The sequence below is a fragment of the Parasteatoda tepidariorum genome, chromosome 4 (assembly GCF_043381705.1).
Source record: "Parasteatoda tepidariorum isolate YZ-2023 chromosome 4, CAS_Ptep_4.0, whole genome shotgun sequence".
In the NCBI taxonomy this organism is placed as follows: domain Eukaryota; kingdom Metazoa; phylum Arthropoda; class Arachnida; order Araneae; family Theridiidae; genus Parasteatoda; species Parasteatoda tepidariorum.
Window position 1 is genome coordinate 54,456,230 of NC_092207.1, and position 72,089 is coordinate 54,528,318.

General features: G+C 27.7%; 1 protein-coding gene across 3 annotated transcripts; it reads left to right on the forward strand.

Moving 5' to 3' along the window:
* The first annotated feature begins 5,629 nt into the window (after positions 1 to 5,629).
* Positions 5,630 to 58,781, forward strand: LOC107452079 (carnitine O-palmitoyltransferase 1, liver isoform). Of its 3 annotated transcripts, none has more exons than XM_071179860.1 (18): positions 5,630 to 5,648; positions 23,850 to 23,988; positions 27,025 to 27,179; positions 30,162 to 30,284; positions 30,700 to 30,911; positions 32,360 to 32,445; positions 33,421 to 33,525; positions 34,614 to 34,745; positions 38,957 to 39,005; positions 39,088 to 39,217; positions 41,518 to 41,657; positions 45,929 to 46,128; positions 48,507 to 48,660; positions 49,319 to 49,390; positions 50,300 to 50,460; positions 52,606 to 52,762; positions 54,174 to 54,290; positions 55,552 to 58,781. In XM_071179860.1, the coding sequence occupies exons 2-18, from the start codon at positions 23,858 to 23,860 to the stop codon at positions 55,741 to 55,743; spliced, it is 2,316 nt and encodes a 771-aa protein (XP_071035961.1). In that variant the 5' UTR covers positions 5,630 to 5,648; positions 23,850 to 23,857; the 3' UTR covers positions 55,744 to 58,781. The 3 variants fall into 3 exon arrangements, with proteins under 3 accessions (XP_071035961.1, XP_071035960.1, XP_042905266.1); XM_071179859.1 differs by lacking the exon at positions 5,630 to 5,648 and adding an exon at positions 16,952 to 16,970; XM_043049332.2 differs by lacking the exon at positions 5,630 to 5,648 and adding an exon at positions 19,693 to 19,861.
* The last annotated feature ends 13,308 nt before the right edge of the window (positions 58,782 to 72,089 follow it).

A 72,089-nucleotide genomic window follows, 5' to 3' on the forward strand; every position in this document is an offset into this window, starting at 1 on the left:
TCGTTTCACATGAAAAAGAAATTATGGGCCATTTTTAATGAAATTATGAATTCTTTATAAGCTTATAAAACCGAAAAAAAAACGAAAGCGAATGAAATTAAATTATTCCCAATATCAAAACAAATTAATTAATTTCAAAATTTAAGAAATAAGAAACTGTTGTATAATTCAAATTTTTTTTTTTAACTTTAAGACTTGCAGCTATCCCAGAGTTCAATGTGATAACATAATGAGCATATTAATAATATTGATCATCACTAATTATAATAAAAGCTTTTGTAGGTTTAACACATGTAATGGATGGCCGAATTTTTCTTCCAATGTATGTTTTTGTATTGCTATGTAAGAAAATAAGAAAAAAAATTGAATAAAAAAGAAATATGTTTTAAACAAAAGAAACCTCTGTTTTAAATAATTCACACTCTATAAGAGTTTTAAGTAACATCGTAATTTACTTTACTTTGATAAAAAAAAGAAGTGTAGGAATGATAAAATTTAAAAAATTATACCTGTTGGATATATTTATATTAAATCAAGAGGCAAAACTTTTAGAAGTTAAAAATGTGATGCAATTTTGTTCTGTGTTGACAGTTGTAAGTAAATAAAGATTTTATTGAAACTTTTTTATTTTGTGATAATTATGGCTGGTTAATATATATTGTTGTGAGGGAATGATGCTACACACTAAAAATATATTAAAAGAGTGAGCTGTGGCAATATTTTTTAATCAGAAATTAAATTTTAAACTAATTTTCTAAATTCTACATATCAGTATTCTGAATGAAAACTAGAAATTCATAATTTTTTTAAAACTATTTTCTTATAAATGACTTATTTGGTGGGGGAAGCATGGGGGGGGGGGGGGGAGGGAATGAATGACAAATTGGTTTGTTTTAGTTAAATAAAAATAGAAAATTATTAATTTTTTTATTATTTAAATTCCTTAATTTTTACTGTTAAACTGCATACTAAGAGACACTTTTTTCTAAATTAAAACAAACTTATTAAACAGGTCTAAAGTATACAGGGAACAATGAAAATTATTGTTTCTGTGAGAATGACCGTTATACTCTTGTAGTTTTTAGTAATTGTTTGTAAATCAGCATAGCAGAATTTTTTGGGAGCTTTTTCGACAGATACCCATTGATAGAGAAACCTTACATAAAGGGGTTTAGTTTAACATAATTTATTTATTATTAATCTTAAATTTAATTTAAAATATGTGAAATAATACAAAAATTGGTGTCTGGTATTTAGTAACAATCTCTCTTAATTTATATTTTGGAATGTTTTTCAGAATAAAATTCCAAAAAAATCAACAAATTTGGTGCCAAAAAATAAACATTTAAGCCTAGAAAACGCAAAAACACTGTCGAAATCCAACAAACAACTGGAAATAAGTGGAAGGAAAATAGAGGAGTTGAAAGACGATTACTCGAAGGAAAATTTCTCAGGCAATCAAACTGGTTGGGACATTTTTCATCCCGCCTATTTCACTACAGTGATTAGATAGATTTCAGTGGCATTATTTTTTCCTCCATGGTTAAATCTTAACTAGCAGTCTTCCAAAAATGCAGACTCATTCTTCATAATATTCGACTGGAATTCTAAAAATATATATATTAAAGGTGGTCTTTACGGAGCACCTTGCATAAACTAGGCCAATCTTTTGTCGGCAACAATTCCCCAGTTCTAGGCCTTTAGAATGTCCAGGCCATTTTACAGACAGTTTACGGATGTCTGAACTAGTCATCTGTGACTAGGTCAGTCTCTAGGGCGATTACTCATAGTTTAAGCTTTAAAAAAAACTATAATACTTTACTCCTTGACCTGAGGCCTTCCTTTCTTAGTTTTGATAAATTTTATCATAGATTTCTTTTATTTTAAATTCGTTTAGCAGATCATGTTTTAATACTTTTAACTAGATATGCACAAATTGAGGTAAAATTTTATACTTCAATTTTCGTCGTAATATTTATTTATTTGCAGTGTTCAAACGATTTTACAGTAAATATTACACTGTAAAAACAGTGTAATATTTACGTAGTTGTTACAGTGTAATATTTACTGTAAAATCATTTAAACACTGTAAATAAATAAATATTACGACAAAAATTGGGGTACAAAATTTTTCAGTAAAAATGGGTTTCAGAATTAAATGGATTTTACGGATGCTGCACTCAAGGTACCAATACTTTCTACCTTAATTTTACCCAGGATTTTTTACAATGTTCTTTATTATTCAATCCATGAATTCATATAAAAAAACAAGTCTTTTTCAAGGAAATCAGTGGTCTTGCCTTTTTGTTTCATCGATAGATGTTGTTCAATATTTATTATGATAATATTTAAAAAATTAAAGCAGTTGTTTTCTTTCTTTCTTTTTGGTAATGGAATAGTTTAATTCAATCAATAAATATATTGCATATTTAATCACATTGAGAGGAAATGTGTACGATTAAGATTGATTAACAATGATTCAATCGATTAAAAGATCACTCACAATGATTTTTTTGTTGTATATTTTCCTAAAAAGACTATCGCGAATAAAAGAATAAAAATGAATCGTTTGGATTTCATTTGATATACTCTACTCATAAGTATTGATCGTTCAATTACTGAGAATTGGGCTTGTTTCTAATCTAATCAAATCTTTATGATTATCCTTAGGTTTCTACGTCATCATTGCTGAAAACTCCAGTGCACTTGAACCCTCAAAATATGAAACTGGCAAACGATTTATTTTGATTGTTAACTGAAAATTTTCTTTTTAACTTTTATTCAATACAAAAAAAGTATTATAAATGGATTACGAATCGTCTGCGTAAACAGTTTTCTCAGTTTCAATTCTTCAACTGAATTAATAACCTCTCGCAACCGTCTTCTTCTAAACTGCAAAAAATTTCGAATCAAATTACTGTAAGAAAGTACCAGCACTTGGGGAGCCTCATCCGTAAAATCCATTTCAACCTAAAAGATTATACCGTAATTTTTACAGTAACATTTCATTAGAGTGTTTCAGTGATTTTATGATAATTATTACTGTAAAAAATTACAGTAAAACAGATTTTTCGTTCCGTAACACGTTCCGGTAAAAATGGGTTTTACGGTAAAAAGTACCAGCACACTGAATGCCGGTACTTTTTACCGTAATTTTACCTGGAATTTTTTACAGTGTACTAAAAATATTTTTCAATTTTTACAAACTTCGGCTATTTTTAATGAAATTGTTAATTTTTTTAGGTAGCACAGTAAAATAAATTCAAAATAAAATTTTCTAAATAAAATAAGGTACTGTTTTGTTGCTGATTTTCAAATTCCCTTCTGCTTTAATTTATAATTAATTGACGTAAATAAGTTAAAGATTAGTTGCTTTTTTCTTAAAATTATAAAGAATGATTAAGCGTAATTGTTTGCTGAATTCGCCACTTTAATAAATTTTATTGCGCCACTGAAATTTCCTAGAAACTGTTTTATTATTCATTATTTTCGTTATTTAAATTCTGATTCTTATTTGTGTTCTCCAAAAGGTATCAATACGCAAATTGGAATTTTTCTTAAATCCAACATTTTGTTTACTCATTTGAATTTTTAACTATTCCAATAAGAATCATTTAAAATTACTTAAATTCTGACTGTCATTATTTATAATTTCTTCTTGAAATCAGTAAAATTAAAATCGATTGCAGATGAATTTCTTTAAAAAAGGAAAGAAAGGAGAAAAAAAAATAAGCAAAACAAAAAAGAAGAAAAAAGCTAAGATAGCATTGGTATCAAGAAATCAACCTCTAAAAAATTGCGACACCATTTAATAAAAGATGAGGTTGATGTACTGCTTTGAAGGTCGTGAGCTTGACACTAATGCATTTATTTCTTCTATTTTCTTTTCCAATTTTCTTACTTTATTTTTTAATCACAAGTATCATTTTGTTTCAAACAAAAATACTAGCAATTAATTATAAAAGAAAACGCTTTTAGTAGATCGGAATTTTTCGCTAAAATATTATTTTCGAAAACAATGAATGTCTCAAAAGAAAATTTAACTTTATCATGCTACAATTCAGGCCTAACTGTCCTCAATTTAAATAATGTAAAGATAAAAATTTCCTTAACGTCAATACTTAGGCGAACAACTATTGCAAATACTACGCTAAGAGCAACTAGAACAGAAATCCCATGAGAGCTTTTTAGTGCTTTAGTTTTTTTTTTTTTTTGTGTGAAAAAGGCAACTTTTCAGGTGAAATACATTGTAGTACCTATTAATATATTTTATTTTATAACCGGCATTGAACAACCATCACAATTCTGAGTTTACGACTACATCAATGTTCTGCTTCGTAGCCTTGTATTTTTGAACCCAACCCAGAAGACAAGGGAGCTCCTGGATCAAGCATTGGGAGAAACTAGCCTTCGTGGATGATTTCTTGATGGAACTAATTCGTATTTCTGTTACATGGAGAGGAAAACAACGAAAATCTCCCACGGTTAGCCACACGGAAAGGGGACTCAGTCTTCCCCTGAAGTTTTACGTCAGCACTGTGGTCGGTGCCAGCCGGGAGCGGAAATCGTATCAAGCAGCCATTGCTGAGATACTGCAGATACCTATTAATATAATAGGTTTTTTTTTTGCATTAAATGTCTACAATTTACGTTTTTGGTAGTTAAATAATACCAACAAAATATGCTACATTTGTAAGAAAAGCCTTTCAAATATTTCGTAAGCACCTAAGGATTGTTATTCAATTTGCTTATTTTTGCTGACATTTAGGTAGGTGGTCTGAATAATGCTTACGCTATATGCTAAGTTTCCTTTATTGCCAAATATCTCTTATGTATTGCAAAAATAATTGAATTTTGAAAAAATATTAAAACTTTGACTAAAATGAATTTTAAAAAAATGAATTGGAATGAGAATTTTAGTAGCAATATATCTAATCATAATAATTCTTAAAATTATATTATTATTGCTAAAACACAAAATCTTACGTAAGAGACACAAAATCTTACGTAAGAACTAACGGTTGTAAATTGCTTCTGTTATCAAGTGGGAGGGGTTGAAATATAATACAAAAGATTCTTACTTAATATATATAAGAAAGAATCTTTTGTGCTACTTTTTAACCCATCCCAGAATATTTATGCAAAATAATATTCATTTTCCAAAAATGGATGTTATCTTTGAACTGGAGTATAATAAAAAAAGAGAAAATAGTTAGTAGCCCAAATAAAATAATTCTAAAAAGATCTTTCATGCGTTTATTTATTACATTTAGAAACTTAATTAATTCTGAACTAATTTTTTACAACCCAGCTTCGCCATTATATTTATGTATTCATTAACAAACTATCTTTTAAACAACAATCTTTGTTTATCGCCTTTTGAAGATATGAAGACAGGGTCAATAGAGATAGGAGAAATATTATATTTTATCACTGGAATCGATTATATTACTTACCTTATCTTCATCAGATGTTGTACGATAGGTGTTATACAACGAAAAAAAAAATATAGATAAATATCAATTTAATCTTTGGAATTGAAATATTTTCGCAAAACTTAACTATTGATTTTAAAACAGAAAAGAATGTTTTTGTATATTTTCTTATAGTTTACGTATAGAACAAATACCTAATTATTTATTTTTTTGGTGAGTATTTTGCTATAATTTGTGCCATTATTACTAAACATGTTAATTGGTGAGCTTGATAGAACGATGTGTTAAATAATATATTTGTGGATTTAAATTATAAAGAATTAATGGGTGACTGAATACAAACAACAACAAGCTTCTTAAATCCGAAAGAGCTATAGAAAATTTCAGATGTATCCCTCCGCTTATGTTATGTTTACGAGGTAATGTGTGAACAGGCTTGATATTCTCGTAAGTTATATTATTGTGATGTGTGTTTAAATTTCGGAGTAATTTTATCATTCATAAGAGTTCGCAATTTTATAAATTCTAAAAACTCATGAGCCTAAAATAAAGTTAAGAAAATTAATATAACAACATAAATGAAAAGTATAGTTTGCCATGCTTTGAGTGTTATTTCTTATTTGGTATAGTGCTGAATATCGCCGTTTGTTATTTCTTGGTTAGCATCATAGAATGCTTATGGAGTTGTCCAAATTCGTTTTCAGCTGTGATTAAACGGATTAAGCTAAAGTAAAAATTAAATAACGCGTTACATCGTAAACTCTATAAGTATAATAATATTGGATGGTACGCTTTTTCAAACTTAGGCGTAAAAATAAATCGGAAGTAGTAACCAAGAACTCTGATGACGAATATTAATTATTAACCCCTAATTTCCAAAACTTTTGAATCTCACAAGGGACTGATCGTAAAGACACCGAAGATGAGCACCAGTGGAACAGCAAAGTCAAGCATCCCTGTCTTCATTCAGTACGAGGGTGGAAAACCAGAGAGCGCAGTATCAGTTCTCGTTAAACTGTTCTACTGTAAAGTGCTCAACTTCTCAATCAGGTCGTCGGACTACCTCAACGTGAGGAGCCATTCCCTATGCAGAGGATCAAAATTGTGATTGCTTGTCTTCGGATCATCCTCACGGATGTTTCCCTCCTCAGGACCGTCACCAATAGCCCATTGTGTATTTACCTGTCTATCGAAAGAACTCCTTCCGCCACAAAGTCTAATGCTATCTGCTGCTATGGAAATTAGAAATAGCGCATTTAAAAGAGAAGAACTTTTCTCTACTCTGATTTCCTCGGTCCCGCCAATTCGAAACCGAAACCTACCTTAAATATTGACCTAACACCCCGACTTGAAACAGTTAAACTTTGAAACCATAGTCACCGCCACTGCTCCAGACGAATGGCGAAGGAAGCTCTTTCCATAGACAGACTGTACCTTCCACCCATAGAAGCATCAAGTTGCCATGTTTACGAAACATTTGTTTCGTAAAACCATCTTATTTAAAGACTTGTCAGGATAAATAAATGTTCTATGCTTGCATACAGTTGATCGCAAAATATGTACTAGGTACTTCAATTAAAATATAATATTTTAAGCTTGTTAAAATAGTGCACTGCAGCTCTGTTCTTAGTTTTTTCTTAACACCTGCCACTAGGGAAGGCTCATTTCCTATCTGATCTCCTAAGATTCTGGCTAACTTATTATTTATTGGGTATTTCTTTGCATTTCTTTCACAAATGTTTAAAATTACTCTTTTAATTCTCTCTATTTGGCAAATATTACTACATATTCATGATTGAGTTTTGACTATTGTGAAAGCTGCACTTTTGGGTCCCTGCTCTTAGGGAAAAGAGGGAATAAGAAGAAAGCCGTAACAAAGACCGTATTCTTCAATCTTACTGCATGTCAGAACTTGCAATAATTTTAACGTATGTATTCAAAAGATGTTTTTTTTTTAAAAAAAAAATTAAGTTGATAAATAAAATTTTTAATCGTCTTCACTTAATCTTTAACATTAGTAATTTTTAACGATATGGATAGTTAGGCAACAGTTTTAAAAGCATTGGATACTGCTACACATTTCAGGAGAAAAGTTTATCGAGAGTTGAAAAATTGCTCACTGAGAATATTTCCATAAGGACAACAAGGAGAAACCAAATAAAACATATATTTCTGGTTGCGTGAAAAATGTCTCCGGAAAAGAAAAGTAGCATGAATAATAATTTATAATTGTTGTCAAAAGAACACGCACAAGTAGGTAAAAAGAAGGTCACTCTTAACATGTAAATGTAACTTTCTCTTTCCAAATTAAGAAATACTTAATGAAGAAGAAAAGGATTTCTTCATTGATTAAAAGCTTAAAATAATTTCTATGTTTTTAGCTTATAAAGGTTTCGTTGATATTGCTGGAAATTTAGTTTTAAAAGATCTAAAATTTAATCTTTTCTTTCCAGAATACGACGGAAAATCTTTTTATTTTCCCGTCAGTTTTGATTTGGTAAGACTAACGTGTAAGTTCAATTCACAGTTTTATTATTCAATTCTGTATTAAAATTTTCTTATTTCTAATTATACTTCTTCTGTTCGATTCACCACTCCAGTTTTCTTATTCTATTCCATTGTTTTTCAATTCAATTTTCCCTTCCATTATTACTTTTTTCAAGTCTCCATTCCAGCTTTCTTTTTCTATTCCATTGTTTTTCTATTCAATTTTCCCTTCCATTGTTACTTCATTCTATTCTCCAATCAAAATTGTCTTATTCCATTGTTTTTCTATTCCATTTTCTCTTCCATTGTTACTTCATTCTATTCTCCAATCAAAGTTGTCCTATTCCATTGTTTTTCTATTCAATTTTCCCTTCTATTGTTACTTCAATCAATTCACCATTCCAGTTTTCTTATTCTATTTCATAGTTTTTCTATTCAATTTTCCCTTTCATTGTTACTTCATTCAATTCTACATTCCAGTTTTCTTATTCTATTCCATTGCTTTTCGATTAAATTTTCCCTTTCATTGTTACTTCATTCAATTCTACATTCAAGTTTTCTTGTTATAGTCTTTTCTTTTCCATTCTTTTTCCACTATTGTTTTCCACTTTATTATTACTAAGTTCCATTGTTACTCCATTCATTTCTTCGTTACTGTTTTTTATGCAATTTTATTGTTTTTCTATTCAGTTCTCCATTTTAATTCTGTTATTCCATTGCATTTTTTCCTTTTCCATTCTTATTCTAGTTTTCTGCATCATATTCCATCATTTCATATATAAATAAACTTCCTTTTCTACTGAGACGGTATCATCCTTTTTCTCACAAAAACAATTATACCTTTTATTATCCTTCAACACAGAACTGCAGTTTAAATTTTAGTAAACTAGCTAGTCAGTAGGCGATTAAAATTTCGATTAACGATAAATTTCATTTGGAGATACTATGCCCATAAATTCCGTTTGTAACAGCCGGAAAATGCTTGTGTCATAGAAATTAATAATGTAGTACAAGGAGGAAAAAATTCGAATTAAATTACTGTACTGTATAGTAATGACATTTCAGGTAAGGAAAAAAAACATAATTGTGGTTAATAAATTAAATGTACGGTTTTTTATACAAATCATGTGATAATATTTCCGTTCATAGGGTAATAATTTACAGGAAATTCCAGTTTTAAAAATTATAGTTCGTATTACCACACATTTACTAAGGTATACTAAACTGAAATGTAAATTTAACCGAATAAGTGGTTTTATGCCATATTTAAAAATATCATGAAAAAATTACCACATTTTACCAAATTTTATTACATCTTATAAAACCTTATTTTATTGCTCATTTTACCAAAATCATTACCAAAGGCCGGTAAAAATTAGGGAGCTTTTTGATGTTCCCATAGAGTCAGAAACTCGGTAGTTTTAACCATATTTTTTTCTGAATGTAATTAATGAAAGAAAATTTATTAATTGTCTGACTGATTAGAATCGGTAACTAATATTTATACCAGTGTTTCCCAAACTTATGACTTTTGTGTACCCTTTCTAAATTTTTTGTAGCGCAGTGCACCACTCATTAAAAAATGAATGTATTTTTTACTAAAATTGCCCAAAAGTTGAAAATCACAACTGGCCGTTGACATCACTCATTATTAACTGTTAACTGCAAAAAAATAGTCCATAGAAAAATACACAATCTTAAATTTTCATGGCTAGAACTGTTTTTAAATAATAAATTTTGAAAATTTCGTTGGCTGCAAGATATTTTGCATAAGAACGCGTACCCCTGTTAAACTGTTCCCGTACCCCTGGGGGTACGCGTACCACACTTTGGGAAACACTGCTTTATACTAACTATACTTAAAGAAACGACTTTTTTAATTAAAATTAATTCCTACAGAATTTAAAACAGTTTCCACATACTATTCAAACCATGCTTTTCGTAATAAATTTTTCGGCTGGAAAGGTTATGGAATAACGTCCCTCCTACAAATCAAACTCCTCAAATTATTACCCATAATAATTTAATCTCCGTGGTGAAAAGCATAAACGTCAAATTTTATGTATCTAAACACAGGAAAACAGGCAAATCTAAAGATATATTCATCACATATTATATTGAGAAATCATAAAATGCCTATTCAGATATCATCGATATACTCATTGACAACAACCATAATGATTACAAGCCTAATACTTAGAGTGTAACATCTAGAAGAGAATATCTTTCCTATCCGGTAGAAAGGATGAATTCCAGGATTCGTGGCATTTCCAGGACGGTTGAAGACATCAAGGACGGGTTCATCTATTATGTATCTCACAGCAAAGGACCGCTAATTGGCACGTGTGTGATATATGTAAGATGTAATTAGGCAGAGCGAACTTTGCTCGGGGGGAAGAAAATGTTCGAGGAAGGCTTTCTAAATTGTGTATTAGATTGAATCTTATAATAAGGATTGAGATGTGCAACTAAGATATATTTCAACACTTAGGGATATTCTATTTAGAAGTGAATCGTTAATATTGGATTATGTGATGTAGTTATTTTTTGTTTGAGAAGGTTAATAAGATATTTTTCGAATTTGGAAAAATTTATATGCATAAAGTTATGATATATTTTTGAGGAAATCAATTTTTAAATGAAAGTAAAGTGCAAGAAATATATGCGTATTTATTCTCTGAATTATTTCTTTTTAATTTCCTACTAATTCAAAGTAATGATTTATTTATAATTTTTTTTTAGCAATTTTTAGAAATTGCTATTCTTTTGCAATTTAAAGATCTATAAAGAATGAAAAAGTCAGATAGGCGTATTTATATATCAGATTATTTAATTTTAATTCCTTTTTTGATTTGATTTTAATTTCCTAATGATTTCGTTTTATTTTCCTAATAACTCAAAGCTATGGTGTATTTCTTTTCGGTTAAGAAATTTTTTGTTGAAAGTATTGTTTAATAATTTAAATATCTATAAAGAATGAAGTAGTCATATATGCGTATTTATTCTTCTAAGATTTCATCAGCGTTGAACAACCAATTGATATGTGATTTGCAATTAGCAGTATTTAACTCTTTAGACTCATAATTGTGAACTTAATTCAGAAGACTTTTGAATTAGTTCAATTCTATTAAAAGACAATTTGAGTGAAGCTAATTCGTATTTGCGTTGCATATATCTGAGAGTTACGTAAATCTCTCACGGTTAGCTTCACGTGAAAGGGACTCTAGTCCATGTTCCGTCTACCACTGATGATATTGATATTTTACGTCAGCACTGTTGTCTGTGAGAGCCCGGAGCAGTATATGAATTGATCATTTTGCTGGGTTTCATTAAGAAGCGAGGCTCGATAACCAAATCGTCTTACTCTCTCCCAATGATAGTTACGTTGTCCATTTAACGCTAATTATTTTATATATGGAGCCGCTGTTGTTGCGAAGGACAAGTGTTTGATCCTTGGTGACAGATAAATGGGTACCAGCCAGAGATGGGCATTTGTCATTCAGAATAATGAATAAAGAATGATGAATAATTATTCAAAATCTGAATAATGAATAAAGATTTATTCATTTGTCAGAAATGATTTGAATAAAGCATTAATCATTCATTATTCTTTATTCAGTATCCTTTATTCATTAGTCAAGAATAACTGAATAACTTCACTGCTCAACAAAAATCGGCACGGAATACTCTAATTGACTACGATTATGACAACTACAAATAAAACGTTAATCCTTTTCAAGTATATTTATATAATGTTTGAGGAAATTTACTTTTATCTAACACAATGCATACTTTTGAGAAATGGTTACATGGCAAAAAAACATTTAATTTTTGTAAGTTAAAATTTTATTTTAAAATTTGAAATAAGATTATCGTTTGCTTTCAAAAACTATAAGAAATTGTGTTTTATAGATATTAGAACAAAATTTTAAAATGAACTTAAGTAACTAAACTGTTATAAACCTACTTTTTAGTACAACTAAGTATGTTACGCTGGAGTAAGTTAAAATAACATAAAAATAAATATTCATACTTGTCTTAGTTTTATGGTTAAATTCCTAAAATAAGACGTTTAAGAGCAAACGATGTTTTGCATCTAGTTATAGACAAATACATATCGCTTGCATTTTTCGCTGGTTATTCAAAATTTTATTCAGAAAAATTAGTCATGACTAATGAGTTTATTCATCAATCATTATTCAAAAATTTGTATACATTTGCATAATGAATGATGAATAACGACCAAATTTTCATATGAATAATCATTCAGAATCAATTTATTCTGAATAAATTCATCCTTCATGACACTCTCTGGCCCACAACGGGCTGTAGCGGGAATAGCGGGTCTTGAACAACGTCAACAGAGCTCAGCAGGCACATAAATCACAAAACGTGTATCTGTATTTTTTCTCCATTTTTTTTTTTTTTTTAAGCATTTTAATCCTGAAGTTGGCAGAATGATTCACATCGGATTTGAGGCTGTCACTGTTTAACTCCTTAATTACAAAAAAAAAAAATCTTAAAAAGATAAATAAATAAATAAAATAAAAATAAATAGTTAAATAAATAAATAAAATAAAAATAAATAGTTAAATAAATAAAATATAAATAAATAAAATGAAATGAAATAATTAAGTAAATAAAACAAGATAAAATAAAAAATAAATGAACAAGATAAAATAAAAAATAAATGAACAAGATAAAATAAAACAAATAATCAAATAAAACTAAAATATCTGTAGAGTTTTTGAAAAGTTTGTTAGGTTTAAAGTGCATAAATATTAAGAGCATTTGTATTGATCATATATACTATTAATACTTATATTTTTTGTATCTTTATTATTATATGGTAAATTTAATAAACAAGATGTTTTAGATTAAATCACAAAGTTATTTTTCAGAATTTTTTAATTTGAAATTTTTAACCGTCACTATTATTGTAGATTTTCCAAAAAATATTCTAGAACGAAAATAAACAAATAAAATTAAAAATACGAGCTATGCCACTGGGAGAACTGTTTACGATTAGCAAGAAAATAAATAAATTGTGTCTGGTTAGCAAACGAGTTTTTATGATGATAATAGAAAAGTTGAAAGTAAGAGAATCGATCTGAGAGAAAAGGTCAGTTGGAGTTCTGACCTATATTTTTCTAAAGATCATGGCACGTTGCAGTTTAACTAGAAATGCAATCCTTTACCTGCCAAGGTTAAAGAAATTCGGAGGTAAACCGGTTATTTAAACCGAAAAAGAATTTCAAAGAGATAAAGAAACTGAAAGTAGAAAATAAAGTGAAAGTTCGAAAAATCTTCTTCGATCTGAATCGACCATGTTTAAATCGTTTGATTCTAAATCATGTTCGATGGAGTTTCACAAAAAAAAAAAAATAAGCCGAGTTTCTCCTATCCGTTAGTTGCTGAATTCGAATTTACTCAAAATAGAAACATACAGTTCATTTGAGCAGGCAAAAAGTAAAAAATTACACAATTGAATTTATATCATTTTATTTTCTTTTTCACTGAAATAATTTTACAATTGTTCTGTCCAAAATATCAAGAGTGCATATCAGGAAATGAAGAAGACAAAAATAATCGATCGCGAAATTCAAGAATTAACACGCATGAATGATGCATTTAATTTATTCATAATCGAATAATTTTTTTCTCTGTTTATAGTAATTTCAGAATAGCAGAAAACAGTGGCAACAAAACTTATTCTTTTTCATTCTTTTAAGTTCTTTGTAAAGTACAAACTGCATGGTTTATTTTCTGTAATGTAGTAATAGTAATGGTGTCGTAATTCTTTCGAAGTTGTCAGGAAACATGAAGAAATGATACATTTAATTTATTCATAATCGAATAATTTTTTTCTCTGCTTATATTAATTTCAGAATAGCAGGAAAGAGTGATAACAAAACTTATTCTTTTTCATTATTTTAAATTATTTTTAATTAAGTTCTTTGTAATTCTTTGTTTATTTCCTGCAATCTAATAAAGGAGTATTATTTACTTGAAGTGAAGAAAAATATTAACTTGTTTTAGAATAATTGCATATTAACAAATTACGGCATGTTAAATCTACAACGACAATTGAAGTTAAAGTTATTTTATGTCTGTTTAAACAGTTAGAAGTTAAGCAGACTTTTATGTGATTTAAAAATAAATAAATACTTATAAGTCAAATCTATTTTTGTGTTTACCTTAAAATGAATTTTATTTTATCACAACAGAAAAGCGAAGTCAAGGAAAGTCCTTTAATGATTTAAAATATAATAGAATATTGTCAGCAGAAAAAATTAAAGTTTTGAGAACTAAAGCCAGTTATTGCTTTGAATAACAAAATATAATACTTAAATTAAAAAAGAAATAAGTGAATAAAAATTTAAAATTTTCTATTTTAAAGAAGAAAAATGCAAGTTACAATAACAATCAAATTCGACAAATTAGAAAAAAAAATATGATATTTAAATTGCGTTCAAGAATTAAAGCAATTTAAGTACTATTCGATAGGATGTTTGAATTAAGGAAAAATTAACCCGGTTCGAGGAGTTTGCTAACTAAAATTAACTCCAATAAAAAAATATTAAAACAACACTGTTAACATGCCCAAGTTAATTTCAAGAAATTATTATAGTTAATTACCACAAATTTAAATTTCCCCCATAAAAATGAATCATTCGTATAGTCGTAAACAAGCGAAAGAAGCACTGATAAAATGTTTCCTTTAAAAGACTCCATATTTGTCACCAATTGTCAGAAATGTGAAATAAATAAAATTAACCTTTTTCCTTCACTCTTTTATGATATGACCTACGTTACTTTAAAGATCGAACACGTGCCTTTTATAAAAGCTTTATTTCCATTTAAGTGTTGTCCATAAAATGTAAAATATATTTATATTCCATAAAAGTTTTTCTTGACTAAATAAATGTTTCTCTGTTTGTAATGCAAACATTTTTCTTTAACTTGACCGGTGTCGCCTTTTTAAAGTATAACTCCTTGAATATTATTATCATTTAATCGGAGTAGAAAAATAACAGTATTCAATTAAGAGGTTATAGTTTAAAAACTAGTGAAGTGCAAAAATTAATTTTTCCCGAGCAGTACAGAAATAATGGCAAATGAGTGCAACAGAATGATTTCTGTTTTATTGATTAAATCTCATTTTTTTAAAGGGTAAATTTAATGTAAATACTGATAAATCAGTAACTCCTGCAAAAAAATTTGAAGGTATAAATGAAAATAATTTGTTTTTCAACTGAAAGCAGACGTAAAAAAAAACTTATTCAATGTATTCTGTTTTGCATTAATAGTCTATTTTTTTGTAAATTTCCTAAAAAAACAAACAGACAAAAAATAACGAATTAATAATATATGAATATGGAGAAAAATATAAATATGTATATATACATAGATAAATAATAATTTGTACTTCTGCAAACAATGTTATTTTAAATGTACAGAGCACCAAAAAGAAAAAAAAATGGACCACCCAGAATAATTTTTGATCTAATGATCTGTTTCCACGTTCTAAACTCAATCTTAATGGTTCGAGCGGGTGACCTCAAATGTGCGAATTAATTAGTGCACGATGTTTTAAGATACGAAATCAAACACAAAAACAGACTTTCTCAGAATAAACATACCTCTTTTTCCTCGGATTCGGTTTTTGATCCCCAAAACAGCGGCAATCTGGGAAATATGGCCCCAATAGTTTGGTTAGGAGAGTGGTTCAATGTTCGGACCCCTTAATGTTAATTCTACTTTTTGTGTATTTCGCCATATCTCGAGAGCTTTTTAAGCGAATCGAAAAATTTGCTCACACAGTTACAAAATTAATTTATCCAAAGGTATTTCCAAGCAAAAAGTAACTTATAGCAAATATTTATTATTTCTTATTATTATATTTCATAATAGTTGAAAAAATTTTGAATCTTAAGGTATAAAACTTTTTTTAATATCATTTTAAAGAATATATTTTTGCATGGCAAAATACAAAAATTGAGCGGAATTGGTCGTACAATCCCTGGGAAACCGAATTTTAAAAAAAGTCTTATTTTTATTACAGTTTAAATTTGAAGTCAGCTGGGGGGGGGGTTAAAATTTCAGACAAGTTCTGTATACTTGAAATTGCTCGGTATACAAGTTTCGGTATACTTGAAATTGTAGCATTGAATACGCTATTGAGATTTGCTGGCAATAAAGCCCTATATTACCTAGTAAATCCAGCCAGGGCATTAGCTGGCAACACGCAGGGGACTGTTTTAGACTGTGCAAAATCTCAAACTTCGAATTATTGATGTATATATCCTCCCCCCTCCCTCCCGTTAAACTTTGGGTTTATCATTTTAAAGCATTACGGCAATTTTCAAAAAACGAAGAAAAAAAAAAGAGTTTTTCTAAACAGGATGTACTGAACCTTTATAAGTTATCTTAAACAGATAAGTAAATGGTCATATTCTCAAAGTTGGATAAAAATTTCAGAAAAAATTTCTGCGCTTAAAAATTTCTGCTTTAGTGTGCCCTGGAAAGAATATTTCGTAAAAACAACCAAATGATGAAGTAGATGCTTGAAAAGAATTTTTAAGGAATGCGCAGAAGGTAATATACAGGTTTTTATTAAAAGCAAGTTTAATTTTTTAACTTTAAATTATGTATTTTTCAATGCATTAATTGTTCCAAAAGCTTTAATATTGAAAGTATACTTAAAGAGTAAAAAATTATTGTTTTTTCAACATCTAATCATATGCAGTTTGTCATTCAGTTTTTTTTTTTCAATTTATTATTACATAAATCATTCGTGTATTATTTATATTCGTAAAAAGAAATAAATAATTGAACAATTATTTCCAGCTATTCTTTTAAGTATTATTTACCTGAAAAGAAACCTACTTTCAAGGCTAACTTTAAGACAAATGAACAACATTCATTGGTGAGTTTTTACGTAATTTGGACTACAATTTCAAGGAAAATAAAAATATTCGGGATCATTTATTTCGTTTATCATCTGTTATTCAATAAGGACAATTTTGGGATTTTTTATTTTGCTATGTAAGTTCAAACTTTTCGAATACGTTGTTTTATTATGTGTTGTAAAATTACTACTTCGTTATATCATTCAAATACTTGCTACTTTCTTAAAAATGAAATCAACATCTTCTACAATCAAAAGTAACAGTTATTTAAAATTTTTGCTATTTTTAGATATATTTTCATCATATTCGTAACAGTGGATCTATGTAGTGCAGTTATAGGATCATGTTAGCAATTCCGAAATTCAAATCGAGTTTTCACCCCTTAATTACGAATTTCAAATTTCAGAATTTTTTTTAACTAAAAAAAAGCAAAACTTCTAAGCCTGCTTAGGGATTAACAATGTTAGTCACTAAATAGGCTGACAACATTGTTTTTTTGTTAAATTTCATGCTATAAGTATGTTGTTTTAGAAAAGTTTTGGATTATTTATTTTAATATTGTGTGTTTTTTAAAGGTAAGTTTATAAATCTTTATTTAAGACATTTTTATAATACGTTTATAAGTATCATTACTTCAATCCTCAAGCTCGTAATTTTAAGTCGCAGTCCTTCTAAAAATTTTTAAATATAATTTTAAACGGTCTTTTTATGATTAGTATATTTTATTGACTATGTTTTAATTTTGATTTTCTCGATAGTTTAAAATTAATTGCTTTTTCTTGCACAGGCTTTTAAGCTTTTTTCATTATCTTAGGGGGCTCTTGTTATCCCCAAGGTCAAACTAGGAGTACGGGGGCTAGGACATAACCTCTTGAATAGGGAACCCAAAAAAGAATGTATTATTTCGTGAAAATGTTAATAAATTGTTATTTATTTGGTTATTCTGTAATTTGATTTACAATATTTATTAGAAATTTCAAACATTCTTTAACTTGCTAAATATGCTATGTTCAGCAATTAAACAATTCCTTCATTAACAATGGAGTATATTATAAAAAATCGTGAATCCATTGTAATAAACGGATAATTTTTTGGCATATTTTTTCTACAGCGGACAGTTTTTGCTAATAAATTTAGGTAATGTAAAAAAAATAAAATAATTATTTTAATATGCCAATACGTAAACTGAGAGCATTATTCAGAAGTAACTGCATAGCTAAAATGTTTTTGTTTATGAAAATATTTTGGTCGTAAGCAGTTAAACAGTCTTAAAATGATAGAAACAACGTTAGATGCATACTATGCTGATAGCATTCATTAATTTTGAAAAAGGTACAAATTATAAGGAAAAAAAGAATTCCGGGTAATTTTTTTTTAACTTTATATTTTATTAAATTTTATGTGGTGACTAATTTTTAAAAAATATGATAAAATTTAAACCGATCGTTGCACTTTTTAATACAAAGGAGAATAAATATTAATCATATAAATAAACGCATCATAAAAAAAGTCTTGATGTGACTCAGAGTCAGGAGTTCACATTCTCATTAGTTATTATTCATGTTCATGAGGAAGCATACCGAGAAAGAAGAAAGCAGGCAGCTGACACATTCTCTAGCAAGTGACGAATTCCGCACTTCATTTAAGTGAAAGTTTAAGTTATTCAAATGTGTATTCTATTTCTATAAGTATTTTAAATAACTTTCCGATATAAAATTTTCTAACTAATTTCTTATTCCGTTCGACTCTTTAATGTTGGTTCTTCTTTAAAACAAATAATATTTTTTGTGTGTTCGTTTGTTTAACTTTTCATATAAGTATTTCGACACACACACACACACACAAAAAAAAAAAAAAAAAAAAAAAAAAAAAAAAAAAAAAAAAAANAAAAAAAAAAAAAAAAAACATGCATAACTTAACAGCTTAGTGCAACGAAGAAAATACACGACTATACAATCCACTATATAATTAATTTAGATAATAGGAATTTTTAATAAACTTTTACTTAAAGTTTTCCAGTAGGATTTGAAAATTTAAGTTATCAATTCGCAAAAATCTATTGAAAAAATTGCATTACTTTTGTACATTAATTAAATACATAAAGATTATTAGAAATTAAATTTATAAAAATTATTTTTCATAATTTTTTTTTGTTTTGATTGAACGGACAATTTAATTTACAGTTTTCAAGGAAGAAAACTTAAAATCAATTTGAAATTTTTTACTGTTGACAAAATAATAAATAACAATAGCACTTGTGAATAAACTATCCATGAGTAAATTATAAATAATTAGAGTCCAAAAATAATATTCTCAGGAACACAATTAAAAAATAAATAAATAATAAAGCAAAAACTGAAAATTAAGCAGAAGGAAATGATTTTTTAATTTTTTTTCTGGAAAAAGAAAAGCAACTGTTTTTTTTAAATTCTATTTTTTCATGAACTGTTAAGAACTTATAATTTTTTCATAACTTTTTAAACTTTTGAAAAATATCTCACTTTCTAGAAATCGTGAATATTTTACAACCATTACATTAATTAAATTAATATATCCTTTTAAATAGCTGCTAATGTGTAATGAATATATAAATATTTTAGAATTGGAAAATAACTTTCTTTAGAATAAAATTAAAAAAAGAAATCTTTTGGTAAAATATCCATAGAGTTATAGAAAAAAAAATAATTTATCATTATTATGGATTATTAAGTGTATTAAAATATCTAGTCATTAAAGTTGCGACAGAAAATGTGATTTATAGTTCATTTTAAAATAATGATATAGAAGACGACAAACCTTGAAATGGAGCATTTTTGGCAGCGTTTGACTTTAGCGACGACGCAAGGAATTTCACAACCAATCACGTTGAGGGAGATGTGAAAATTGTTGATGTTTACATTCGATGCTGAAATCGACAAAACAAAGACTAAAAGTGTAGTGCTCTTGACTCGTGTGTTGATATCGTTATCAAATGATCATGTAAAAGTGCATTTTTTAAAAAAATTATTTTTTGTTGATCAATATTAAGTAAGTATTTACATTAAAATATGTATCCAAAGAACTGTACTATTTACATTTTATTTTTCGTTTGGACTGACATTTGGCAATTCATATTTTGTTTATGAAAACTTTTGTGTTGCTATTTAGAGATTATTTGACTATTTAGTACGATACATTATATTATTTTTGATTACTAGTTTTTGTGTACTTTCTGTATGTTGAGTTAACGAAATTTATTTCGTATTTAGATATAAACACTAGCGCAATTTTAGTGCTGTTTTTCTTTTAAAAAAAAGAAACATAAGTGTTTGTTTTGATCTGTCATTTATTTTAACCGACCACATTCTATTTAAGTATTTAAACAACATTCAAAACCTGCTCGTTTCAATTTCATTATTACAATTCTAAAATGCTAGAATAAGCTAGCAAAACAGTTTTGTTTGTGAAACGTATCTTTTAATATCACGAAGATAATTGGAAGTAGGGTTTACATAAAGAACTAATACTTTTGAATCCTATTTTAATGGATAATTTAAGAATTTGTAACTGAGAAAATTTTGTCAAAATTTTTGAATGGTATTGATAGTTGTTTTTTTATTTTTTAAACTGAACTATTGTCATTAGAAACCTCGAAAAATCTGATTTGATAGTATAAATAGTATAACTTATTGTTTTCAGTTATTTATTAATTTTTTTTTTTATATTATAGGTTTTATTTTAGTATTATACTTTAAGTTAAATTTAAATATTTAGACAGGAAGTCCTAAAGAAAAGTTGTATCAGCTGCACCTACTATCATTGTTATTCTTATTATAAAAATTTCTAATTCCTTTTGAATTTTATATTAGTAATATAAGAAGGTTAATATTAATTGTATTCTAATTTGAACTCTGGTTAGAGTGAAAGAAATGAGACATGATTTTCATTAATATAGCTTTTTTTTTAAAAAAAAAAGTTTTATTGTTATTAAAGTGTGATGTGTACTAGGTTGTAATTCTAAATTAAGTAAGATTGTTTACGTTGAATTGTCGGAAGATGTTAATTTTATTTAATATGAAATTAAATTTTACGAACCTTTAATAATCCAGCATTTTCCGGCTCTTAATATTTCAGTTTGTTTTCTGTTAGATGAAGTTTATTATTGATATTTGTAGGGTTCACACCAGCAATGAAAATTTAGTTGTCCAATAGGACCAACATTTAGTGGTCCCAAAACTTATTATGGTCAATAAACTTTAGAAAAAAATCAAACTTTACAATTATATATTTCATGTTATGGTATACGCATCAAAAATTATTAATTGCCATCTATAACACCCTAAAACTAATTAGGTTTAATATCCCATAATGATTGAGAATTAATAGTTATTAAAATTAAGTGAAAAAAATTTAGAATAATAATAGTAAATAGATTCAACATAGAAATTATAATGCTGAGACCAAATAAATAAATAAGTTAGGGAAACAGCGAGAGTAAGTAAGTAAATATGTATTTTAATTATTATATGTATATACAAGTATAAATTAAATATTATATGTATATACACGTTTAAGTAAATATGTACATATACTGTTGTAATTTTTGTTTTTAATGTGTAAAGTATGAATACTGTTTACATATTTAAAATATTCGTGTACCCACATACACGAAAATTACTAGGGGCAAATCCTACTTTGCGGTTTTTCAGCTTTCGCGGAAGGTTCTGGTCCCCATTAACCGCGAAAGACGAGGGATCACTGTATATATGTGTTTGAAGTACTAACTGTATAAATTGTTCTATAAAATATTTTAAATAAGTTATGCTGACATAGTATGCAAATTAATGTTTACTAAGTGTTTAGTTTATCTGCTTGATTTTTGAATCGTTCAATTTTTACTATAATAGCATATTTTATTCACTTTGATAATAAAATTAGCATTGATGTGTATAATAATTTACTAAATAGGAATATGTTTGTTTTATAGGATATAATATAGAGATCTATTTCAAGAAAAAGCAGATTCACTCACTAATTGATATTAAGGCCCAAACGAAATGAAAAATACAACAGACATTTTTAATTAGTATCTGTTATATTTTTATTTCTTACGTTTAAATTAATTAGTTCCTGTCTATTTTGAATTCCAACAAGTTTGGTAGCTTTTCCAACATTATTTATTATTTAAGAGAGAACTGACATTTGTATCTGGCTCTTACACTGATAGCTGTAGACATGTTTATTGTAAAAAAATTTAAAATTTTTTTTTTTTAAAATTGAAATTGAAGTGGTTTTTCTATTGGGTTGTTCGATTCTGCTATGTGTTGTTCATTGAAGGAGTACTAATAAACAGAAAGTTGCATGCGGAAATTTTCTCAGGGATAGGTGAGGGGGTGCCACAAGGGAAAATATTAATTTAAATACTATTCATTAAAATACCATTCCAAAAATCGTGTATATTTCTTTTTAATGAAAAATAGTTTTACGTGTGGGCATCAATAATTTTCCTAAAATTTTTTAATTTAATATAAAACCTGCTAAACCAACAAATTTTGAGCAAAAAAAAATATTTTTAACAACATTTAAATTTAAAAACTAAAGAAATCATATAATATAAAACCTGCTAAACCAACAAATTATGAGAAAAAAAATATTTTTAACAACATTTAAATTTAAAAAACTAAAGAAATCATGTTCTATTAAAATATATTATTAAATTAATGAATTATGTTATGAGAATTTGAAAAGAAACAGTGAGTATTAGTGTAGCAACAATAACAGTGAGCATTATTTATATTTATTTAAATAAAAAAAAAACATTATTGCAAATTATATATTTTTTCATTCAATGGATATCCAGCAAGGTGCCAGTCCATCTTCTTGACTTCCTTTGCTGGCATCCTGGGTAAACTGTATCATGATGGTTATCAGGGATACTGCAACGGGGAGATCTTCTAATATCTCCATCTTCTGGGTGTACTGCTAATTTGGTGTAGGGGAATGTTGTTTATATTTGTCCTCTTCTTATGTTCACACTTTTCTGTGATAAAAATAAAAATATGTAATTATTTATTATATTTTTAATATGCATTTATAAATTTTTAGTTTTGATACTATCCTAAGCAGAAAATATGTATGACTAATATTTAAATATTGACAACACATATTTTGTGTTAGGAAAAAAAAATTTTTTTTTAATAGTAGCATGTTTAAAATTTTATCTTTCTATTTTTTTTAAGAAAAAATGTTGATAGATGAAAAAAGTCAAGAGCAGCTTTCATTGTGTTTTTTTTTTTATTTCATTTTTTCCCTTTATTATTTTATAAAAATTAGAAGTTGAATTATTTTTTTTCATTTAAGTTTTGATGAAAGGATATTTAGTGAAAGCAGTATGGGAATATTTTATTCATGTTACCCTTCTTCTTTTTATTTTTAAAAACATTCTTGGCATTTCTTTTTTATTTTACAAGCGAGATGATGCTTAAGTTCATTTAGAAACTGTTGTAATATGTTATTCATGTTAATTTTTCCAATTTTTTTTGGAAAAAATTCCAGTTGTTTTAAAAATAGGAGAAATGGTGAAAAAAGTAATTTATTTACAGTTTTATAAAATTGTTGTTATGCTGTAATTGCTCTAAGTGTTATTTGCTTATTGTTCGATTTCTTTTATGTAAAAATAAAAGAAGTTTTATGAGGTAAAGTGTATTAGCAATAAAAATTTGTTATCTTTAAACTTGCGAAACTGAAAGATTCTAAACTCACACTGTATTAATTTCAAAAATTCTATTACTAAAAGTTAAAAATAATTAAATTAATGTTACTTTTATCTAGTTTTAATCTTTAGTTTAAATCACGATTTCTTGGTAGTTATGAGTGCATTAAAACATTAATATTTTTTTCAATTTTGAAACCTTTTTTTTAATTTCATCTCACAAGAGATTTTTGTTTTTGTAGCCTATTTAAAATAAAGTACTTATGTGATAACCTTTCATTCTGTCGTCTTTGTTTTATCAATTTTTCTTTGTCTTATTTTCAGTCTGCATTATGGCAGAAGCACGTATTGCTGTGGCAGAACCCAGGGTAAATACCATCGATGAAATAGCAGCTCCTGAATCTTACAAAGAAATTTTCAAAACTGTAAGAAGCACTGTAACAAAGAGATATTATAAAGTGAGGTTAGTATTTTTTTTATGAAAATACCTTACATGCATCTAGATTTTAATTTATCATGACATTTTACTTTTAATCCTCCACGTGGGAATCCGAGGGATATTAAGATATCTGTGAGAAGTACCAAAGGTCTTCTAAAAAGCTGTTCCAAGGATATGTTTCAGCTGAATCCAACTCAGGTTTTTAGCCTATATTATAATGGCTAATAGTGAGACAAAATCTAGAGAAGATTTGTGTACTGAAGTCTGTACTCAAGTTGTATCTTAAGGGTATTAAGATATCTGTGAGAAGTACCAAAGGTCTTCTGAAAAGCTGTTCCAAGGATATGTTTCAGCTGAATCCAACCCAGGCTTTTATCCTATATTATAATGACTAATAGTGAGACAAACTCTAGAGAAGATTTGTGTGCTGAAGTCTGTACTCAAGTTGTATCTTAAGGATATTAAGATATATGGGAGAAGTACCAAAGATCTTCTAAAAGTTTTAAGTATTGATAACGTAACAAACAAACAATGACAATTACAATAACAGTGTAATAACAGACACAGTTAAAAGGAACACAATTAAAAACTTAATCATGAAAATAAAGAAGAAAAAAAACTACAGCTGATAAATTCAAAATTTTTTTAATGTAAAAACTTACAAAATGGTGCCCTATAACATGAAGAAAAAAAAAATTCATTTCATATTTTCTGAGAAAGGGTGGGTGCTAAATAAAAAAGTGAACACCCTAACTAACTTATCATTAAATAACCGGATTTTCATATACTAGAACTCAATCTTAATGGGTGCAAACCCAAATTTTAAATGCGCTAATTAATTAGTGAAAACGATATTCTACAAAATCTGACACAAAACAATTATTATAATTATGAAATCAGACACAAAACATAATTTTTCTAAACAAATCTATGTTATTTCCGTGGATTTGGAGTCTTGACTGTTAGTTAGCTGCAATTTGAAAACTATGGTCAGGGTCACAAAAGTTTAGGCAAGAAGACAGTCCAAAGTTTGGAACTCTTAATGTTGATTTCACTTTTCTGTGTATTTCGTTAAATTGTGAGAGATGTTTAATTTTAAGGGAATCAAAAGATTTTTTTACACAGTTATAAAATTCGTGAATCTAAAGATAATTTCATATAATAACAATTTTTATTATCATTAATTATTTTCGCTTAAAGAAGTCTAAACATTCAAAATTTTACACCATTCTTAGTTTTAAATTACAAAATACAAAATTTGACCGTAATAGATCGAATAGTTTCTAAGTTAGCAAATTCCAAAAAGCTGTATGTTTAAAACTTGATTTCGTGAGAACTATTCATCCAATTTCATTTAAATTTTGTATTTTGTCATAATTATCAATGTAATTCCTTACAATTCAAATTCATTTCATTAGATAAAATAAATTATAATGGTTATTACTTTACATGGAATTATATTGGATTTTATAATTGTATACAAAAGCCTTTTCGATTTTCTTATCAATTTCTCGAGAAATATGCAAAAGGTAAAATTAACATGAAGCGGTCCAAACTTTTAACTGCTTTCCTGCATAAATTATTGGGACCACATTTTCCAGATTGGGGCTTTCTGCCCTTTTCATATTTCATAGGTCAGAATACCAAGTCTGTTGAAAAAGATTAAAGAAATCTGTTTATTATGAAAACATACTTCTTAGTGTCTGATTTCATAACTTAAAATGTAGTCAGCATTAATTAATTAACATATTTAAGGTTAAGTCCTTGAACTATTAAGAATTTGAAAATCCGATCATTAGATTAGATCAAAAGTTATTCTTAGCATTAATTTTTAATTTTGCTCACAGTATATCAAATTTGACCATTTACTATGAGCTGGATTAGAACACCTGACTCCTCTTATAAATAAATTATTTATTTAGTCTAAATTAAAATTAAGCTTATATAAGAAAATATGTTGACTTTTTTCCACATTAATTTTGAAGCTGATGAAATTTTTCTATTAACACTTAATAAAAATAAATTGTTACTTTCTATGTCAGTCGTAAAGTTTTTCAAGAATCTCTGGGGGATTCTTTCTTCTTTTTATGGTCTCATTGCATTATTGAGACTTAGAAAAGATAATTACTTTTAAAATCAAACTAAGTATCCTTGAACATGAAATGAACAAAGCACACACTGAGTCAAGATCAAGTTACACTCTAAAATCTGTTTAAGTTTTTATAAATGTTCGACTTTCTAGCACAGGTGGAAAATTAGTAACTGATGTAGCTCCTTATCATGTAATTAGTTTAAAAAAGTTTGTCAATCAAAGAACCTCTCTCTTTTATTAACCCTTCTCACTTTTTTCTAAGTCTCCACAAAGAAAGACAATTTAAAAAGTTTCAAGCTTATCTTATTTTCAACAATATTTAGAGAAATAGTATTTTTTTGCTGAAAAAAGGCAAAAGTGTACGGGGCAATTATCAGTCCCCAAGATGTTTCAGAGATGCTTTGATTTAGACATGTTAGTGTAGAAAATCAATTTGTTACGCTTGTTTACATGAAGTTTCTTCCCTACTCTATTTTTGTATTTCAGGTCTATTCACTAATTATATATGTTGTCTGTTATAAAAAAAGCATTGGTCATTTTGTGTTGAGATACCAGCTGTACACAACATTCTTTCTCATTTCTCCGGAAATGAAATATAACACAATAGCAATTTAGTTTAAAGCATGATCATGTGTAAGATCTTATAATCAAATAAATATAGAAATTTTCAAATTCAAATAAATATGGAAATTTTCAAATTCAAATAAATATAGAAGTGTAAAAAAATAATTATAGAAATTCTTTTTTTCTTAGATGCTCTCTGGTGCCCTTCGCACGTACTTAGTTTGCTTAATGGTTAATTTGGCCCTGGTTTTTGGAACAATTCTGTTGCCAAATCCTAAACCATGTCTGAGGTTTCTTTTTGAAACTTTAAATTTTTATAAGGAACTTTTGAACAAATTTTATTGTTGCAATTGCAGTGATTTTGTCTTATAAATGTGCTAATTATGAAATTTTTTTGTTTTTAGAAATTTAATCTACAACGGAGTGTGGCCAGCTTCTCTATCCAATGTCAGAATAACAGTCTTCACTTGTCTTCTGTTAATGATTATTGAACCTCATATAACATTACCTATAAACACATTTTTATGGAATATTGCTCATATTTTGCATATTCCAAAAGGTATGTTAAATGGATTTAATTAATATAGATTAATATTCATGTGAAATGAATTTCATAATGGGAATTTTTTATATATATATATCATATAATGTCAATATATATATATATATATATATATCAGGGCTTGAAAAAACTCAGAAATTTTACCAGTCCCCGAGGTCGGCTTGTCCAACAATGCACCCGTCCTCCGTTGAAACTAACCCGTCGCTTTTAAATAAATAAAAATATAATTTTCTCCTATTTATTACAAACATTTATATAAATTGCGCAATGAATTAGTCGTTACTAGGATTACATTATACAGTAATAAAAGAAATACTAGGTTACTAATAGTAACCTACTATTTCTTTTATGAAATAATTTGAATAACAAGGGTCAAGTTATCTGGAATGTCAAGTTATCCGAGGGTACTGCATATTTTAAATGAATCAAATATGACGTTTGCCAGTTCCACAATCAAGCCAATGATTTACAGAGGTTTCTGAACAGAAATCTGAAAGGGGTTTTTCATTTAGGTAGATGTTCATAATTGCTTTTAAAGCTTCGTGTTTAAAACCAGTACGTATTGTGTTTCTTTGTAGGTTTATTGCTGCAAAGCCCCTTTCAACCGCTGCAGTACTCCCAGACAGAGAAAACGTCAATATATGCACAGTATGTTGCTGTATTGTGGGTCATTTTGCTGTCTTGTAACTTACAAGACTCTTGTAAGATAAAAAAAATTGAAAATGTATCACGAACATTAACGGGAAAATGGCTGTCCGCACGGACGTCGGATTCGAGAAATTCCTTGTCCGCGGAGAATTTTTGACCGTCGAGGACGGGCGGACGGGCTGTTTTTCGAGCCCTGCTTAAAAGATGTCAGAATAATATACTCGGAAAAATTCGATGCGATCACAGAGCCAATTAAATTATCGGAGTTAATAACAATTAGAATATCAACTGCAGCATCAATCACCTGCATTGTTATAAATATAATTTGTGTGTACCAATAGTTGATTAAAATAGTGAAGGATTAATTAAATTTGTGAGATACGATNCTGAAGGTTTGAAATCCCCATTTTTGTTGTCTTTGATCCCCACCTTAAATGATCAAAATTATAATGATTTTTTTGAATCCTTGGAAACCACAGCAAAATTAGCTGAATGGACAAAGGAACAACTATTGGTTATAACAAAATTAAAAATGTTGAGGAGCTGATGAACTATTTGTAAGTGGCAGGATATTATTCGCTGGATATATCTTAATTGTTCAGTCCTGTTGCAGCCATTCTTTCCGGGTAGATGTATCTTTATTCCTCAGAATTTTCTACCAAAAATCTTTTTCTCCTCTTCTTCTAGCAGCTAGTCCAGTCCTTCCCCTCTCTTCCTCACCTCTCTCCTGCCCCTCTTCACAGGTTTTCAACCCTTACACAAAAATTGGCAGACCAAAACTGCTTAATTTATTTACAGAGAGGCTATCTAAAACAGTCNGGCCGTCCGCACGTACGTCGGATTCGAAAAATTCGTTGTCCGCGGAGAATTTTTGACCGTTGACGGACGGACGGGCTGTTTTTCGAGCCCTGATATATATATATATATAACAGTGAAACCTTTGAAAGTTGATCACTGTTTTGATGACCAACGTAGACAAGTGGTCAACTTAAACAGTCTTTTTTTTTAAATAGGATATATCATTGCTTATGCATGTTATTCTTACGTTCTTTTTATAATTACAAATCAAAATATCGAATTAAATTTTTTTAAACTTGACTTTAAAATTTTATTCAAGAAATATCCTATACATCTTAAGAAATGAGAATAATTACAACAGGAATTATTATTTGTTACATAAATTTAACATGAAATAATATTTCGCTTTTGCATGATATAGTAACTGGACCAAAGGACAGAATTTACCGTACTAAGTGCTGAAAGCAAAGGGTTAAACTGATTAGTTAAAAATGCAAATGCATATTTTATTAGTGATGTATGCCAGTTATTTACTATAAATAATGTCTTACCCACTGTGGCTCGAAAATAGAACTCTCATCTCCCAAAGACGTGACCTAGGTTTGAATCTGAGAATCAGTTGGTCAATACAAATTCTGCTCCCAGCTCGCACATGGCACAGTGCTGATGTAAAATATCCTCGGTGGTAGACAGATCATGGGTTATAATGCACTTGTTGTCAGGTTAACTGTGGGAGGTTTTCATGCATTTTCTCTCCTTATAAAGTAAATGCGGGTTAGTTCCATCAAAAGGTCCTCCACGAAGGCTAATTTGTCCCAATGTTTGATCCGGGAGCTCGTTTGTCTTCTGGATTGGGTTCAAAATTATAAGACTCCAGAGTTGAAAATTGATAATTTTAAAGTCAGAATTGGCTTGGCTGTTTAATGCCAGTTATAAAATAAAACATAAATAATGTCTTAAAATATCAGTACAGAAGGAGATATGAAGTTAGGATATTTAGTATTATATTCAATGCAACATTTAATCTTTATTTAGCTATGTTTACAAAAATATTTGTTACAAAAATCATCTCTCGTCCTTACTGTTGCTTATATAATAAAAACCTTAACAAGAACAATAGAAAAGGAATGAATAAAATTGTTAAAAATATATATAAGCATACTTAATTGCTCTCTCGTGTAATTAACAAATGAAAGGATTTCGGTTAGAGATATTTTAATAATAATTCATCAATTCAGTGAAATTCTAATGTATAACAGAGTAGAAAATTTCATTGAAATGTTTTTTTTTTTTTGGTCAACTTATAAAGGGTTTATTTTAGATTTGCACATTAGATTCATTAACTTAATGTATTTCAGTAGTCGACATACAAAATAGACAGGTGTTAAGGTTACAAGAGAATGAATGGGATAAATTCAGTACTTGATAAAAAAAAGGTTAGCTTGACAGATTTCACAGTAGAGCAATATTTTTTTTAGTTTTAATGAAATTTATAAGAGTTTATATTATTTATTTTCGTAATTTATTTTTTAGGCTTACCTCGTACTCTTCAAGCTCTTATTGTTTCAAGCATAATTGGGATTTTTGCATTTATATTTTTAATGATACTAAGACAAAGTTTCCTGAGGCTCCTATTATCTTACAGAGGATGGATGTGTAAGTATCTTAGTATAAGATTTAAACTAAGATATAGCAGCATTGTGCTATCTTTTTTGTCATCTTTATATATCTTAACATATTACTTGAGTATCGGTTTTCATTAGAAGCTTAAAATTAACTTAAATTTATTTTTTGTAAAAAATTAGCTACTTTGAAAATTAGATTTATTAAAGAAGTATCATTTTGGTGTATAAGTCTATTCTGCTGTATTCTGTTTAAAAATAGTTTGTGAAAAGTAATATCAAAAATTTTTTAAATTCTTCCTTTATTTTAATTGAAGATTAGCTTTAATAAGTTTACTTTGATTCTGCATTTCCTTGTCATTTATTGTTTTTTAGAACTAATTTTTCGATAAATTTTTTTAAATTCACAGATTTTTGAGTTTGCATTGAATAATACATATATATTTTAGATGAAAATCCTCGTAGTCATACAATAGCAACAACTCTGTGGTGCGGAGCTGTGAAACTCCTCAGTGGTTATAAGCCATCTCTTTACAGTTGCCAAAGATCTTTGCCTAGGTTGCCAGTACCTCCTGTTAAAGACACACTGAATAGGCTTTATGAATCACTAAAACCTCTCTGTACTGATGAAGAATTAAAGGAAATTCAACAAAAAGGAAAGGTAGTGTAAATAATTGCTTATTTTATACTTTTTAAAAACAATACTTTATGCAAATGCTTCTTTTTATTTAGTTACATATTTATATTTCTCAACTGGCAAGCTACTCAAGAATATACTTTGTTGGGAAACTTGATATTGTCAAATATTGCTTTTGATTTTAATTACAATTAAAATTATATTTTCATCAGGAATTTTCTTTTTTATAACTCCCAATTGCTAGTAATCTTCAAATAAATCTAATTTTATATCTTATTTTAACTGACTATTGTGGCTCAATTTATAGCAATATTTTAAATATTCATCTGTTTTCATTAGCAGCATGCAGTTTAGTCTTTATAGTTTTTTCCAAAGCCAATTATTCAACATACATTTGTTGATGAAAGTTATTGGATCGCAGAATTTAAATGTGCAGATGATGATGATACTGCTTTAGCAAAGTATAAGTAGCCAGTGTATTATTAGGGCTTTCTTGTTGCTTTTCGTAATCTAGTGGTAACAGTCTAATAACAATGTAAATATGTCTTCTATATGGGAATTGAATGATTTTTAATACAAAGCAGTAGTTGGCGCAAAACACATCAGGCATAGTGTTTAAAATATTGAAATAAAATTCCACATTCCTCTTCACAGTTTCACACTTATTTGAAAAATAATATTCTTTTAGACATAATTTACCTATGCGTGCAATGTGCTTGCCATTCAAATGATTAGAACTGGAGTTGTGTGTGTCAAGTGTTAAGAGATAATTAACAATGTTAATTGTACAACATGTGTTCCAGTGGAGAGAACAACATAATTTTGTTTCATTGGCTATGCCATTTTGAGTACCTATACTTGCCTGGCACCATTAACATCCATGTCTTCTTGGGATAGTTAACATATTGGTGGGGCTATAGATGACTGGTAAAAAGTGGCTCGGTCATATAAGTCGCTCTTGAAGATGGGTTTATGCTCCAGTTTGAGTGCAGTGCATGCTCCACAAAGTTGTGGAGTAAAGTTGTGGTGCATTTTTAATTGTTTGGGCTGCTTTTTCACGTCTTCATGCAAAAGTGAATATATCATTGAAACAATATGGCTTTTTACGTGCTGCTTTTCAGGGAATACATGTATTCTAACAAGGATGAGAATGCTGTTTGATGCATGCCCGAATTGTTCACAGTAGGCTTTAAAAGCTATCTAGGCAATTCACCACGATATTTCACCTCGTGGATCACAGAGTTTAATATCAGTGTATATCTTACAGTTTAAAAAACCAGATGGTGCACTGGCTGAAAGATTCTTTTGAATAGTGTGCCTTGAGCAATGGTCTTAATATTTTGTTGTTAAAAATCTGCAAAACCAAATTATCTACATTTTAAGTAGTAGATTAATAAGAGTTGAATGCTGCTCTTAATTAATTTTTATAATGTCTTGAATAACTTACATTTTAATCTCTTTTTTTACTATAGGAGTTTGAAAATACCTTGGCCCATAAGTTGCAAAATATATTGCTTCTGAAGTCGTGGTTTTGTCAGAATTATGTAAGTGACTGGTGGTAAGTATTATTTTATGTGCAATTCTTTACATTAGCTACTTGAACTAATTTACTTAGTCTGATATGTTGAAAATTTAGTTAGGTTTAAAGCATTCAGTCTAATTTCTTATCAAAGAATAAAATGATCATCTTATAATTATAGCCATTTGAATTTCTGCCATATTATAGCCATTTGAATTTCTGTTAGCCTTAAGCTCAATTTGAATGTGATCTGGTTGCATTTTTGCAGAGCAATCAAGTTTACCCCGTCCCCCCCTAACCTTTCTTCAACTTATTCTGTTTTATTCTGTTTAAGAGGGAATTTTTTGTACAGATTTGTGCAAGTATTTTCACAGATAAAATATTAAAATTTCAATATTCATTATTTAATGAGAAGCAAAATATTAAGAGCTGAAGAAAAGAAATTAAAGACTAAACAAATCAAGAATCATCCTTCTGTTTATTTGCATTTCATGCAAGACATATTATTAGATATAATTTTTTTTTCAATTTTACTTTACTTGTGTACTTGTAAATGCAAATTGAAAATTATAAATTTGGAAATGTAATTTTAAATGTGATGTTTTAAATTCAATGAATGAACTTTTCAATTTTACTTCTTTTTATAGAGTAAAAAATATTGCCTTTATTAACTAGATATAATAATTTGTATTGTTGCAATATGTCTACTTTTAAGACTAATGTATTTTATGTTTAATACTATAGGGAGAAATATGCCTATCTAATGAGCAGGAGTCCCCTTCCACTATATTTTTGAGCCACTATTTTCCACTATTCCACTATATTACAAAATATAATTTTCCACTATTCCACTATATTACAAAATGTGATGTTTCAAATTCAATGAATGAACTTTTCAATTTTATTGCAACTGATAGAGTAAAAAATATTGTCTATATTAACTAGATATATTAATTTATATTGTTGAAATATGTTTACTTTTGAGACTAATGTTTATTATGTTTAATACTATAGGGAGAAATATGCCTATCTAATGAGCAGGAGCCCCCTTCCAAATAATAGTAATTATTATTGCTGTGATGAATGCTACTGGACTCCTACAGATAAACAAGTGTCACGGTGAGTTTGTAACAGCTAACAATATGAATTTTTTAATTAATTTCTTTTAATTAATTTTTCAGTTAACTTTTTAATTTTTGTTTAATTAATTTTTCGATCGATTCTGACTAACTAAAGATCGATTATCGATTCTGACTAACTAAAAAAATTTAAATAAAATAAAATACTCTTAAAACTGATCATGTTCAATCAAATTAAAAAAACAACTTTGTTTTAAAGGTTTTAGTTGTTAAATTTCCAGTCATAATATTTATAAACCTTAAGTTCATTTCTTAGGAAAAAAAGAATAAATTTGATCAGTAATCTGATCAATGAGCTGTTGCCATCGAGAAATATTTTGGTACTAATAATAACATTGATCTCAGTTGACTTAACAGTTGTGAGATTTCTGTGATGTTTTAAAAATACAGACTAGAGCATATGGAAACTAAACTTCAATCTTAACTGAATATCAGATAATGTCTTAATAATACCCTGCAATTTAATTAACATCTAATGAAACAATTGTAAAGTCAACTGTATGAAATTAATGTTAATACATATTCGGAAAAATGTGTACAACTTTATAAAATAATATAAACTTCAGTGATAAAGAGATAACAAAACCTTAAAATGGAAAGATCATTAATTTCAGGATTGACAAAAAAAATTTAAATTAAATTTTTTCTTTTTATTTACTGATCAAAGTTCTGATAAAATTTATTAATAATACTAATGCTTAATACCAACTAAAAACAATATTATATTACTACTAAAATACTTAATATTTCTTAATAAAATTATTAAATTATTATTACATACTTACCACTAAATAAAAAAATAATAATTATGCTTAATAACTGTACTTTCATAATGTTTACTTTATTTTAATAACAAATATATATTTAAATATTAATTTGCATTCTTGATAAAATAAGGGAAGAAATTTGCTAAAATAAATTTTCTAAATGTCTTTTATTAAGTTCATGTTGACTCAAAAATGTGACCCTAATTTTTATTGTATTTTACATGATTGTATTTTGTTTTTTTCAAACTTCATATATTAGGATATAATACATTTCATAAAATGATTTGTAATTTTGTTTTAGGACTGCATCATTAATTTATGGTCTTTGTTCCTTCAAAAGACTAATTGACCGAGAAGAACTTGAACCTCTTGTAATTCGAAATACAATTCCTATATGTATGGCTCAGTATGAGAAACTGCTAGGAACTGTAAGGTACATGTTCAATATCTTCATTTAAATTGGTTTCTTAAAATTCAATTGTTTCGTTCTTTTTAACCAAAATAAATATTTCGGGCTAGCACTTGGCATAGTTTGTTTAATTAGAAATATTTTAAATCGGAAATGTGATTTTTTTTAATGGTTAAATGTGCTGTATTTTTTCTCTTTTCATTTTTTGAAACTTTTAATATTTAAAATATTTTGTAGCCATTTTTTTTCTTTCCATTTACTGATTTTAAGTTGCTTTTTAAGACAGTTGATAATGGTTTTATTGCTCAAATTAATTACTTATAAACTAACTACATAGAAGTAGAATTTTCTATTATAGCAGTTGTTTTAAACATTTCTGTTGCTCAAAATATAAAACTGCTTGTATATTTTGTACGTCATGACTAAATAATGTTTATTTTATCAATTTAAAATTATGGCTATGAAATAAGGAAAAAGTTATTTTGTTGTACAGTTTGTTATTTTGTTGTACATCAGTCTTCAGCAATTGACTTTTTTTCTTCAAATTACGAAATTCAGTGAAATGGAAAGTAAATTAAGTGTTAGACAAACCATAAAACTGTCCATCATATTCGAGTGCTTGGTATCATCAAAGACTTAATATTTCAGATTTAAATTTTGATCTAAATTTTATTTTAGTATGCATTCTATATGGGTACAATTAGCCACAAAATCAGGGAGAGGAATTCTGCAAGGTTTTGTTAAAGACTGACAATAAAATAATTGTAACTTTCTTCTTCTTCCATCAGCATGACAGCCTAATACATGCCAGAGCCATCCTAACCAGTCGTCTCCATCTGGCTTGATCAGGCACTAGGTTTCTCCATTTATTGATTTTCATGGTTTTCAGATCTTTTTCAACAGTTCTTTTATTGAGAACTCTTAGCTTATGTATAAAGAAAGGATAAAAATCTAGTAATAAATAAAAAAGCTTTTAGGTATGGTATTGTTTTCAAACTTATCTACTTTTTAGATAGTTGCTATTGCTACCCTCTCATATGCCCCCCCTATACTCTTTGTTGATTCATTCCTGGTTCCCAAAGTGTATTATAATTACTTCACACTGTTATCATGAAGTATTATGAAGGCAATACATATTTTTTAATTCTTAATGACTTTTTTTGAAAATTGTTCTAATCGGGAATTTAGCGAGTGAAGATTTAAAAGGAACACCATTTATTGAGAATAACTTAGGGTAGCATACGCTAATTGATTCATTTATTGTGTTTAACTTTCCTATAAATCAAAGATTTAAGTTAGTAATTGAGATAAGACATTTAAAGAAAAAAAAGTAACTTTGGAAGGTTTTTTTTTATAAATTTATATTTTCTTGTTAAATGGTTTTCTTTACCTGTTAGGTTTTTTGTTTGCTTTTTATAATTTTTTGAAAATGAGTATTGTTTTCAAATTGAAAATTCACAAGCTTCCTTTTTATGACCAATTTTATTTTTGCGAAAAAGCTCTCACATTTAATCTATTTTTTAACATAATTTCCATTCTCACAGAATTCTGCTGTTTGGTTTAAATTTCTCCATATGGGGCCGTCTTGTACCCACATGCTGGCACCCAATTTCTTAATCTTTTTCTTGCTCACAGAGGGGCCAACTATTCTAGTTTATCTTTATTACGGTTGAGTAAGAAACATTACATTTTTTGAGAATTTTTGTTTAAAATAGTTATTTTAACCCTCTATTATCAAGAGTTTTGAAAGACATTTTTAGAGAGTTTTAGTTTACATTAGACAGTTTTGAAACATTAAATTTTTTGAGAATTTTTGTTTAAAATAGTTATTTCCCCCCTCTATTATCAAGAGTTTTGAAATTTTCGTTTGCGCCAAATCAATGATAATTTTTTTCTACTCCTTAAACAATTCTAAAAACAATTATAAAAAAAAAGGCAAAAATTATTTACTAGAAACAAAAAATTAAAAAAAGTAAGGAATCCTATCTATTCCATTTTTAATAAGCTATTCTGAAACTTAATCTTCTCACTTAAAAAGCAAAAGAATAAATTTGAAATGCTGTGAAAACTTATTTTTTAGTCATTCAAAGGTAGGATGATAAAAAAGCAACAGAGGCTAGTTATAATTTAACGAAAAATTCGAACATATGTTCCAAGTAGTCAATTAAATTTTGTAATGAAGTATAAAATTTCAGGGTTGTATAGATTTTAATTTAGTATCTATATCTAGGTGTTCCTTTTATTTTTGTAAATTCATGCATAATTTTATTATTGTGCTTATAAGCAGGAGTAGAAATTAGAATATTTAGTTGTTGGTCTGCAGGACCAGTTAACAAAAGATATTAATAGTTGGTACTCATTTTCACTGCTCTCTTGTCTCTCTTTTTTAAAAAAAAGTTAATTAAGGGAATTTAAAGGAAAAACTATAATACAGCGAATGTGCAATGTCAGAATCGGAGTGAAATATGCATTTTTGTAATAAAAACATGAAACCAAAAATCAAAACACCATACTATTCATTTACATTGATTGCTGGTCTATAAATTGTAGCCCTGATTAGGCTTTCACAACACACACTGGTCTGACTGTAAATTTCTACAGTTTCACATTTTTTTGTTGCATTATTTAAATGAAGGACAGAGCAATGTATTCATATTAAGTAGGATTTTTAACTGACAAAGACACATTCAAACATGGTCAATTGTTTTGGCTATCTATCAGCTGTAGGCTTTAAATTTGCTTTTGTCAAAGTAGTTGCAAAATTTCAAAACAGAACTTAATTAAGAAACTAGTTTCCATTTTTTTTATAAATCTACATTTAGTTATAGGATAACTGCTATTGAAGTAATAAAAAATAAAATTTAAAAAAATTACGGAGATAAAAATGTTTTGTGCAAAATTTAAAAATAACAACAGTTATGCAAATTTAGTTTTTACGATGTCTGATATGCTTGCCATCAATGACTATAATATAGCTCAGAAGAATAACATAATTCTCTCAAACTTGCTGAGAAATCAATGCTTTTAACATAACATCTGCATAAAAATACTGCTTTTTTAAATTTTCACGATAAAGAGATGAGCAACAATAAAGAGAGCGAACATTTAAAGAAATTCTAAACATGCCCTGCAATCAACCTCAAGTTTTAATTGAATTTTGCTGATGGTTTTAAGGTTATTAAGTTTTATCCTCATGCACCTCAGTAATTGTCATCAAGTTGTTAAGTTTTATCCTCATGCACCTCAGTAATTGTCATCAAGTTGTTAAGTTTTATTCTCATACTGCTCAGTAATTGTCATCAATTTGTTAAGTTTTATTCTCATACTGCTCAGTAGTAATTGTTATCAAGTTGTTAAGTTTTATTCTCATACAGCTCTGTAATCGTCATCAAGTTGAAAATTTCTTTTTGAGTGATGTTTGTTTTACCACCTGTTTTAAATTGTACAATCGTTTCAACACAAACAGTAAATTTATCAATTTCGGCTCTAATTTCTAAAAATCAGGCTCCCAGACCTGCCAACTCTCCTGTTTTTAGCAGGAGTCTCCTGCTTTTGCCTCAAATCTTCGCCCTCAGGCCTTCAGGGTGTTTTCTCCTGCTTTTTTCTATTTAGTGCAAGATAGAGGAAAAAAAACAACAATTTGTGCCTTCCCAACTTGTGCTTCAGATCATGCTGGGCATTTATTTNATCAAGTTGTTAAGTTTTATTCTCATACTGCTCAGTAATAGTCATCAATTTGTTAAGTTTTATTCTCATACAGCTCAGTAATTGTCATCAAGTTGTTAAGTTTTAATCTCATACTGCTCAGTAATTGTCATCAAGTTGTTAAGTTTTATTCTCATACTGCTCACTAATTGTCATAAATTTGTTAAGTTTTATTCTCATACTGCTCAGTAATTCGCATCAAGTTGTTAAGTTTTATTCTCATACAGCTCAGTAATCGTCATCAAGTTGAAAATTTCTCTTTGAGTGATGTTTGTTTTACCACCTGTTTTAAATTGTACAATCGTTTCAACACAAACAGTAAATTTATCAATTTCGCTTCTGATTTCTAAAAATCAGGCTCCTAAAATCATGATTAAGTTATCAGTAGAATCGCAAATTGCAATTTAAAATTCGTTTATATAAATTATTCACATTAAAAAATCAAATTTATTGTGAACTGCCACTGTTTATTTGTTATAATATTGTTCATAATTAGTAATAACTGACCAATATATATATTTTCTCTTTAGAATTCCTGGTGAAAATAATGACACTATTCTACACACTGAAGATTCAAAGGTAAACCATTTATCAAGCTTGTTATGTCTATTTATGTAATAGCAATATTTAGTAACAATAATTTTATAAAATTTTTTTATAGCATATCATTGTTATTGTGAAAGGAATATATTATAAACTTGAAGTTTTTGATTCCAAAAATCAAATTTTGGCTCCTACAACATTAGAAGAGCAACTCAATTGGATTGTGAAAGATGCTGAGAAACAATCAGGTTGTTTATCATAAATTTCAAAATTTTGTAACTGTAATCAAGTATTGATAACAGATTTTTATCAACTGAAATATTCGAAGGTAAAACATTTAAGTTTTCACCATTTTAGAAAGAGTGCAACATACAAATACTCAATATTTTTAAAGCTTTTATAGAATTTTTACTCGAAAAGAAACAATCAAACTGTTATACTTTTTGGATATATAATTCAATGCTGTAGATTTTTCTGTACTTAAATTTTTAAAAATACTAGTGGGCTGTGCCCCCTGCTCACTAACGTTCGCCATGGGTGCAAGTCTTCCGTCCCCAGGACGGATTTCCGTCTTTCGAAAATGTCGGTAATGGTAAATGTCGGTAAGTAAGACGGAAACAAGACTGACTCAAAGTCGGAAATCTGAATTTTTTTTCTTCTGTCCTTAAAAATATTTTTTAAGTCTACGTTATTGGTCTAATTTCTAATGTCCTGTTGTTATTTTATCAAAAGACAGATGAATAAATATTTTTTGTACAGTATTTAAACTTGATGTATTATGGTAAAGCTTTCTTAGAGAGTTTGCATATGTCGAGGGGGTATTGTGTATGTTAGGTATTTCAGTCAAAACATTTTCAGTCTTGGCCTTTTTTTCAACTTGCACCCATGACGCTCGCTAACCCCCGAAAATTGCTACACAATCTTATATGGTTTGCTTCGCAAACCAAGCTCGCTTCACTCGCTACTAACTCAGGTACATTGCAAAAGCACAAGATTCTAAGAATTCAAAACAATCATTCAAATCCATATAACAACTTTTTTTTTTAAAAAAAATTGCATCTTTTTAGTAAATACTAAGTGATTAACATAAATTTTAATTCAAATAAATGACATGTAATTCGTTAAACCTATTAGAAATGTGCTGTAGTATAAAATCTTAAGATAAAATTTCTAAAACTGATATCTCTTTAAAAAGGTTAAAATTTTGGCTATAATTAAGTCTATTAAAAATAGAAATAAGAGAATTGCAATGAAAAAACCTGCATAAACAAAGCATTATGTTTTTAAAAAATAATAACCATGAACGATTCAGAACTTTGTTAAAAACATAAGTATAAGTCTTAGAATGAATTCGTGATAAAACAAATAAATTCGTGATATAAATCAAAAATCGAAAACGCTTTCGACAAAATACTAAAATAGAGATCTATCGACAAAGACTACTCACTTCTGCCTAGCTTAATAGTATGAGATTGGTTATTTCAGTTCTCTCTGGTTATTTCAGTTTCCGTTTTTAAAAGCGCTATATGTTGAGCCACCTCAGTAGATTTGGCATGTGACATTATTAGCGGCAATCATTGGTTGATTTTCTAGCTTTGCCATTCGGGGAGTTGTAATGTTACTTTTTTTGTCCCCGTGTAAGAGAAAATATATATAGATACTATGTTTAAAAAAAATGATTTTTAGGCATTTTATTTTTATTATATTTTAAATAAACTTTTTTTTGAAAGATTTTAAAATTATGGTTGCATTAATTTTATTATCGGACTAGGCTTATATGTAATTGTATTTTTTGTTCTACAGAGATTATTGTGAAGTTCGTTGATATTAATACATAAATTTGATTTTAGTGATTAAATTTTGCAGATTTTTCTAAATTATTTTTAGAATTAGTAAAATCTAATTAGTTCTGAATCTTTAGATTTTAAAACTTAAAAATTTTTCTTTTTAAATTTCTTTTTTTATTTAACAATTATATGGAGAGTAACAATTGAAATTTTAATGTATAAAAAGTTTGTATGCATTACTTTTGCTATAATGCTTTATTTTCAACCTCATTGGATTATTCATGTAATAATTTTTTTATTTACAATAAATTCATTGATTTAATTAATTGTTTTTTTTTTAACAAGGTGTAGAGTAGAGTGGAAACTGTACAAAAAAAATAGCAATTATTTGTTGCACTTTTGATGGCTTCTTTTATATGATTCTAGAATAAAATATTTTCTTTTTATTTTGATTTACTTATAATTGAATTTAAATAAGTTGTCATAGATAAAAATGGTTACATTCTGATGAAAGTTTGAGTAAATGGATCAATTTTAGGAACTTTGAATAATCTTAGGAAGTTATAATATGATTTTAATAAAACAAAGCCTCATAATTTTTTTTTTTTTTAAAAACCATTAGTGTTTGTTTATTTGGTAGTTGATCTTTTTAAAGTATTTATTTTTAATTCTGTAGTTAAAAATAGTTTTTTTTTTCTATTTTGTAATAAGTATAAAACTAATCCATTGGTTTCTAAAACTAATCCCTATTTTTATTTCAGAGTCATATTCTGAAGCTGAAAAATCTATTGCTGCTCTAACTGCTTTAAAAAGAAGTCAATGGGCGACTATACGAAAAAGTCATTTGAGTTCAGGAGTGAATAGAGATAGTCGAAGAGCAGTTGAAAAAGCAATTTTCTGTGTAAGCAATCTTTTTCTATATTCTTTAGACACTGAGTTTAGTTTTTTTTTTAGCTACTAAATAGTGTTATTCTGTGCTGTATGGTACCGATTTCTATTTATTTTAATATTTTTTTATGAAATGTTGTATTCTTTTCTAATATTGTAATTCTGAATGTAATATTGTAATTCTGAATGTAATTTTCTAATATTGTATTGTAATTCCTTATTTTTTTTAAAAAGTAAATAAGTTTTAATTGCTGAAATAATATGCACATTTATAAAATGAGTGTCGTGGCTTCAATTCTTACATTCAGAGCTACATATATTTAAAATATATTGCAAACTTTTTTTTTAATATTAAATTATAAGTTAGTAATTCATTTATTTAGTCATGACACCTGTTTTTGTTACAGTTTTTTACTTCAATCTTTATNCAGAAAATGACGTAAGAAGCGGGATAACGTACGAAACGGACAACGTAAAATCGGGGTTCCACTGTATATACATTAGTTACGTTAAAAAATATTAGGTTCGGAATTGTAGCACTGTAAGCATACTTCAACTCAGGCTGTTATATTTGTAATTAAGAAGTTGTGTCTGAAATTTAAAACATGCTTTGTTATAGAGTTATCAAATTGATTAATCAAACTGATTGTTGATTATCCCTAAATTGATTTGGTACTTCTGAATTTATTTTATTTTTTTTTTCAAAATTAAAATAGTTACATGGCACGATGTTGTGGAATCATGATACTGCAATCATGATACTGTGTTTGAACGCTCTCAAGTATATAATGTTTAAAATTATGTTTGAATGCCAAATTAATAACATGTCTATATTTTAATAAACCTGATTTATTTATTTTTTTGCAAACTATTCTGAAAGATTCGACTTTATAACTTATTTCCTGTCTTATTTGACGTATGCATTTTTAAAAATTTTTTCTTCACAGATTTCCAAGTTTCAATAATTAAGATTCTCATATGATGCTTTAAATTTAGGGCATTATAAATTTCTTTATATTTTTTGAAAACTTAATTTAGCATTTTAGATAACACTAGGTATATAACATTAACACTATGCATTTTATTTTATTTTATAACCGTCGTTGAACAGCCGACCCAATTTCATGGGTTTACGGGTAATTACGGGTAATTTTGAACCAATCCAGAAGACAAGGAAACTCCTGGATCAGTACCCCCAGAGGTATTGATTTGTTGTGGGAACATGGAGGACTTTGAGACTCGACAGATTTAACGTGCATCAGTCACCATTTACTACACGAGGAGTCTTCGGCCGGCGAGGATCGAACCCACGACCTCTTGGATATGGGCCCAGCGCCCTAACGACCAGGCTATCCCGGCCCAACACTATGCATTTAACTTTTTTAAAAGGATATTTATTTGCAATATTTATAATTTTTCAAGAGAATTTCAGTTGTATAGTATTATGTTAGTGATACAGTGCCTGCCGCTAATAAAATCAACGGATAATAAAATCAGCCGCTCTATAAAATCAAATCGGCAAGAACCGAATCGTTACATTATTAATACATGTTAAAAACATCCTTTAATAAAATCAATGCCGCCGCTTTTTAAAATCAAAATTTTGACTACATAATATATCAAAAGTGCAATATTTCATTTTTTTTGTTCTTATTTATAAAATTTTATTTTTCCGAAGTTTAAAGATTTTTTTAGAAGAAGCAACAGTTACTCACAAACCTGTGAGACAGGTGTGGTTAGCACTTTCCTGCGATATACATAGTGTAAGAGTTAAGGAAAAATGTGGGTGGTAAGCGGCGAGTTCATAGAAATCAATTTATCAATGTTAATTCCTTGACTTGAATGAAGTTTGGAGAAACCTATCTCACTCAACAGGGGGTCGAATTCTTATCTTACTTTTTATTGAATGAACCATAGAAGGGAGAGAAGTTTCTTTTGTTATCTATCTTAACAGAGAACATGAATAGATTTCCAAAAACTGTCTGTGCACATAATCCATATTATTTAAGCCATTTGAGTAAATTATAGTTAGAGTTAGAGCACATATCATTTTTAAGTTCGTTTGATGTTCAATTTTATCAGCATGGCGAAAAGGAAGGATTTGAGTCTTAAAAATAAATTTGAAGTGTTGCAAAACTATGATAGGCTTCCTAAATGTAGTCAACGTGAAGCTTCAATGGAGATGGGGCTGATAACTGTTTCGAAAAAATTCTCAGCAATGAAGAAAATGAAATGGACGAGAATTTTTCACGTTACATAGCTATTGACGATAACCTGCAAACATCAGGAGAAAAATCTGATTCTGAAATTGTTGCAGACATCAAAAATTGCAAAGTTATTTCCAATCAAGAAATGGAGGAATCAGACTCAGAAGATGAAATAAACTCATCAGTGCCATCTTCAGTGGAAGTCAGAAAAGCACTTAATGTATTGCGGCAAGCTTTAGAACAAAGAGGAGGAAATATCGAAAACTATACAAACTTCTATAAACTCTCAAATGACGTTGAAAAGTTAATTTTAAATACTGCAACTCAAACAACCATTGATCGTTTTTTTGCAAACATTTTGTAAATTTAATCTTATGTAGGGTTTTACNTAAATCAAAGGTGCAATATTTCAGCTTTTTTTGTTCTTATTTATAAAATTTTATTTTTTCGAAGTTTAAAGATTTTTTTAGAAGAAGCAACAGTTACTCACAAACCTGTGAAACAGGTGTGGTTAGCACTTTCCTGCGATATACATAGTGTAAGAGTTAAGGAAAAATGTGGGTGGTAGGCAGCGAATTCATAGAAATCAATTTATCAGTGTTATTTCCTTGACTTGAATGAAGTTTGGAGAAACATTTCTCACTCAACGGGGGGTCGAATTCTTATCTTACTTTTTATTGAATAAACCTTAGAGGGGAGAGAAGTTTCTTTTGTTATCTATCTTAACAGAGAACATGAATAGATTTCCAAAAACTGTCTGTGCTCATGTTCCATATTATTTAAGCCATTTGAGTAAATTATAGTTAGAGTTAGAGCACATATCATTTTTAAGTTCGTTTGATGTTCAATTTTATCAGCATGGCCGAAAGGAAGGATTTGAGTCTGAAAAATATATTTGAAGTGTTGCAAAACTATGATAAACTTCCTAAATGTAGTCAACGTGAAGCTTCAATGGAGATGGGGCCGATAACTGTTTCGAAAAAATTCACAGCAATGAAGAAAATGAAATGGACGAGAATTTTTCACGTTACGTAGCTGTTGACGATAACCTGCAAACATCAGGAGAAAAATCTGATTCTGAAATTGTTACAGACATCAAAAATTGCAAAGTTATTTCCAATCAAGAAATGGAGGAATCAGACTCAGAAGATGAAATAAACTCATCAGTGCCATCTTCAGTGGAAGTCAGAAAAGCACTTAATGTATTGGGGCAAGCTTTAGAACAAAGAGGAGGAATATCGAAAACTATAAAAACTTCTATAAACTCTTAAATGATGTTGAAAAGTTAATTTTAAGTACTGCAACTCAAGCAACCATTGATCATGTTTTTGCAAAACTTTTGTAAAACTTTTGTAAATATAATCTTATATAGGGTTTACTTTATTAAAATAATTAAATTAGTTAAAATAAAGCATTAGTGTTGTCATTATTTCAGCTTTTAAAATGTGTGCATTTAGAATATATCGAAAAAATTTGATTTTTTCTTCTTCAAATGTTGAATTGCCTCTTAATAAAATCAGCCGCTTAATAAAATCAAAAGAGCATAAAGCAAAAGTGATTTTAATAAACGGCGGGCACTGTATAACAAATGATCCACCTATAGATTAAAGCCATTTGTCATTCAAGTTCATTGTAAGATTTTATTCTAATTTGAAAAAAAAATGTTTTTGTGGTTTAATATGCTAAATTTAAAGACCAGCAATTGGAAATGTTTTAAAAAAAAGTACTTTCTCATAAGCCAAATAACTTCTGTGACTTATTGTCCAATGGAATCACTCCTTTGATTTGGTAGTTTGATTTATCATCTAGACTTCTGTGAATAGGACAAATCATAATGCCTCTTTTTTGAAACATGATCAGGTTATTAAAGTTCTACGTTAATTCATATTGTTAATTTTAAGTTCCAATTATAAAAAAATAATAAAACAAAAAAAGTTAAAATTAAATTTTTCTTCGAAATACATTTAAATTACTAATATGTATAAATAATATTTTTTTTCCAGTTATTCTTAACTTCAAGCTGCCAAAAAACAGACTGTGTTTTTAGTTATTTAATTTGTTTAAACACTTCTTTTAGGTGACGCTTACAGATTATTCTCCAAGCACTTTAAGTGAGAAAGGAAAATTTCTTCTTCATGGAGATGGAAAGTGCATTTGGTTTGATAAATCTTGCAATTTGATAGTTTTTGGCAATGCTGGAACAGGTCTGAATTGTGAACACACCATAGCTGATGCCCCTGCTATGGCTCATATGTGGGAATATATCCTATCTAGAGAGTGAGTTATTATTTCTGTTCTTTTTTTCCCTTTTGTCCCCATTTCCAGTACTTAAGGAGTTGTTTTGAATTACAATATATATTTGCTACTTAATAGTAGTTGTTACTTACTTTTAAAAATAAGGTGTTTATTAATGGTTAATTGCCCATAATACTTATGAAAAGTAGGATGTAGAATATGATGGGAAGACTATATTTATTGGTCAGCCACTTCTGACCTGCCAGTTTTTGGTGTGTTCTGCCAGTGCACTTTGAAAAATAGTTATTATTTGAAAAATTGAAAAACAAAAATGGCTAAAGCATTATAAAAAATGTCAGCCAGAAAGTGGGAGAATGAAAACTATCTGGATATTTTTCATTCTTTGTGTTCCGTATGTGGACATTTCGAGCATGGACATAGCGAGCGAAATTCACTTTTGAAAGCTATAACTATTTTTTTTTACTTTGTAATTTGTTGTTAGCTTAATAAGAAATGCTAATTTAAAAAAAAATGAAATGTTTCATCTTTAATACTTAAAAATTTCTGATAATTTACTACACCGGCATAAGAGTCTTAAATCTTTATATTTCCCTCAAAATTCAAATTTTATATTGCTTTAAAAGTGTTTTGTTTTAATTTAAATAATTTAAATTTCTAAAGTTTCTTTCTTGGTAATTGGGATTGTTGACATTATCCATATTTCCTCTTAGTTATTTGAATTACTGNTGTTTAAAATTAGTTTCGTTTAATTAAAAAATTATAATAAGAAAAAAAAACAGTAAGTATTATAAAACATAAGTATGATCCTTTTCATGATCAATAATTTCCAGCCTATGTTGACTTTTCCTTCCCCAACAAATCACCAATGTGGGATAAATTAATGTACATTAATCTACAAAAAATAAGAATAAGAATATAAAAAGTAAATATTTAAAACAAAGTATTTTTGCGCATCTATGCATTTCTTTTTTTTATTTTTTTTACTTAGATTTCAACAAAAAAGAATATTTTTAAATATATATCTTTTTTTCTGTTTAAAATTAGTTTCGTTTAGTTAAAAAATCATAATAAGAAAATCTGCTTTTTAAGTACTAATTAAGAAATCAGCTTACAACTAGCATCTAAAAATAATAATTATGAGAAATGCTCTAAAAAATCGTGCTCTTTTCCGTATTCTGTACAAAATTTTGTATGATTCTTGGTTTTTTTAAAAAAAATCGGTGTTTTGCTTTCTTAAACGCCAATACTGGCCACTTTCTCTCCCTTTGTTGCTACCTCATCCCATACTGACTTAAAGAGTAACCCAGTTTCCATGTAATCCGGTCTACCTACCTTTCTCTCCAGTGCCAACTTAAGGTGGAATGGACTATAGCCTATATATGCATATTTCTCCAGTACTTAAGGAGTTGTTTTGAATTACAATACATGTTTGCTATTTAATATAATTTGTGTGTAGTTGTTGTTTACTTTAAAAGAAAAAAAAGGTGTTTCATAATGGTTTGCCCTTAATACTTAAAGAAAAGTAGAATGTAGAATATGATAGGTAGAGGTGCGCAACCATATTGGTCAGCCACATCTGACCTGCCAGTCTTTGGTGTGTTCTCCTGCCAATGCAATTTGAAAAAATTATTATTATTTGAAAAATTGAAAAACAAAAATGGCTAAAGTATTATAAAAAGTGTCAGCCAACCCTTTTTTTAAATCGTGGGAGAATGAAAACTTATCTGAATATATTTCTTTCTTTGTGTTCTGTATGTGGACATTTAGAACATGGACATAGCAAGCGAAATTCACTTTTGAAAGCTATGACTATTTCTTTTTTACTTTGTAATTTGTTGTTAGCTTAATAAGAAATGCTAATTAAAAAAAAATGAAATGTTTAATCTTTAATTCTTAAAAATTTCTGATAATTTACTACACCGGCATAAGAGTCTTAAATCTTTATATTTCCCTCAAAATTCAAATTTTATATTGCTTTAAAAGTGTTTTGTTTTAATTTAAATTTCTAAAGTTTCTTTCTTGGTAATTGGGATTGTTGACATTATCCATATTTCCTCTTAGTTATTTGAATTACTGATATTGTTCATGTTGCGTCTTAGTCATTAGGATTACTGACATTGTTTATATTGTCTCTAATTTAAAAGCCTCTTGTTGATTAATATTCTAGGCAATTTATATTTCGAAAGTCATAATCAAATTTGAATACTTTTTTTCATGTTTGATAATTAACTTTGTTAGGTTTTGTTTCGGGTCAACGTATGCAAATATCTTAAATCGTATTCAAGTTATTGTTAATATTACGGTTTTTAATATCATGTTTTATCTGGAAAATTTTCAAATAACTGGCTCTAATTCAAAATTACTTAAAGAAAATTTCAATTTTTTATTTTATTTTGCAGGGTTCTAGAAAAGTTGTTTGATGAGAATGGTTATTGTATGCCATTTAGCAGAGTTTTTAAACAAGCTAAATTAAAAGCTCCTTATCGATTGATATGGGAAATATCTCCTGAATTAAAGACTTGTATTGAAGAAGCTGTATCTTTTTCTATCACTGTAAGAATATTCAAGCATTGATATTTAACATCTATATCTTTACTGATAAATTATGTTTATGTTTAAATATTTAAATAAATTCTGTTGTCTGTTGTTATGGCTCCACTTGTACACACTGGTAACGGAATAGGTTCGTTCTTAAAATTTCTTTAATTTTAAAAACATTATTTTGACAAGTTATTTTATGAGTCAAAATTGTGTGCAGTTTGTCTAAAAACGTTAAAAGATTGAGAAACGTGTATATATATGTGTATATAAACGTGTATATATAAAAACGTGTATATAAACGTGTATATATATGTTTCAAATATGTGTGCAGTTTGTCTAAAAACATTAAAAGATTGAGAAAGATTTCATTTTTCAGTGAAAATATTGTAATCAATGTCTCTTAAATAATTTTCTGTAATTTAAATTAAATTGAAGAATGAACTAAAAATATGTCACAGCATAATAATTATCATAATGAGACTATATTTTAAATTCATAAATAAGTATATTTCTTGCATTTCTGTAATATTTTTCTTTTTCCTAAAAAAAATTTTGAAAAATGTTTAAGCACACTGGCTCATGAATAATTAGAATCCCTTCTCTGTGTTATGATTATTAGGTAATACATTATTTATGTTAATAATACTATTATTTTTTTGTTTAATTTCAGAATAATAATGATTTGGATTTAATAGTTATGGATCACAATGAATTTGGAAAAGGTGCTATCAAAAAATGTAAGGTAAGATTATGTTTGGGATAAATGAAATTTTTGTCATGCCATGATTTAATTAAATTTATGATTTGTACAAATTTTTCTAATTTTTTATGTGTTTAAAAGCAATTTTCTTTTAATAAATTTATTTGTGAATGGTTATTATAATAAAAAGTAAATTCCATAATTTTTTTTAAGCAGTAAAATGCAATTTTTTTCTTTTTATTTCTATATTCCTTGTTTCACTCATACTTTTTCCTGGCATTAAGATTCAATTTGATTAAAGTTTGGATAACTAAGGATTTTCTGTAACTGTAAAATCTGTGCTAAAGGTTCAAAAGAGTTATTAATGCTATCGAAAGAATAATACATTGGGTTCTGTCATGTATAAGAAAAATCCTACAAATTTTTGTATCCCATTCTATTTTTATTTCATCACATAAATTCTGTTTCAAAAAAAAAGAAAAAAAAGAAAAGAGAGAGAGAGAGAGAGAGAATAAGTAAATAAACAAATAAAAAAAAAATAAAGTAAAAAAAAGCAATACAAGTTCTCCTTTTCAAGTAAATTTAAAAGTTTTTTGTCCACAAATCTTTTTTTGGTAAAGTTTTTCTTTTCTTTTTATAATTAAAACTTTTTCAAATATAAAAAGTTAATATTCCTATTTGTAATGTAATCAATTGATTTAATAGAATAAAAAAAATTTTAATACTAAAGGAAAAAAAAATAGTAAATAAAAAGATAAATAAAATATATTTTGTAGTAATTCAGAAAGTAAACTTTTGATGCAAGATTTACTTACCTTTAAATTGTATAAAACTAATACTAAATTTTGGTGTCTCCATAATAATAAAAAATTAACATACAAATATTTGTTTTGTAGTCTTGTTTGAAATAAATAATCAGAAAAAACTTAAAGATAATACTTTTTTATCTAGACTTCTCCTGATGCCTTTGTACAGTTAGCCCTGCAATTGGCCTATTACAAGGATGCTAAAAGATTTGTACAAACTTATGAGGCATCAATGACTAGATTATATCAAGGAGGGAGAACTGAAACTGTAAGATCTTGCACCATGGAAGCAAAGGAATTTGTTTTGTAAGTTCTTTTATACAGTTCTGAAGAATATGTTAAATGAGTTGATAATCTATACAAATTGAAAAACTTAGTGGAAGATGGTTTCTATGAGAGAGTTTAGTAAATTGAGGAACATTTGCCCTCGAAAACAAAATGATAGTCAGAAGTTTAATACAAAGCTTAATTAAAATCAGTATTAATGACTTAGCTGGGAATTTTTTTTATGTTCTATACATAAAGATGACTGTAATATGTTTTAAAACAAGAAATTATATGCTTGTTCAAATTGTCATTTGTCACTCACTAAACTTTTCAGTTATATTTGCTTTCTTTTTCATAACTTAGAATGTTGCCAAAGTTCTTTGTTTATGTTAGGTTACATGTTAGAAATATCTATTGTTTCTGTTGTGAATAGTTTTCATAACAATGTTTAATGGTATTTTAGAGATGTCTACTTACTAATATTTTTGTGACAAAAAGTCTTTGTATCAAATGTTTGGTTTCATATTAAATTCATTTACTTGTTAATTTTTCTGTTCCCAAAATTGATCTTTGTGAAAATGTTAAGGTGCATATTACAGACTTATATTTTGAGTTTTTGTGGTTTTATTATATTTTGTGCTTTTATTTTGTGATTATTATATTTTGTGGTTTCCTATTTTGTGGTTTTATTTTATTATACAGTACAGAACCCGTTATCCGGAAATCAGAAAACCGGAAAACCAAATAACCGGAACGAAATTCGATAAATTTTCCAGCCATTTTTGAAAAAACAAATGTTTTTCTCCTCATACGATTTCAAGATTTTTCTTTCTTTTTTGAAAGATGTTAACCTTACCATCATTTTGGAAACAATCATTAGTGTATTACTTCATCGTTTTTTTCTTCTTTTCAAGATTATTTCCAAATATACTTTTTTAGTTGAATTTGACAATAAAAAAAACGGCTTTCTGTAGCGATTCAGAAAACCGGAAAAATCAGTTATCCGGAATAGCGATGGTCCCGATCGTTCCGGATAATCGGTTCCCTACTGTACTTACTAAAATTTTGAGTTTTTGTGGTTTTCTTAATCTTCTTAGTATTAATCCCGATTGTCTCTAAACTTAAAGCTGTTAGCTTTCCTGTTATAAAAAGCCCATTTATAATATTATAGACATCTACTTACTAATATTTTAAGTTTTTGTGATTTTCTTAACCTTTTAAGTATTAATCCTGATTGTCCCTAAACGTAAAGCTGACATTTTTCCTGTGATAAAAAGCCTGTTATCCGATGCTGTTCAATGATGAATCATTGTATTGCGAGGAGAGTTCTTTTCTGTCTGGCTTACAGTTGTAACACTTGGAGGGTTCAATTTTTTGAAATTGAAGTTACTTCCAATTGAATTATTTCAAACTGGATTGAATTTATTCCATTTCATTTATTCCAAGTGAAGTTTATCTTCAGATATTAATTGGTTTTGAACATAATAATATTCTTAGTCTGAATCTTATTAATATATTGGGTGTTGTTATAATTTAAACCTACACAGATTTGTAAATAAAAGTTTTTTTTAAAAAAATAATAATTTATCTAAATAATAATTTATATCAAGCTGATGTGATAGGGTTGGAAAAAATTTTGGTGTTGCTTTATTTTGGTGTGGAAATGCATGCTGCCTTGATTTACTTTTCTTAATTACTGCGATTCTTTTCTAGTTTTATTAATCATTATCTATTTTCCATTTTTCTGCTATATAACTTTACATTTCCTATTTCAAACCTGTTTTGCTTTTTCTTTTCACATCTAGCGAGTCTTGAGAACGGGTGCTATTTTTGATCCCTTCAAATATGTTGAATTTTTCCACTTCACTTGAAACTCCAAATTTTTAGATTACCAAATAAATCTTTCTTTTTCAGTTTTTTTTTCGGTTTTATTTAGTGCACTGTACCTATTTGTTATTTTTTGGAATCGCAGCCCAACCTCGGAAAAAATATATTTTTTAAAGGACATGCTCCTCGTATTATTAAAAATATATTTGTTTCATAAATTAGAAAAATACACAAACACAATATTGAAGTAAATTTTCCAAAATCTTATAAATCAGAAATTTGTGTTTTACAAATATAATTTGAATATTGCAAATGTAAATTTGAAAATTTAATAAGTTTATTAAACTTAATAATTAGGAGTATGCAGCAAAAAGATTGCCCTGCAGAAAAGAAGAGGTCATTATTGCAAAAAGCAGCTTTAAAGCACCAGAATATGTACAGAGATGCAATGAATGGACGAGGCATTGACAGACATTTATTTGCTCTTTATGTCGCTTGCAAGGGATTGGGTTATGTAAGTAGCGTTTTTTTACATAATTTTTTGTAAGAGTGGATGTGATTAAATGTTGTTTAGTATATCTTTTTATAATAGTACTTGCAAAGAGTAGATTTGATTGTTATATGAGTTTATTGGGAAAAGGATATTTTTTAATTATGAGTATTAAATAATAGTGTAAAAAGTAATTGACTGATGTAGAGAAATAATTAAAACTGTTAGCACACATTTATTTAGATTCACATCAAAGTGTGTATTTATAATCAGTTAGAAATAATCTTTAAATAGGTTAAATTTATCTTTTGAAAGTTTAATTAATGATATAGCTTAATACAAAATTCATGAAATACTAAGTTAGTTTGTAATGAAAATTCAATTAAGTGCATTTGTTTTTTAATGTTATTTGAATTCTGATTGTGTAATTACTATTAAACTTTGTTGTTAATCACCTTTTTTCTTTAACAGCATATAAATAAAAAAAATATGGAAAGTATTGTATATTATTTATTAAATTGTATATCTATATAATTTAATAAATAATATTTTTGTTACCAAATATAACTTTCTCTTTTAAATTTTATTTGTTCAAATTGATATTTAATAAGGAAATAATGAATAGAAAATCTTTCAATAATGTATCTTTTAGATCATATGTTATGTCTGGAATTGTTCAGATTAAGAAAATACATCAACCTACCAGTTTCTATATTTAAATTATTTTGTAATAAGTTAAAAAAATATCAATTATACTAATGTGGCATATATACTTGTCACATCACTTTCTCTTTCTTATTCAAGTTAAGTGCAAAACTAACTTCTAAAGATGCTAAAAAGCCAGATATATAAAAATTTATAAAGGTAAAAAGATAAGAAAAATATGAGTATATGTAGTTAGCCTAGATGAGAGCTGAGAATCTTAAATTATGTATATTTTTAATTTTTTTTAAAATCTTTAAATGAATTTTTTTCCAAATGCTCCCTCCCCCCCATTAGACTGTACAGTAGTTTAATTTATTTGAAAAAGGCAAAACTCAGTATTATTACATTGTACTGTCTGCTTAGAGCAGTGCACCTCAGATTTTCTGCTCAACACATAATGTATTTATATTTTCCATGAAATATGGATTTCTGGATAAATCAGTCTATCTTAAATAAGATACACCAAGAAGAAACAAATAAGTAAATATAAAGAAAATTAGAAAAATATCTTTTAAGTTAAATTTTTTATAACAAGTTTATGTAACAGACTGTTTCATACATATTTTCATTTGTCGTACCATCATTTATCCTTTTTTTTATTTATTTTATTTGTAATTGTTAAAAAATAAAAATTATATTTGTAATGCTTATGATTCATAATTAATGTTTATAAATTTTTTTAATATCTACTAAAATTGCTTTAAATTTTTGGTTAACATATTTTTCTTAGGAAAGTGACTTTTTGTATAAAACCATCACTCGTCCGTGGACTTTATCTACTAGTCAAACACCCCATACTCAATTGACTGCATTACCTGATGCAAATTTGCACATATTTAATGACAAAGTAAGTATTTATTTACAAAATTTTTAAAACTAAGTTTTCTGAAGTAATGATTGAAAATTTATTTTGATAAGTTCTGGGAAAAACACAGACTTTCCATTGTATGTATATTATATATATGTATATATACCTGTATATATTAATTATGGAAACAATTTCAGAATTGTATTATTGAACGTTAAAAACAATTTTATTTACAATTGAAATCTATATTGTACAAAATGCTTACAGCTATGGATATGTTATCCAAATTAATGAAATTTCATAATTTATCCAAACTATGAAATTTAGGAATATGCTGGTATTTATTTGTTCCAGGTGTTACTTCCAAATATTAAAGTGCTTGGATATCAAATCGTAATACAAAGTTGCATTAAATGGATTTCAATCAAAGTTTTCGCATGATGTATTGCTTATGATCCGATTCAACTGAATATATTATAGTGTCATTATCACTACTGTCTGTTTCAGAATCAATATCTGAAATATTTAGCATAATTTCTATTTGAAGTTCAGTTAAACATTTTCGGCACTTTGTCATTGAGAAATTTGACGTTATCAATTTAAAACTGGACTGCATATACAAATGAACATAACTGTAGCAAAAATAAAACTCTCCCACCTACTATTAACAAACATCACATGTTCATTTTAAAGGGGCGTCATGAATCATGTGATTCAGAAACATTCCTTAGTTTTCATATTATATTATCAAAAACTATGTGCATGTGAGTCGTATATCACTCATTTGAAGTAGAAGGTCAAATCTACATGTGTTTCAAATCAATTGGACATACAATGCCATCTTGTGCTAAAAATTATAGTTTTTAAATTGTTCCAAATATGTGATGGTGAACTAAAATGCTCTCTGGTATGTTGGCGTGTTGACAGGAAAATGAGAGCAACTATACAGGACAGTTAGCGCGAAAAGGTTATCCTGTTTAATATTTACTCTATTATTAGGAATGAATCTCTTGTCGACATATAGACTTGATAGCTACATGAACATCGAATCTGTACAAAAATCTTATTTTTATCATTTATTTTACAAAGTTACTTTTTTTATTATTTTAGTTTGTTAAATAATATCTTTGCAGGTTGAGGCAAAAAAAATTTGGAAATTGATTTATATTAATTTTTTTATTTGAATTAACTGAAAACAAATTAAAGTAATAATTAATGCCTGAAAAGGTGTTATTTAAAATACTAATTTGGGAACTTTTGCTATTTTAATGATTTAATTGAACCTACTTCTATTCCATAGGTTTGTACTGGCGGTGGATTCGGACCTGTGTCAGATGATGGTTATGGGGTGTCTTACATATTTCCTTCAGATCAGCGCATATTTTTCCACATCTCGTCGAAACATGCCTGTCCCCAGACAAGTTCACAGAGATTTTATCATTTGTTATCTGAGAGCATGGTAGAGATGCTTCAGCTCTTCGATGAGAAATGACAATTTGGACTGTAATGCGTCTATTTATGCCTTCTTCGTGCTTGTTCCTTATGTAATTTTTTAAACTAAGTGTTATCATTCCAAAGTATTTACTTATATCTAGAACTATTTTTGGTGTTACTTTTTAATGCCTGGGAAGGTTCTATGTGAAAAGATATGGATTCTGAATCAGAAATGCATTAGTGGTGATTGTGGAAATGGATAGTTTTGTGTGGATTTTGTTCTCAGAGAGAAAAGTTTGTGTAAAGTAAAAATTTAAGAAGTGCAGTCTTGTTATGTTTTATGTACATAAAATAAAATGAAGTTAATGTAAAATAATAAAAAAATTAAATTCATAAAATGAATTGAACTGAACTATGTGTATTTTTTTTAACTTAATGTACCTAATAAAAGTAAGCCAAACAACTATAAAAAATTGCTTTTGAAAATGCAGTCAAATATGCATTACTTAGTTTTTTTTCCTTCCAAAACTGTTAATGAAAAAGAATTTGTCCAAACAAGTTTTTGACAACTCTAATTTCATAGAATGCCAACCAAATTTTGTTTTGAATATTTATATACTATGTACTATTTTATTCAAATTATTATAGGTATTTTTCAAAACAAAAATCATAATAAATTTTAAATATTAATTTTAAGTGAGAATATTGACATTAAATCTAAGTCTAAAGCAAACCATTAAGTTTGACTGGTATTCCTTTTGCTACTGGTATATATATTTTTTACTGATTTTTATGCCACATTTGATTACAGTTTATTCTTTTCAATGCATGCAATTATTCTCCTGTTTTTATGTATTTTGTCTAATGTGCTTTATTTACATTGTTTTTTAATTTAGTCGACATAGCACAAAGTATACCCTATCCTTTTGGATTCACCTTTATTTTTTAGAATTCATTGGTGGTGTTATTTTTTTCTTTAAGGTTTTTAGCTTTCTTTTTTCTTTGTTTTGTTTTTTTTTATACATTTCTTTCTTTACTTAAGTATTAGTTACAAAAACTGTTTGTTTAAAAATACTTATTTTTAGTGTTAAATATAAATCTGTTCTTATGAAATAATGTGCCATTTAAGTTTGCCTACCCTAGTTCCAATTAAATTAAGTACTCTCAGTTTCAGTAGTTTTCTTTTTGTAGTTTCCAACAATATTTGATGCGTTTTATTAAAAAATAATGAATGATTAAAGCAACCCAAAGGATTGAATTGTAATTGTTACATTTTTATGGGCCATTATGCAGTAATGCTTTATATACAAAATGCTTTAAATTTTTCTGTGACTTCTTTTCTTATGATTCTTTTTTTCGTATTTCGTTCAAGCTTAAATGCTATAGATTTAATTAAAAAAAATATTTTTCTAAAACTTATTTCTTAATAAAAATTATTTTATCTGACAGCGAATTTAATTGCGTGAAACTTTTCTAAAACCATCTATTTATGTTCCTGATTTTCTCCTAATAAAACAGAATTTAACGTCTTCTTTAAGTTTAAGTTTGATTTCAAGCGTAATTCTATTAATAAAAAAAACTTGGAAAGGAGCATTATATTTAATTTAATTTATATTGTCATTCAATTAAAACACTAAAAAATATGAAGATTAAAAGAAAGATGAAAAGAAACCGAAGGAAACAAACCTAATTTGAATAAGAGATTGTTTAAATAATTAGGGTTGCTAATTAGTGATATAATAGCAAATTTGATTATAAATGAAACTTCGTTAATCCATCAATCAATGTTTCCGATTTTTTTTTGATAAAAAAAAACATTCATAATTAATTGAACTCTTAACACTTCCTAAAAGTAATATAATTCACACAACACCTTTTAGATTGTACTAACACTTTCCACCTCAAGACTAAAATTTGATTGACTGAAACATAGTATTACAGGTAGCGATTAAACAAAAAGCAATGTCGGCAATTCATTTGATTTTAATGAAAAAATCAGATAAAAATCTACAGTACCAATAGAAATGCTAGCAAATAAGAAATAATTAAAGTAGAATATTTCTTTACACATTATGCAGAGATGGTACAAAATTGATATCATTTATTTAAGAATTAGCAAAAGTATTAGAATTAACAATTCTGGAGTTGCCATATTCACCTTCAAAGGTTTTACAGTATGTTGACATGTCTTTAATGAAAGAGATTTAAGTGTTTATAATTTTGGATTTATGATCAAGATTCTAAGAGTTAAGGGAACATCGCAGTTTTTTTAATTTATTTCCGTTATATTTTTAATCTTCTTTTTCTTGTTATAAAATGACAAAATTGCCTCTTGTTTTATCTTGATCTGTTTTGATCATTTGAGTATTAGTATTAATGAAGAGCGTGATTGCATGTCTAAAATGAATGAACTGATTATTTGTATGAAATGTTAGAAGTTATTATTTGTGTGAAATGTGATTTCTATCAATCACATTGCTTTTGCTTCAGGTTTTTGTAAGTATTTTATTTAACAAAATGTATTTAGTTTTACAATTCTTAACGTTATTATTATTTTTAAACAAAGTTAGTTTCGATTGAATAAGAATATTGAAGAAAGAAATGAAAGGTGAGAAATTGAATATGCATGGGTGTACATTGCAGATTTTCGGTAAATGTCATTTTTTGTTTTCTGAATTTCAATGTCATGTCAAATTATTAATATATCAGTTAAATGTTATGTTTAAACTTAAATGTGTATGTCTATGTGTATTTTTTACCTCTTTTTCTATTAATATCGATCTTATTTAAAGTGATTTTTGAATTGTTTATGTGCTATTTTTTAGGAAGGACTTATTATGATAAATTATTTATTTTACTGAGTTAATTATCTCTTTTTTATTTTTACTGAGATTATGTAGGGGTCTTTATTTTTATATTTTACATTTTTTGAAGTTCATACTTTTAAATGTATTTTATAATTGATCTCAACTGATTTGGTTTTGTTCATTAAAAATCAATTTCGTTTTTATTGTTGTGAAAAAGTAAGCTATCGAATGCTTACATTTGTACAAAATATGTCCACTGCATTTTTTAAATAAAATGTAAAAAAATCTGCATTGTTTTTTCGAGCGTTTTGATATTTATTGAATATTTGTTTCGTCATAAGAAATAATTGTTGCGATGTTCCATTTATACAATAACTTTTTTTTTGAAAAAAAAAACATTATTTATATGATTAATTTATAAATATGGTAACACCCCTGCAACCAAAATGGGGTTTTGGGGGAAAATTCCTCCCATAAGCCATCCTCAAGTATTAAATTAATAGACAAATCTAGAATTAAATCAGTTGCAGAATGAACAGAAAAGATATATGATGCATAAGGGAGCTAACCCTATTTCTTTAAGAAACATGATAAATTAATAAAAACACATAAAATAAGCACAATAAAAATAAACTTATAAAATTTCTTCCTAACTCTTTGAGTCTTGCGAAATACTGAAGAAAATCACTACTCTCTCTCTCTCTCTCTAATATTTGAAACTACTATTTTTGATGTAATAAATTGTAATAAATAAATAAATAAAATAATTAATAAGTAGAATATATATTATAAAAAATGTTCTGCATTTTTGTTTTTTCTTAATTTATTTGTTTCACATTTCATTCCAAATTTAAAATAAACAATGTGTAAAAAATTGTTTCAGTGGAAATATAAAAGTTAAAGGTAAGATATGTAAAACTAATAATAAAAAAAATACTAATACTTTATTAAAATGATAATTTTCAACATATCTTTTTCTTTTTAATTTACTTTTATTAAGTTTTTAATAAATTTTTAAAGGAGTACTGAATAGGTCAATACTGCCTCGTAAAAAGTTTGTTCTTTAAAAATAAGATGTGAGTTAATAAAAATTATTTAATTATTTATAATAAAATGTCTACCTACCGAATTTTAATTTAAAGAATTATGCATAAAAATTTTGGTTAAGTACGTAAATTATTACTTTCATATTACAATTATTATGCTGCTTTTATATTATACTTAAATTTATATTGCATTTTGCTACAATAATTGACGTCTGTGGCATAATTTTAATTAAATTTCATTGAAAATTATTACTGAATAGTAATAGTGAAAATTAGTTTGAATACATGAATGTTAAATATGGTAGGTAGTTAGATTTAAAAAAAAAAGCAAACAATGGCTAGATTTTTTTTGAAGTTAAAACTCGCTAATCTAACCTTTTCTAGAGACAACTTTTTTACGGACTCAGTTATTTTTTTTTATTTTTAAAGAAAGCAAGAGAGTAGTAATTGCTCATAAACTTCTGCAAATTGCTATTTAAAGGGAGGAAGGGGGGGGGGAAGTGATGTAAATCTACCACTAATTTTTGAATTCTTTAAACTTCGATTGGTTTTCAGATTGTATAAATTGGATTTCAATAATACTTGTTTATGGAGAGATAATTGATGCATTTACATAACAGTTAGCTTTTTTTGAAATTTTTTTTCTTTTTTACAAAAATTTTTATTTTTATTTTAATCTAATGGTATAATTTTAGCTGTTTAAGGTCGAAAAGCACGAGCATTAATAAGTGGGTGGAGAATGAATACCATTACTTCTTTAAAAATATCATAACTTGTTTAATTATATCTCTAATGGAATATCTATAATTGAAAAACATGCTAAAATGACAATAGATAACACTTAAATCTCCTTGTTTAAGAATAATTAAAAAGGTTCATTCACTCTACTCATCTTCCCTATTTTATCAAAAGAATTTTTAAGCGTACTCAAAATTGTTCAAAAGCTGATGGCACTGAGTTCAGTCGAACCTCGATTATCCGATGCTCCATCATGCGACACTTCATTTATACAATACGCATTAAAAGCTTTTCGCGACTCACGTTTTAGCATAATCATAGATAATTAGTTCCAACCTTTTCACCGCCAACTTGCAAGACAAACTTTTTTCAACACCCCCTTCAAAAACTTTTTACCAATGTTTTTAAATTATTTAAAAAAGAAAAATCTTACATACTTTATTTAAGGTATGGTACATTTTTAATCATATTAATTTATTGAAAATTCCTACTGAACAGTTATTTTATAGGTGACCCTTTCCTTTAAAAATTTTTTTTTATGGAAATGGCCCTTACGTACAAAAAATAAAAAAAAATTTTTTTTTTTTGCTGTGAACTTCTAATTATAATTACAAAATAACTTTTGAACAAATTGTTTTAAAAATCACGAGCTACTGTAATACTATGTTCATGAGAAATTTAAAAGAATATCAAAATAATTTATAAAAGATTAAAAAAAATTAGTTTGAATTTTGAAAATTGAAAAAAATGCCACGTCAAATTCCCTAAAATAATATTTTTTTTTTTTGTAGTACAATATGTACTTAGCTGAATTAATAACTGGTTCAATAACATGTAATTTATTTACGCTTGTATTGGAACATGTTCGATACAAAATGAAATAAAATTACTTTCACATCCTAAAGGAAGTCTTCTTAAAGTCTTATATGTCCGCTGAGGGGGTGATAGCGTCTACGTTTGAAACATTGGTTATAGATGTTAACCAACAGTGAATCAAAATTGATTTATTGGATATAATCGTTATTTGGATAGAATAATAAAACACAAGTTTCTTTTCTTCAACTTTTTATAATTAGTACCTATTTTGAGTAATTTATTAATAGTTTATTGATTTCAAAAGAACCTCTCCACCTGATTATCCAACTATTTCGCTGTTCCCCTCTAGTCCCAAAACGTGTTGTTTTATTGAGCTTTTAATATTATAAAAAGACATTATTATTTAACATTGCTTCTCCCAAGTTTTGTAAGCCTATTTCGACCAAGAAGTGTCTTTATGTCTTTGCCTAATTGCGAAACCTGTAGGGTTTTCAAATTGCGAGATAAATATGAATAAACTGAGCAATATATTTATTGAAACATTGATGCGTATTGCTTTATACTGTCGTAACGTGATTAAATTTTTGTTCGAAGTCTACAATGATCTGCATTAAAAAGCAACATTGCGGGAATCAAAACAATATCAAAATCGTGCAACAATTCTTTTACCGTTACAATTGAAATCGAGATTTTCGAAACTGATTATAATCGATATGTTGCTAGAAAATGGTGTTGATATTTAGATGAAAAAATCATTTAAAATTAAACATTGTTATAATTTTCTTTAAGGTGTCAAAAATCTCTTGGTACCGATATTTATATCATAGGGTTAGGTTTTTCATGTTGGAAATAGGTAGTATACCATTGAGTTAGGTAGAAATAGGTATACTATAGAGTTAGGTATCTCATGGTAGAAATGGGTATACCACAGAGTTAGGTATCTCCTGGTAGAAATAGGTATACCATAGAGTTAGGTATCTACTGGTAGAAATAGGTACACTATAGCGTTAAGTGTCTTCTGGTAGATATAGATATACCAAAGAGTTGTGTCTCCTGGTAGATAATAGGTTTACTGTAGAGTTAAATCTTTCATGCTGCAAATAGTTGTACCATATGCTCATCTTTATATCTAGGATGAGTTGGAGAAAAATGATTATACTGAATTAATTTAACAACTATTGTACGAAAAGAAAAAAAAAGAAATTAGACTAGGAGAAATTGAGAAGATTAAAGGAAGTTAAATTTGAAAAGTGTTTTTTGACTTAGCTTGATAGAAATGGTGTTAAATATCTGTTAACATTGCGCTTCTATTTTAGGTTTCGGACGAAAAGTGAAAACGATTTTGCGAACTAAAAATTTTTTTTCTTCTCAAGCTGGATGAAAACAATGAGTACCAGTTATCTTATGTCTGGGAAAGAAATCATAACTGCCCTTATTATTATTATTTTTATTTTATACAAATTTATATCCATCTGTTGCTTAATCATCCGTGGGTGAGGCAATTGTGGCAGCAGCGTAACCTCTAATGTTTGTTCTCCTATTTTAAGTATCTTAATGGAAGAACTGTTTTATGGCAAAATGCTTGAATGAGCGTTAACGAACTTTTTTGTTGCACCCAAACAGTGAGAAGTCTGCTATCGATTGGAATTGTAATTTCTTTCCGTAGCAATGGTGGATGCGTGTTATTCAATGTTTAGCTTGTGTTCAGTTCCTGATTGTTAATTGGATTTAAACAGTTTGTTCAGATTTCAAGATGGACTTGGAAGCATTTGAAGAAGAAAGCCATAAATCAGGTAAAGATCATTTTTTTTTTACTCTATTTCAATGTGCACACAAAATGCATGTCCTCCCGATACCATATTGTTCATAAATATAACATTCGACGTTTCAAACCCGTCCTGGTCAAAGTCAAGATGGGAATAAATAAAACGGATTATATTGATGAAAGGAGTACAATTTTATGGACATCGGGCAGCAAACTGTCGTCATCCATCTCTTAGAATTGAAATTTCACTCAGTATTATAAATTATTAAGAATTATTGAATATTCGGTTGATGTTGTGTTTCTAGTTGTAAAAATGAAGATTACTTTTTGTATAGCAGTATACATAGAATTCATTTAGTACAGCAGCATGGGCGGATCGTGAATTTGTGGGGCCCTGGGCTGAAATTACTTAGGGGCCCTAATAGCCATTTTGTCAAAAAAACTGTTTTCTATAGTGATGTAGATAAGTATATAGAAAAAAATAGGACAATAAAATAATTTCATNTCACCAACTAGGTTAAGGGAATGCGCAGCACATGGCACATAATTCGCGGATTTATTTTTTTGTTTTAGTAGCGCTTATATCAGGATTGTAGTGACCCGCCCTATTAGCAGCATTCCGTTCGATAGACGCGCACATGCATGGGTTGATTGATCTCAGGGTTTCCAACCTTATAATATTTTTTTTTAAATATTAGATATTTTTTTTAATTCAAAATAGCACCTATTGTTTTCAGTGAGGACTGGGGCCCTTTGCATCTACGGGGCCCTGGGCTGTAGCCCAAAAAGCCCTTAAGTAGATCCGCCCCTGTACAGCAGTATGCATAGAATTCGCGATAGAATATTATAGTGGTATGCATGGAATTTGCAGTAGAATAGTATAGTGGTATGAATTGAATTCGTCGTAGAATAGTAGTACAGTGATATAAATAGAATTCGCTGTAAAATGATAAAGCAGTATGCATAGAATTCGCGGTAGAATAGTGCAGCGGTATCCATCGAATTAGCATAAGCTGCGAAAAAAAAACCCTGATGGAAACGCAGATGGAAAGCCGGTGTCTCTTTTAAATATTTTTTCTGACGCTCTAATCACAAGCAAAAATATATTTTGGTATTCTTTGAATTATGAAAGACCGTCTAATAGCTAACTAAAAAAAATCTGATAGATTATCGGAATTATATTTATACTAAAATATGAAATTCAAAATAAAATAGTTTAAATTTTTTTTATTTATATTTAAAAATTTATCAATAATTGATTTTGTAAATTAAAGGGATTTCAATGATGAATAAGTGTTTGACCTGCATTTAAATAACTGAAAATTTGAAAAGCTAAATAAATAAAAATTTTTTTTAACTATTTTGACTTTTTTCAATACAAAGTAATGAAAAACGTATGGAAATTGTGTTTAATAAAAATTCTGCGTCAATAGGAAAGATAAAGTTTATTCAGTTCACCACTACCTTTTCTAATAAATTCGAGCGCTAGAATATTGAAATAATGTTTAGAATAAAAGTGATAAGTTTTCTATCTAACACTTGATGTATAAATGGAATGGCAGGTAGTGCTTGAAATGAAAATTTTACATTTAAGTTGGAATTTTGTTTAAATTTTTTATTCCAAGAAAAAAGAAACGAGGAAACTTCAATTATCTAACAGTCGCGGGAAAAAATACATTCAACTCTGCAATTTACCTCAGAAATCAAATCTTCTTTGTTTTATTAATTATTTATTCTGCTTTCGTTTTTAAGATACTTTTACTCAAAGATAAGGCACGTAACTGTTTAAAGATTAATTTCCGCTCTGATTTTTAAATGTTCAAAAAAAAAAAAAATCCATTTGTAGTCAGTTAGAGTTTTCTAAGTTATTAGAAGAAAAAACCACTACTTCCCCCACAGCAGTTTTACGCAACGTTTATGACATTGACTTCATATTTCGGTCATTTATTGTTTCTTTTTCTGCACGAAGATGGAATAATTAATTTTATAGCTAGAGCCAAGTTTAGAACAAAACATTTCTCAGTTGCAATATGAATTGAAGGAAAAAAAACGTAGCTTTTTTTTCTAGAGCAGTATTTTACTTTATTTTATAACCGTCGTTGAATAGTCAACCCAATTTCGGCTTTGCGACTACCATTGTTCATCTCCGTATCCTTGTAATTTTGAACCCAAACCAGAAGACAAGGGAACTCCTGGATCAAGCATTGGGAGAAATTTTTGATGGAACTAACCCGCATTTGCTTTACATTGAGAGAGAAACCACAAAAATCTTCCACAGTGAGCCTGACGGTCAGTGGAGACTAACCCATGATTCGTCTACTACTGAGGATATTTTACTTCAGCACGGTGTGCGAAATTTGTATTGATCGCTGGGATTCGAACCCGGTTCACCTCATTCATCTGAGCTACCATGGCTCCTCCAGAGCAATATATTCTATATTTAATAACCGTCGTTCACCAGCCGACCCAATTTTGGGTTTACAAATGCTAAGTTCAACTCCGTAGCCTTGTAATTTTGAACCAATCCAGAAGACAAGGAAACTTCTGGATCAGTACCCCCAGAGGTAGGTATGATTTGTTATGTGAACATGGCGAACTTTGTGACTCGACATTTTTAACGTGCGTCAGTCACCATTTACTACACGGGGAGTCTTTGGCAGGCAGGGATCAAATCCACAACCTCTTGGACATGGACCCAGTGCCCTACCAACCAGGGTATCCCGGCCCTAGAGCAATATAGAGCGATTCCATCGAAACAGATTAACAGTCATCGATGGAAAAGAAGAAAAAAAAAGCAATACTCTGTTTACAGAACATAAAAATTAATTAATGGTCTAGCTATATTTAAAATGTGACCTTAGAAATCATACATGCATATTTATTATTCATAAAAGACCTTTTTTAAAAACTCGATATAACGAGTCCGGAATATTACGAGATGTTCGCTATTACAACATATTTCCAAATAACTGCCAAAATGCTAATATTAAATATACGACTGTTGACTATAATGTCGAAATTTTGTTTAGGGAAATACAATCTTTGCTTAGAGAAATACAATTGTTGCCAAAATTTTGTTTAGGAAAACACATTAGTTGTAAAAATTTTGTTTAGTTGTAAAAAATTTGTTTAGGGAAATATAATAGTTGTACAAAATTTGTTTAGGGAAACATGACAGTTGTAAAAATTTTGTTTAATGGAATCCAACAGTTAAAAAAACTTTTAGGGAAATGATTGTTACGATTTGGAGGTTTTTTGTTCAGAAATTCCTGTCGATAGCATTTATGACTTCAATAAAATATCGAACGAAGAGATTCAGTCTACAATCTGCATGCAAAAAGAATTTACTCTAAATATGTATTTTGAATCAAAATATTTTTTCAAAATTAACGAAAAAGATATATATATATCTATCTATTATATTTAATCTTTTTATTTCTGTTTTAACATCAAATACATGAATTTGCTTATAATGGCATGCTCACTATAAAGATAATTTCTTCTATTATTATGAATCGTAATTATAATGGAGTTTTACTGAAATTTATAAAAAAGTCCTTGTAAAAAATAGAAATGACCTAGTTTTTGTTGATACCTTTATATTAAAATATGTGTTGTATTTTGTTACATATTTCATTGTAAAAATGATGTGTTTCAGATAATAAAAATTTAAAAATAGTACTTTCATAAAATTTATTAGCTGAAAAGAGAATTTTTATCTGTAAACAACCATTATCTTTAAAGCGCAAATTTTTATAAATTTTTGAGTAAGTAATAAATTGTAGTGTCAATTTTCTACATTGATTGAGCAATAAAATCTGCTGTTCGAGATTAATTTTCATGTGGAAATGGGACGACCACGCAGCACTCGAAAGATAGTTTCGTAAAACTATACCAAAAAATATACCAAAAATATACCAAAAAATATACTTATACCAAAAAATTGCCACATTGACGTAGAACTACCTAAAATAAGTTATAACTTATTTTAGGTAGTTGAAATTTAAAGGCAAATTGCAATTTAAAGATATTGTAAAAATCATTCTAGTACTGTTTTAGTAAACGTTTTGACATTTTATTATAAATCGTTGAAATAATTGTAGATTGATCATTTCTTTTTATTCAACTTATTCATGAATCTACGAGATTGAATTAATACGTTACGAATGCTGGTAGTGCATACGTTGAGTTACTAAAAATGTGCTGACAAAATTGTTAGAATCATCAGTCTGTTTCTACAAAGAATAGGAAATGATAGAAGAAATAATATACGATTTAAGCAATTTGGATATTTCGTTTCCTGCCCGCTTTGCTACGCACTAAAATGCCTAAGATTCATTTTTGTTCATCATTATAAAACAGAATGAAATTTATGAATTTGCATTTAAATTTATTACGTTTATTTTTTTAAATAATTCAAAAATGACATTTTTTACAGTGATTTAATTTAAAAATTGGACCTAAAAAATTTAAAGTTATCGCCAAGAAATTACAAACTAATTAGAGGAATTTAAAAATAAATGAAGAAATCTTTCTAAACTCTCCAGCACTGTAAGGCACTAAGTACTCTAAGCTTTTTATAAAACTGATCAAATTGTTTTGAGATTTAAGCTTTCTATCAAGCAAAACAGCCTCAAGTAGATGGAATAATCTCAATATAACATTAATGGCGAAAATATGCCGGAACATTTCTCCGGTGAAAGATTTCGAAATGTGAATTAACAATGAATGAAGAAACTTTTCTCCTCTCTCTGATACTGTGAGCCTTAAGTACTATAAGCTTTCTATAATAATTCTCAAAAAATTGTTTAGGCTTTCTATCAATCAAAACAGTCTCAAGTAGAATAAATAATTACAATATAACATTAATGATGAAAATATGCCTGAACATTTCTCCGGTGAAAGATTTCGAAATGTGAATTAACAATGAATGAAGAAACCTTTCTCCTCTCTCTGATACTGAGAGCCCTAAGTACTATAAGCTTTCTATAATAATTCTCAAAAAATTGCTTAGGCTTTCTATCAATCAAAACAGTCTCAAGTAGAATAAATAATTACAATATAACATTAATGGTGAAAATATACTGGAACATTTCTCCGGTAAAAGATTTCGAAATGTGAATTAACAATGAATGAAGAAACCTTTTCCCTCTCTCTGATACTGTGAGCCCTAAGTACTATAAGCTTCATCATTTTTCGGTAATAGATTTCGAAATTAAAGTTCAAATTATTCAGTAAAAGCGATTAAATAAAAAATAAAAACTTCATTAATAATACAGTAAAAATATGGCTGAAAAAATCGTTAAATCGTTAATCATTAAAATCGTCAATAAAAAAGTTCTGTTAATACCATCCTCTCAGAACATTACATGTAGACATTATTCTTACGTAGTTATTTAGATAAGTTACAGTTTCTACTTATTGTTTTTTATGTATTTTATATGCTGCATCTAATAAAATACCCCACTGGTTGGGATTAGTATACAAGACAAGAAACAGTACCTCACTTGTCAAGATCGCTGTAAGATAGTAGAGTCATAAGAGTGCTTACTATCTCATAGCTATCTAGACAAAAAAAAAAAAAAAATAGCTAACTAAACAAATTATTACACTTACTGGTTCTTTGTGTATTTTTTCACTGAATCGAATAAGATCAGATATGAGTTGATAATAGTTTAAGAAAATGCAAATAAGTTCAAGCCAAAATTAGCATGTTTAATACATGAAAATCCTTAAAATTTTATGCAATTATTCTATTGTATTATATTTGGTCTCTTTCAATTCACCATAAAAATATGTTGGGAGCCATTCTTTATTCGTTTACATAACAATGCGTTATTTAAATTGTAATATAATTGCTTCATTTATAATATGACTATAAATTCTGTTTTCTTTTTTACATTTACCAATAAAAAGGGCTCTGGATTTTTTTTCCAAATTATTTCATGGCACTACGTCACTATATGACACCTTTGCTGAACTTAACCATGTTTTACAGCCTTTTTTTATCAAATAGGTATACCATAAGGAATGGGAATGAGGTTTCATGAAAATACCAAGGAGGAAAATTATCCGGGAAGCTTACTTATTTTATAGCTGTTTTGAAAAACTGATCATGTTTTTCGCTAAGAGGATTATTTGATAGCCGTGTCAAAAGTGACATCATTTGTCTTCCATTTTAAATATTGAATTTGTATAATAAATTAGTTTAAGAGACATAATTTTATATAAATTTTTTAAAACAGAGCTATTATAANGGCCAACTCTGGCTTACTTATTTTATAGCTGTTTCAAAAAACTTATCATGTTTTTCGCTAAGAGGATTGTTTCAAAAGTGACATCATTTGTCTTCCATTTTAAATATTGAATTTGTATAATAAATTAGTTTAAGAGACATAATTTTATATAAATTTTTTAAAACAGAGCTATTATAAATTATTAAATGAGCTACTTCGATATTATATATTTATTTTGACTCTTTAATCCCTATAAGAAACTTACACTCTAAAAGATGATTAATACAGATTTAAATTTCGGTAAAATTTAAATTTAGACACGTATAAAAAAAATTCTGGTAAAATTACCAAACTGTATGGTAATGACATTTCTGGTAAAAAAATAACAGCATGAATTTGGTTAATAAAACCAAAACATAGGGTATTTAAACCATTCATTTGATCATTTTATGGTTTTCATGCCATGCTCTGTGGTATGATGGTAAAATGACCAGATTTCATCACATATTCATACATATATCTTAATTTTCCAAAAATTATGACCAAAGCGCTTCAGTCAAAATTACCTATATATTTGTGTTCCCATAGAGCTAGAAACGTGGCAAATTTTATCATTTTCTAGAAGTTTTGACAGTTTTTTTCTCTCCATCTATTAATCTTATTTGAAGAAAAAAAACCTCCTTGATTTGCTCATCAGCTTAGCCCAACCTGACATGATTAGAATCTTTAGAGTTAAAATATTATTCGGTATATAATAAATTTTATATTATATTATATTTTGTTAGTTATAATGTATGAGTAAACTTTTGTTTTAACCATATTTATTTTTTTAAGAGTAAAAAAAAATCATGATCGAACCAAAAAATAGAACTACTTTATGTTAATAAAAACAACATTCATTAACACAATAAATCGATAAAATTTAAGAATCAAACTAAAGTTGAATATGCTAAAAGGAAATCGTCTGACATTTTATTATTATATGATGTCGTTTGCTAAACTATAATTACAAATAAATTTTTTTCATAAGATTGGATAAAAATCGTCTGTCCTTTTCAGTAATCATGTTTTAGGCATAGCATCCGTGCAGTTACTTTTAATTTCTAATATGAATTTTAGAAAGTGTTTACTTAATTTGTAATATCAGATTTTTTTTGTAATAAATTAAAAAATAAAAAATACGAATGAAAATAAAAAGTAAAATAACGAATAATGTTACAATTGGGCACGTAGTAAAATAAATATTTTGCCATGAAGAAAAATTTTGTACGAATTTTCAAATAAAGTTGACCACATGGACGGTACTTTTGCCAAGGAGAAGTAATAAAGGTAATAATTAAAAAAATTCTTATCAACATATTCAGTCCTTTATCTAAATTATTGTTTTATTTTAAAAATTATTACGCATAATAATAAAAAAGATAATTTTTGTTCCATTTCGATATCTAAATGTACTGATTTTTTGTTGTTGTTTCAAACAATTTATTCTTATTAAATAATTTATATTTCATTTTTTAATTCGCCTTAACAAAATTGAAATAAGTAGATAACAAAAGGAATGCATTATTATTATTAATAAAAATGTAGCAGTAACACTATTGTTTTTTCTTCTTCTTTTTTTCAGTTTACAGTATTCTTAAAACACAGTTAAACATAAAGTAGTTAAACTTGTGAATAAGTTGAGGCAATATTTAAATATAATAAAAACAGTATCCACTTTATTTTAATTTAGTTATACTTTCTACATTCAGCTTGTAAAGAAATTAAAAATAAGCAAGAAGAAGAAAACAATAAGCAAACTCTTAACGTCGACTCTATAAAATTACAGTAAAAAGTATCGAAATTCAGGACAATGTACTTTTTACGATAAAATGCATTTTTACCGAAACGTGTTACGAAATAAAAAATATGATGTACCGTAATTTTTACTGTAATAATTACCATAAAATCACTGATTCTCTAATTAATAAAATAATACTTTCAAAATTGCGGTCAATATTTTACAGTCAAAATGGAATTTACGATAGAATGGTTTTTGTGGATGATGCACCCAAAGGGCCGGTACTATATTCCGTAATTTAATCCAGAATATTTTAGAACGTGCTGAAACTTGTGAAACAGTTTGTGTACTAATTGAAACTTCAAATATTGACTTGAATTTTTATTAAAATTTACTTTTTGCGAAATTTAATAAAGTGAAAGTTAACAAATAGTGAGACGACGAGCAAAAACTAGTGTATTACACGTATCATAATATCAGAATTATTATAAAGCACATGTTGCAGCAATTTATAAAATATGTTTAAAAAACTTTTGAAGAATGAATGTATGTTAACAACTTTCCAAATCTTAGAAACGAAATGGGAACTCCAAGTCTATGGTATCCGATTAAAGATACTCGTTTACATAAAAAAAAAAAAAAAAAAAAAAAAAAAAAAAAAAAAAAAAAAAAAAANAAAAAAAAAAAAAAAAAAAACTACAAATTTACAAATAAATTTTTTATTATTATTATAAAAATACCCAAAAATTAGTTAGCAGTGCTTCTGAAATAATATTAAAGAGAATAAAAGAGGAGAGATTAAACTTTATTTTGTAATTACTTTTTGATGTGAAAATAGGGATTAATTCTCAACAACTTGTAAATAAACTTCATTTAATAAATATTTTCACGAGTTTTCTGTTGATAGTATTTATTTAAAGTTTTAAAAAAAGGAATTTTTGGTCTCTCTAAAATTTCATTAACACGCTATTCGACTAAGCTCTTATTCTGTTGGAATTCAAAGAATTTAAAATTAAAACAAACAAGCTTTTTTTTTTTTTTAAAAAAAAGGGAAGAAGAAGACGTATAATTAAGATCTCTTTAAAAAAAAATAAGGCATGGTAATTTCTTTTACCCAAATTTATTCCACTTCAAATTCCCAATAAAATGAAAAATTACCGCAGTTGTTAAAAAAGGAAAAAGATAAAAAGTGACATAGGTGCGCACCATTTGTTAT

What these genes read in the sequence shown, in the direction of transcription:
- LOC107452079 (XM_071179860.1), top strand. Translation starts at nt 23,858, where the DNA reads ATGGCAGAAGCACGTATTGCTGTGGCAGAACCCAGGGTAAATACCATC. An exon ending in GAAGCAAAGGAATTTGTTTT is followed by an intron (nt 50,461 to 52,605) that starts GTAAGTTCTTTT and finishes CTTAATAATTAG; the next exon opens with GAGTATGCAGCAAAAAGATT. An exon ending in TGCACATATTTAATGACAAA is followed by an intron (nt 54,291 to 55,551) that starts GTAAGTATTTAT and finishes TCTATTCCATAG; the next exon opens with GTTTGTACTGGCGGTGGATT.